This window comes from Sarcophilus harrisii, chromosome 5, assembly GCF_902635505.1.
Source record: "Sarcophilus harrisii chromosome 5, mSarHar1.11, whole genome shotgun sequence".
Lineage (NCBI taxonomy): Eukaryota > Metazoa > Chordata > Mammalia > Dasyuromorphia > Dasyuridae > Sarcophilus > Sarcophilus harrisii.
Window position 1 is genome coordinate 116,736,280 of NC_045430.1, and position 52,146 is coordinate 116,788,425.

General features: G+C 35.1%; 1 protein-coding gene across 1 annotated transcript; it reads left to right on the forward strand.

Moving 5' to 3' along the window:
* Nucleotides 1-3,035: 3,035 nt before the first annotated feature.
* CMAS (cytidine monophosphate N-acetylneuraminic acid synthetase) lies at nt 3,036-35,811 on the forward strand. The gene is made up of 8 exons (XM_003771151.4): nt 3,036-3,442; nt 24,720-24,862; nt 25,060-25,215; nt 28,179-28,312; nt 30,271-30,365; nt 30,957-31,128; nt 31,963-32,116; nt 35,204-35,811. The coding sequence occupies exons 1-8, from the start codon at nt 3,189-3,191 to the stop codon at nt 35,389-35,391; spliced, it is 1,296 nt and encodes a 431-aa protein (XP_003771199.1). The 5' UTR covers nt 3,036-3,188; the 3' UTR covers nt 35,392-35,811.
* The last annotated feature ends 16,335 nt before the right edge of the window (nt 35,812-52,146 follow it).

The following is a 52,146-nucleotide window of genomic DNA, read 5'->3' on the forward strand; positions in this document are numbered from 1 at the left end:
CAATTACAACATTCAACAGGACACTAACATTAAAACCAAGCCAAATGGCATCTTAAAATCCCCAGTCTTTGTAGATAGCCCCCTGAGCATGCAAAAGCGTAATTCTGAGGCTTCTACAGTTAAAAGGCTGCAACGGGAGGAGTATTGCTCTAACACGGAATGACCAAATCAGGGAAACTGAGTCCCGTTTTCCAATGTATACACTCCCCACTCCATAGAAGAAGGGGGAGGAAAGGCCAGATCTAGGGTGGGGGAGGAAGAGATGCCATTTTACCCATGGCGGTGTGTCCCGAATGGCGAGGGCTCCTCTGGTGGTTCCACATTGGAACTTGAGGGCGAGGTAGCTCATCTAAGCCCTCAAATCTTGCTGGGAGAGCAAGACCTGAAGGAGAGATCATTTACCCCTGTCCAGGGAGTAGCAGCCGTGGGCAGAGACATTCTCTAAACTCACCCCAATTCAGTGACCTTTCTCCTCGTGGCTACAGCCTGACCATTAACGACTCCATTGCATTTAACAGTGGAGTGGGAGAAGGGCTCAGACACAGCTCCTCTTAAGTTTCTCCGGTTATCTCCCCAGAACAGATCAACGAAAGCGCAGGCCTGGGACCCCCAAAAAGGGTGGTGTCCCCAGAACAGCCATGTGTCTCTTTGGTCTGGGGGGGGGGTGTTAAAAGAGACACTTCCTCTCATGTCTTGGAGTCCCTGCCTGAGAGCAGGGCTTTCTGGTGAGAGAGAAAAAAAAGATTAGAAATGCATTGACATGCAAAGGAAGGGCCTTTGTCTCTGGAAAGGATTTGGACAGAGGGAGTTTCCTCAAGCAAAAAATCTTCTGGAGGAAAGATTTTAGAGGCAGAGAAAAAAAAGTCTTTTACCTTGTTCAGAGTTCCGGATTTCCTGGTCAAGAACCAAGCCAAATGGTGTCTCAAAAAGGACGCCCCAATTGTGACAACTGCGTCCGGTTAGACACTAATCAAGAATCAAGCCAAATGGTGTCTCAAAAAGGACGCCCCAATTGTGACAACTGCGTCCGGTTAGACACTAATCAAGAATCAACCCAAATGGTGTCTCAAAAAGGATGCCCCAATTGTGACAATTGTGTCCGGTTAGACACTAATCAAGAATCAAGCCAAATGGTGTCTCAAAAAGGACACCCCAATTGTGACAACTGCGTCCGGTTAGACACTAATCAAGAATCAAGCCAAATGGTGTCTCAAAAAGGACGCCCCAATTGTGACAACTGCGTCGGGTCAGACACTAATCAAGAATCAAGCCAAATGGTGTTACTGATATTCTAATGACATCTAAAATGGATAAACCTTTATCCTATCAAACATTAAGAAGGAATGCCTGTAACCTAAAGATATAAAACCTTTATCTCATCAAACATTAAGTGGGAAAGGTTATAACCTGAGGCAGAATAACTAAATAGGACAATGGGGAAACTAGGTCAAGATATCAAAAGGGACCTTTGGCACAACAATTTAACCATTAACTTAAACATCCTTCTATACCTTCCCCTTATCCTATTCCCTCGAGCTCCGACTTATTTATAAATTTAGAAGACTTTTATTCCCTTCTAAATATATATTGTTCTCTCTTTAACCCAGATCTGAGTAGGGTTCACTCTAAAACTCCTTCCTTTATCCTTTTTCTCTCTTCCCTATCCCATTACTCTTATTTCTGAATTCATATGTGTGTGTATGTATAAAATTAATAATACCCATATATCATTCCCTCTTCAACAAATGTAATGCTGGAGAAACTGAGCAAGATAGCTATTAGAGAACAATTTAATAATTTATTAAATGGGAGAGATTTACTGGGACCAAATGGATCCATGGTTTTGTCCCAGAGCTGAATGAGATATGGTCTCAAAGAATCCATCAGTGAATGTCAGATACAAAGATACTTTTAGAGGGTAACAAGAACAAGAACATAATGAAGGAGGTAACTGGATGGGGATGACCTAATGGGGGGAGGCACCCAGAATGACATAATGGGAGGTACTAGAGAGGCTCCTGATAGTCTAATGATATCTAAAATGGATAAAGACCGTTATCCCATCAAACATTAAGAGGGAATGATTATAACCTGAGGCAGAGTAACTGAATAGAACAATTAGGGAAACTGGGTCAGGACATTAAAAGGGAACTGTGGCACAACACCCATACAGATGAAAGTAGGGCTCCAAAATTACCAGCCTTCCTCTCTCATCTGATTCCTCTGTGTCAGTTCTTGCTCTCCGGTCTTATTTGTATCATTACTCTTTTTATCTTTTGCTCCATTGCTCTGCTTTTTAAGATCACGTCATCCTCAGCTCTACTCCATTTTTTCAAAATACCCAATTACTAATCAATTTCAGGCATGCAGCTTACATTTCCACCTATAAAAAATAAATAGTGTCCTTGAATCCCCAGTAATTAATCTTTGATGTTTACTTTCTGTTTCTTTTGGATCTTATACGTCAAGTTTTCTATTAAATTCATTTTCTTTGCAGCAAATTCCTGAAAGTTTGGGGATGCATTGAAACCTCACCCTACCCACTCCTTTTTGTTGTTGTTGTTGTTGTTGTTGTTGTTTAGGATTATTCTTAATTTTGCTGGGAATGACCCGAGCCTGCATTTCAAGCTGAAGTCTTTCATTAAATTCCAGGATCTCTCGCCTCTTTCTGCGTCGAGGCTAGACTGAAAATGCTTTCTAGATAAGGATTGTTTCACTCTTTGTATGTCAGCAGCACCTGGCTCACAACAGGCCTTTGATAAAAGATGATGGATAGTGCCTGATAAAATCAAAGCACTTTCAAGTATTTCACAGATAAATGAGTGACTCGTCCCTAAAAGGACGCACAAGATAGGTATCTGAGTGGCATTTCATTTCAAATTCGTTCTCACTAAATCTTTACGTCTTTCAGGCATCATCTTCGAGTCAATTTCCTAATTTTGCAAAACAACCCCGTTCAGTCCGGCTTCGGCTCCGCCCCCGGCTCCGCCCCACTCATAACAGTCCAGAGTTAAAGGCAGCCCAATAGCTGGCAAAACGGCACCCCGAACTACAGCTCCCAGCGGCCCCCGCGCGGCCTCCCGCAGCTGGACCGGGGACGGAGCCGGGGCTGCGCTGAGGTGGCAGAGGAAACGGTCCCGGATGTGGCGGAGCCGTGGTAGCGGAGGAGGAGGAGGAGAGCGCTGAAGATGGACTCCTCCGAGAAGGCGGCTGCTACCTCCTCCCCTCGAGGTCGGCCGCCCCGGGGTAGACCCCCAAAGCTACAGCGCAACGCCCGCAATGGCGTGGGCAAAGGTGGGGAGAAGACCCCGCACATGGCGGCGTTGATTCTCGCGAGAGGAGGCAGTAAGGGCATCCCTCTGAAGAACATCAAGCACCTGGCGGGGGTCCCGCTGATCGGCTGGGTGCTGCGCGCGGCCCAGGACGCCGGGGTCTTTCAGAGGTGTGCATGCGCAGAGGGGGCGGGGGGGGGGTCCAGGCTGAGGGGGAAGGGGCGCGGGGACGCGGGGGGTCAGCTTCCGTCCTGTGGCAGCCCTTCGGGAGTGGGCGTGGAAAGGGCTTGGAATTCCCAGAATCGGCTCCCCGGAGAAGAGGGTGACGCGGGGGCAGTTTGGTCCCATCTTCCCCGCACTTTATTGCCCCACTTATAAAACGGGGAGATTGGTCGGTTGTCGCACTGCTCTCCCCTCTCTCAGTAATGCGGGCGTCTCGAATGAATGAACGAATGAACAAACGAACGAATGAATGAACGAACGAATGAACGAACGAACGAATGAACGAACGAACGAATGAACGAACGAACGAATGAACGAACGAACGAACGAATGAACGAAAGGCATTTATTGAAGCGTACTACGTTCCAAATACTGCCTACGGCAATGGGATAATTGTTTAGAGATTCGACAGACGCTAATTAAACTTCACAGACAGGGATAAGAATGAAAAATGAGGCTCAGAAACGGATGAAAATTCCTAATTCTAAAAAAAAAAAAACCTTCTAGACTTCTTCCTGTGAGTCAGCAAAATCTAAAATGAAGCCAGTGTTTATGCATAGGTGAAAGACAGGGAAGATTTTTGTCCTACACAGTCTTGCTGGTTTTATTGTAATGTCCTTGTAAATGATTTCATCGACTAAATTTGAACATTGCCCTGTGCGGGGAACTGCCAATGCTTTGCCCTTGGTGCACTTGATAAATCACTTCTAATCTCTGTGCTTGTTGAAAATCATCTGCAGATACTCCTGCTAGCTCTTTGAAAAATAGCCTCACATAGATGACTAAGGGGAAAGAAGAGAATATTTCTTAGTAATTATGAATTCAGTTGTCATAGCTTCAGACAATGGCAAAATTGTATGCAAATACCTGGTGTGGGAATTGCTGTATTTGAGTTTTTTTTAGTGAAACGGTGAATTGGTGTAGTGGGTTGAGAGCTGTTGGTCATCCAGTCAATAAACATTTATTATTAAATGTCTACTATGTGCCAGATACTGTTCTAAGGGCCCAGCATACAAGGAAAGACAACCAACACTCCCTGCTCTCCTGAAACTTACTGTGTAAAGGAGACTACATGCAAAATGATTGCACACAAACAAGCTATATATAAAATAAAAATGGAAATAATCTTAGAGAGAAGGGACTAAAGGAAAACTTGGAAAGGTTTCTTTAAGAAGGTAGGACTTACCTGAGTCTTGAAAGAAGCCAGGATGCAGTGCTAAAAATTGAGAGAGCATCTCAGGTCTGGGAAACTGCTGAAGAAAGAGCCAAGAAGAGAGAGATGAAGTATCTTGTTCTTGAAATTCAGTGTTATTTGATTGCAAAGTATGTGCAAGCGTATAAGATTGATATTGATAATATCAAGGTATTGATATAACATATAATAATATAATATAATTATATTATTATTATTAATTATATATTGTATGGTATAATAATATATTAACATTATAATTATAATATTAAAATATATTATTATAATATATAATAATATAATAATAATATAAAGATATTGATAATACCTTTCCAGGTTAGATTATGAAAGATTTTCTTTGTCAGACAAGGGATTTTATATTTGATCTGAAAGTAAAAAGAAGTCACTGGAGTTTATTGAAGTGAAGATGAGAGAGTTAATTTGGTCAGACCTTCTACTCAGGAAAATCCTTGATGATTATATGGAGGCTGGATTGGAGGGGAAAGAGATTTGAGGCAGGGAAACCAATCTGCAAGCTATTTCAGTAATTCAAGTATGAGGTGACAGAGGATGATAACATTGTCAGAGGAAAGAAGGGGATGTATTTGAGACATGTTACAAAGATAAAATCAAAAGACCGTGGCAACAGGTTATAGAGGAGTGAAAGAAATCAAGGATGACACTTAGGTTGTGAGCCTGGGTGACTGAGACAATGGTAGTGCCCTCAACAGTAACTAGGGAAATTTGGAGGGAAAGATAATGAGTTCAGTTTTGGATATGTTGAGTTTTAAGTTCTTTACTGAACCTCCATTTAGAGATATAGGAAAGGTATTGGAGATTTGAGACTAAATGTCAACAGAGAGATTAGGGTAGGATAGATAGATTTGAGAATCATCATTATATAGATCTTTAGAAGTTGCTAAGATCACCTAGTAAAGTAATATAGAGGGAGAAGAGAAGAAGGCTCAGCTCCAGAGTCAAAAGGTCCTATGTTTACATTCTGTGACATACACTGCCAATGTGACCTTGAACAAGCCACTTGATTTTTTTTCAAGAAATTTTACATGACCCCAGGCATATATATGTGTGTGTGTGTGTGTGTGTGTGTGTGTATAATAGGTATACAAATCAAGCATTTATTGATAATAAATCATAATTTTCAAAACCTCACCAGTTATACAATCCCATATGGGATCGTGATCTACAGTTTAAGAAGCTGAACTCTAGCCAATTCCTGAAGAATATAAATGGCTGACCTATATGTACAAAAATATTTATAGCAGCTCTTTTCTCAGAGTAAAGAATTTGAAATTGAGGGGATGGCCATTAATTGAGGAATGGCTGAATAAATTATGGTATGAGATTATAATGGAATATTATTGTTCTATAGGAAATGCTGAGCAGGATGCTCTCAGAAAAACCTGGAAAGTCCTTTATGAAGTGAATTGTACTATATACAAAGTAATACCAATGTTGGGGGATGATCAGCTGTGAATGACTTTATTATTCTGAGCAGTATAGTAATCCATGACTACTTTGAAGGACTCATGATGAAAAATTCTGTCCATACCCAGAGAAGGAATTGATTGTGTTTTTCCCCCTTATTTTTCTTGAGGGGTTTCTTTTTTGGAGGGGTGGAGATCTTTGTTTTCTTTCACAACATAACTTTTATGAAAATGTTTTGCGTAACTTCATATTGCCTTAATGAAGGGTAGGGTGAAGAGGAAAGGAAAGAATCTGGAAGTCAAAGTTTTAAAAACAAATGTAAAATTTGTTTTACGTGTAATTGGAAAAAATAAAAATATTAAATATTAAAAAAAAAACAATATAAATGACAGAGTGGGTGCCAAGCAGCACTGATAGAGGAAGTTCCTCATGAGATTTGTATACCATTGAAGTCATAGGCCCAGTCCCTATCTTTTTCTCAATCTTTTAATAATATGTTTGAATTCTACACCTGGTTCTGTACCTGGCATTTTGAGTTAGTGCTTGAAAAATATTTGTTCATTAAATGAATTCAAATGGTTTATAAAGGTGCTCTTGACAGCAGAAGTTCCTTACCCACCAACTCCCTAACTAATGATACACAGGCCCAGTCTCTATCCCTATTAGAGATAGTAAATTATATAGAAAGAATAGAAATGTGTATAAATTCACAGAAGAAAAAAGTCCAAGAAAAAGACTAAAGGGATAAATACAAACTGTGACTTCAAATGTTTTTATAAAACTGCACAAAGTTTGGGTAACAAGCAAAATATGCCCCAAATTAGGGCCATTCAAAAGTGGAAGAGAATATCTTAATCTTTTCGGGGGGGGGGGGGGGGGAGAAGGAATTGCATGACTGGATTGGGTATATTATAGAGAGCTGGGACTAGGTGACCTGTGTAAATCTTGGAATTTTAGAAATGGAAGGAGCATTTACTCCAAACCTGATTTTGCAGTTGAGGTTGAAAAGATGAAGTGATTTGTGGAAGAAATGCATCACAAATACTGATTTCTGCTGTTTTGTAATGTTGTCTACCCTTATTAATACCATATCTCAGAGCAACTCTTAGAAATGTTTTCTTTTCTCCTCTTGGCCTCACCTGGAACTTCCTACATTTAGCAGATAATAATAACAATGACTGACTTTGAAATGCTTTGTGCCTCACTTATATCATTTGAGCTTTAAAGCAATAAGTAAGCCAGATACTATAGAAATCCTACTTTATAGATAAGAAAGCAGTTGCCCTGGTCATATTTCTAACCATTATCCAAAGTGAATGGAATTTGAATCCAGGTCTTATCTGACTCTACATTCCATACCTCATTCACTGCCTTACCTTGGATCTTGCTTCCAACTTCACTGTAATTGAAGTAGTCAACTTTTCCACAATCCCCTTCTTCTAGTACTCAGAACTTCCCAGGATCTTGATCCATTTCTTCCTTTTGCTCATTGTTCACAGAATAAAAGTTATTTCTATTTTTCAACTTTATATTATTAGTCCGTTTATTCCCATCTTCTCTGGGATATTATTCCACCATTCACCCATCTCTCAGGGAAAGCAATTTGTTTTTGTGAGGGAAGAGTGTTCAATTCCAAGTTAAAGGTCCTGAGTTCAAATCCTAGTTGTACTGAACTCATCCATCCTTTCATTGCTCTATGACCTGGGCAAGTCATTTAATAACCTATTTAGGCCTCAGTTGTCTTATTTGTAAAATGAAAGAGTTGAATTAAATTCTAGGGTCTCTTCCAATTCTAAATCTAAAGGGTCTCTATCATGGGACTCTAATTTGTTTGCCTGTAGATATGCTCAAGTCTCTCCAATCCTTCCCTTAAAGTAAAAAAAAATTCCCTTGATCTATATTCCATCTGGTTATTGTCTCATCTTTCTCCCACTTTACATTGTTTCATGTTTTGAAAACCTTCTATATCTAATGTTTCTACTTTGCCAGTTCTCTCCTAAACCCTTTCCAAAAGACCCCTCCATCCCCTTTTTTGTAGAAGGGGTTAGCTGTGAGTGTAGCACACTGCATAGAATGTTAGACTCTGGTATGTTGGTTAATATGGCCAAACTGCTTTTTTTCCCTTATTTATTCTTTGAAATATGAGGTGTGCCTGAAGAGAGGGAAAGAAAGGGATGCAGGAAAATGTCAGTATTCTAAACTTAAAAGGTATCATTAAAAAATGTTTTAAATTAGAACAAATATTTCTCCAAAGGTCATGAATGACCCAAAAATCCAATCCAGTGGCTCTTTTTTAATCATTGTCTTTGACTTCTTTGCTATTTTTGAAAGCACTGTTGTATTTTTACTGAAAATTTTCTCTTCCTTCAGCTTCAGAAACACCAGTCTCTTTTAATTTTCCTACCTCTTTTATCATGCCTTTTTCACTTTCTCTTTGCTTGAAGCATCCAATCTTAGCTTCCTCTGAGAGAAGAATGGTTGGAGCATTGAATTTGAAGCCAGAAACTTGGGTTTGGATTCCACCTTATGTCTATGACAGAATCAATTTCCTCATCCAGAAGATGGGGAGAATAATGTTTGCTTTGGGGCAGGAAGATAACTCAGTAGAAAGAGCTCCAGCTTCAGACCTGGAGTCAAGAAAACTTGAGTTCAAATCTGATTTCAGATATTTACTAGCTATGTGACTTTGGGCAAGTCGCTTAACCCTGTTTGCCTTAATTCAGTGAAGAAGGAAATGGCAAACTCTAGAATCTTTACTAAGAAAATCCCATGGATATTCTGGTTTGTGGAATTAGAAAGGATTGAGAACAATTGAACAATATTTAGTTACTAACATGATTGCTATGAGGAAAGCATTTTACAGGCTGGGTGTTTCATAAGTATAATATTTTGTCCATCTGTCTACATTCTCTCTCTTGTCAATTTCAGGTTTTTTCCTCATATCTTCAATTACCACCTTTATGCCAGTGGCTCCCAAATTGGTATGTTCAGCCCTGACCTCTTTTTTGAATACTAGACTTAAAAAACCTGAACATCTACCTATATGTCCCAGCTTAAACTCTACATGTTTAAAACTGAATTTGCCATCTTATCCCTCCTTCCCAAAAATGTGTTTCTTTTCATTTATTTAATTTATGTTTCTTCCACCCCTTCCATCACTGCATTGAGAAGACACATGGGAAGTTATACATAATATTTCCCATACAAATCATGTTGTGAAAGAAAACATAGATCTATGGCTCCACCCCTCTACCCCCCAAAAATATGCTTCAATATACATTAATCAATTCTTTTTCTGAGTATAGATGGCATTTTTCATCATAAGTCCTTCAGTGTAGTCTTGCTGAGAATAGCAAAGTTATTCACAGCTGATAATCCCACAACATTCCTATTACTTTCTACACAGTACATTTCACTTTGCTTAAGCTCATGGAGGACTTTCTAAGTTTTTCTGAGAGCATTCTGCTTATCAATTCTTACAGAACAATCGTATTCCATCATAATCACATGCCACAGTTTATTCAGCTATTCCCCAATTGATGGGAATCCCTTCAATTTCTTATTCTTTGCCTTGAGAAAAGAACTGTTATAAATATTTTTGTGCATATAAGTCCTTTTCCTTTTTTTTTTTTTAATCTTTTGGGATGCATTCTAAGAGTGACATTTTTTAAAGGATATCCATAATTTCCTTTTGGCATAGTTTCAAATTACTCTACGTAATAGTTGAATCACTTCACAGTTCCATCAACAATGCATTAATGTCTCATTTTCCCCACATTTCCCCCAGCGTTTGTCATTTTCCTTTTCTGGCCCATTAGCCAATCTAATAGGTATGAATTAGTACTTCAGAATTGTTTTAATTTACATTTCTCCAATCAATAGTGAGTTAGAGTATTTTTCTCATGTGGCCATAAATAGCTTGATTAGTTCATCTGTATTTCTTTTCATTTAAGTATTTCTCTCTGTGGTGTCAATATTTATTCAGCCTCAGAAATTTAAAACCTTGGACTAGTAATTGACTCCTTCCCCCTCCTAAATGTTTAAGTGCCATTGCATTACCAATTGATTGTCTCTCTGCAGTATCTTTGACATTAAGCCCTCTTCTCTCTTCCCCCTGCCACCACCCTATTTCTGGCCTTCCTTAATACTTAATACTTCCTTAATACTCTCCTCAACAGTTAATTACTAATTAAGTAATTACTAATTACTAAAAAGTTAACATTACTAATAGGTCTTCCCCACTTTTTTCCTACCTCTCCATCTCATATCCTTCCAAATCCATGCTTCACATTATTACCAAAATAATTTTATTCATATATCATGTCACTCTTTAGCTCAATAATTTTTAGTGGCTGTCAATCCAGTCAACCTTAGGTTTCTGCCATACTCTTGTCCACCCTACCTTTCCAGGCTTATTTCAAATTACTCCTTTTTACAGACTGTGCATGCCAGCCTAGTAGGACTACTCTCTACTCCCCAAATTATACCCTGTGATCTCTTGACTCTGCTCCGTCCTCACACTGTCCGCTAAGCTTAGTATGTCTTTCCTATTGAATTCCTACTCCTTAATACCCAACTTAAATGTCTCTCCTCTTTCGTAAAGACTTCTGATTCTCTGTGGCTGGTAATAACTTTTCAGATCCTAAATGGCACATTATTATGTTATATATCTATATCTTTATTTGTGTCATCCCCATACTAGATTGTATGCTTTATGAGGCCTGGCATCCTATCTTATCTAAACTTGGTATGTTCGCTAGTGTCTAGCATAGTACTCTACACACCATAAAGACTTAATAAATTGTTATTGAATGAACCATAACACAAGTTGTTATTGTCATAGCCCAAGTTATTGCTATAGCTTTTTGCTATTGGCAGTTGCCTAACCCTACTTTAGAGAGAACAAGTAATTTTTATTTAACCAGTTAAGCAATGGAAGTTCAGAGGTTGAAAGGAAGTTGCATTTTTTTCCCCCTTTACCAGTATTTTGAGTTGGTTGAACCTCCCAAAACAACAGTTCTCTAAAGGAAGTCAAGAATAGAGCCAAGCAAAAATAAGAGCTGAAGCTAAAAGATATGAAAGTGTTTCAAGTGTGAATTGGAGAGATAAGAGAATAAATGTGTCAACCCTTTTATAACTACAGCTGAGAGTAAAAAGAGTATTAAGGAATCCCAGAGTAGAAGAGGCCTCAGAACCATTTTTCAGCTACTTTCCTGAAGAGGAATTTCAATATCCTACCTGATAAGTAGTTGAAAAATATTATTTACAGAAAGTCAAGTGAAAGGCAAACCACTTCTTCAGTGGCAGCCCATTCAATCCATTTTTGGACAGCTCTTTTTGGAAAATATTTTCCTTACATTAAGCCTAAAACTGCCTTACTTCAACTCATTTTTCATAATTTTCTAAGTACAAGAACATATCTAACCTCTCTTCCAAATGATGACTTGAAAATATTTGAAGATGGCTATCAGACTTCCTTTCCCTCCCTTTTTTCTTCACTCTTCTTTTTCAGGTTATTTATCCCCAGTTCCGTCATTTTATCCTTATAACACCCACCATCCTGATGAGTAATATTAGAACTAGAAAAAAACTGAAAGAACATATCATTTTACTGCCTTATTTTGCAAATGAGGAAATTGAATTTCAGGAAAATGATTTTACCCAAGGCCACTGACCTGGTTATGTAGTAGACTTAATATTGAAGCAATCTTAAAATGTAAATCTAATAATGCCTAATGTATCCTGAATTTTAATGGAATGGATTTTTTCATATTGTTGAAGTTTACTCCTTTAAGTCCTAAAGCATTTTTTTAAACTTTCTGATATAAATCTTTCTAAAATGCTATGTATACATCCCTGGCTTAAAAGAGAATACAATAAATATAGTAGTTTTTTAAACTTAAGGAGGGCTCAAATCTTGTCTCTGACACATTCTAGCTGTGCAACCTCAAGCAAGTCATTTAATTTCTAAATGCTGATTGGCAAATCTTAAAACTCGTAAGTCACAGAGTTGCCCATGATAATCTTCAAGGAGTTTTCATATTAGTAGTCCCTACCCTGGTGAAATTATATATAGATTTTTTTTAATCAGTCTCAAAGTTATCTCTGTTGTAGGGGCTCTCTTCTTCAGTTTTCCTGAGCAAAGTTATAATTATCAATTTATGTCATATTAATTTCTAAATGTTGGAGTAAGACTAAGGACATTAAGATTCATCCCAGCAATATTCAGTTGTAACCAGGCAAGTAGAAAAAGGGGAGCGACAAGATGCGAATGGATTTAGAAGGAGGTTTTTTGTTAATAAGGTTAAACCTTGCTTCAAAATATATTTCTTCCTTATTAAGGACAGCACCCTTAAAAGAATCCTTATATCTGCCATAAAACTTGGAATGCAAAAATTGTGGGTTTTGCTTCCAATCCTCAGAACATGTTAAGGAATAGGCTTTAAGAATTCTGGCAAAGAAGAAAGGTGACATGATGAGAAGTCATGGAAAGCATGTGAAAGGTGTTTCACCTTTATCCTTTAATTTCTTGGCTCCACATCTCTTTGGCAGAAGAGCAAGAGTCAATAACTTCTGCCTTTTTTTCATCCTTTTATCTTTCTGTGTGTGTGTACATTTCTGTCTCTCCATCTTTGTCTGTCTCTCTTTCTCCCTTTTTCTGGTTCACAGTTGGAAGGCTTATGTGACCCTATATCAAAGTAGATCTTACTGCTATCAGATGTAATAGAGGTGACCCTTTTTTTTCAAGGCTATGCCAGAAGAACATGTGCTGCTCTGGCAGATTCTACTGTGCCATTTTTGGCACTAGGATCCCAGCAAACTAAGTTCAGATAGGCTGGTCATTTAGTAATGAATTCCTTGGCCATGGCAGCCCATGAACAAAGAAAAATGAGATTTCTGCCGGACAACAAGGTAGCATAGTGGATAGAGCACTGGGTCTGGAGTCAGGAAGACTTAATTTCAAATTTGACCTCAGACACTTACTAGCTGTGTGACCCTGGACAAGTCATTTAACCCTATTTGCCTGTTTCTTCATCTGTAAAATGAGCTGGAGAAGGAAATGGCAAACCATTCCATCATCTCTGCTAAGAAAATCCCAAAATGTAGTAGGATCGCAAAGAATCAAACATGACAGAAATGACTAATAACAACAGACAATAATAATCTGTTTCATCTTTGATGATGACAATGGCAGAAAGTAAGACAAATGATGCCCCATCACATAGTTTTTTGATTTGTGTATGTGTATATGTAGGTGTTTAGATCATCTATAAATTTTACTTTAGTTATTGACACTCTGGATGTGAGATCTTTTATAGAATGAGCAATGAGTGGACATACCACTAGAGGAAGAGAATTAGATTTATCTTGACATTCTTGCTATAAATAAAACCAGAAGAGAGAAAAAGTCAATAAATTGAAGGACAGCTCATGGTAGTATTGTAGTTGATTTTATCATGCACCCAAAGGCAGCAAAAAATCATTATTTTCAGGAAACAGTCATTTAGTTTGTTCATGTAAAGTATTTGTAAAAAAGATCACTAGAAAATAAAAAATAAAAGTATCACTATAAAAATAATTACAAATTACGTGCCAATATCTATTTCAGAGAATAAAATAATAGAACTTTGAAGAACACCATAATGCCCTCTGAAATTTTAGGATTTTTTTTTCTTTCTTCCTTTCTGATTCTTAATAGTATTTTATTCTTCAAAATAACTGCAAATATAGTTTTCAACATCCATCTTAATAAAATCTTGGGTTCCAAATTTTTTTCTCTCTCTTCCTTCCTCTCCCCAAGACACCAAGCAATTCAATATAGGTTAAATGTGCAATTCTTCTTTCTCTTTTTTTTAAAGTCACTTTATTGATACCTTTCATCTTTTTTTTTTTTTTTTTTTACAAAATGATCAATAAAATTTATTTTTTAAAAAAATCATAGAACCTAATAATAAATATTTTTAAAAAGATAATTGGCAGTTTTTTTGTATTTTTAAGAACAGAGAAAAATGAGTATAGTGGAGGAATAATTAATAAAATTTAAATTTTAACTATTATAGACAAGATAGACCTCAGAAAAGTATGTAATAACAGCAATACATTTTATTTTGTCAAATTTATATGCTGGAAACAATACTCTTCCGTTCTACTTGTAGATTACTGGGAGAGAGAGGATACTAAATCCTATCTATAGTTTGTATCTTATGATGCCTTTTGTCTTTGTCACAATCATATGCCATCAACCCCCAACAGATTGAACCCTCTTGTTGCCAAAAAGCACAATTAACAATAGCTGCTATAGAAAACAATATCACATGTGTCATTGTGTATCCTGTTTTTCCTAATAGCCTCCTACTTCTCTGCCATGCAGCGAATCATATTTCTTTAATTCAGTGACCTTCATTTGTTTTTCTATAATTCAAAGTTAATTTTGCTTTTAGTTATTTTTTTCATTTATATCATTTTAATCATTTTATATAATTTATTTGGTTATTTTATTCTATTCTGCATGAGTTCATGCAGATCCTCCTAGATTTTTCTAAATTCTTCATATTCATCATTTCATACAGCAGAATTTTATTTCATTACTATAATTTTTTCATGCACCCCATAGTTTGCACTCATTCATTTTATTTCCAATTTTTTACTACCATAGTATATACCTATCACTATGTTGGTATATTTGGGGGAGTGGGAAGTTTTGGAGAAGATTGACTTCCTTGGGATAGTTGTTCTATAGTGTGATTGTCCTAGAAGGAGAAAGGATGTGGAATGTTTGATCACTTTTCTTACATGATATTAATTGAAATACAGAATAGTTGGGTCACTTCAATTACCATAGTATATTCTGTCATGCTCAAAAAACTTTGAGCAGAAGCTATTCTTTCTTTTTAGTCATCATGCCAGTTCATCTGAGGTAAAATGAAACCTTGGAGTTATTTTTATTTTCAGTTTATTAGACTTAATAATTTGGTTACTGCTAAGAATACTATTACCCAGAAAATACATCTTTTCCAGGTCTTGTTAAATATTTCTTTGTCTCTTGATCAAAATCATCTCTGTTTTCATCAGTTCAGTCAGCCTTGTATCTTTTTGTCCACTGCCTAAAATTCTCAGAAATTACTGACTAGGAGGACATCAATTACACTGTCAAATCCCTTCCCAGAACTGTGATGTAAGAGAGCACTGTTTATATTTGTATTTGATAGCCATTTGTTGCCTCATGCTTTTGTTTACAAGTTGCAACCCATAAAAATGTTATTTTGGCCTATCTCCTTCTTTAACTGACTTAAATGAACCTAACATAGTTGGAGAAATTCAACCATATTATTATTTACCACTCAGCATTAATGACTATGAAGAAGGCAGAAGAATGAATTTCTAACAAACAAATGATTGGAAATGAAAAATGAAGAAAAATAAGACTAATTTCCTAGACAGTACAATAGATTGAGCAAGAGTCTCAGAGTGAGGAAATCAGGCTTCTAGCACCTATCTATGTGACTCTAAGCAAATGACTTTGTCAATGTCTTAAGCATCTTTATGAGTTACAGATTTGCAGTGGTAGATGAATTTTGTGAGGCACCAAGGAAGCAGTATTCCCAGGACTGATGAAATCACAAGTCTAAGTAAAAAAGAACAATTTTTAAAATTAATCTACTAATCTTCCCACTCTTAATGTTGTCTAGGTCTTAAGCCTCAACACGTACTTCAAGGCTTTGTGATTTTAATCAGGATGGGCTCTACACCAACAGATTATAGCAACTTGACTGCCTTTGAAAGTTGCTGTGGTTGAAAAATTAGTCATTTAGTGGCCAACATTGTGATAACCCTCTCTAATTTTACCTGGATCAATCCTTAGGTGACATACATAATTCAAAACTGGGCCGCCTTATACTCAAAACGTTCAAGTCAAGTTGCTTTTATAACAAATCTTTATTGTTAAAGCTATGTTGATGAATTTGAGTTCTGAATAACATTTCTATTTTATAATTGATTCCATTTTAAATAATTTTGTCAATTAATTATTCCCAGACACATGTCCGTGGAATATAATAAAGTTCAATTCAACACACAGTGGTTAAATTCTTACTTCATGCTAGATATTATATGAGTCCCAACAAAGAAAACAAAACAAAAAAATAGCTTTCTGTGTAGGCAGTTTCATGCTATTGGAGGGATACAATATTTAGGCAGAGAAATCAGTACCTGATCATTTAAGGAGGGGAAAAAAGAATAAGTAAGGGAATCAGCAGAGGCCTCCCATGGAGGTGGCACATTTATTGAGCCCTGAAAGAAGCTAATGAGCTAAGACATAGAAATGAAGAGGAATTTGAAGATATTTTAGAGGAAGAAAAGAACACTAATAACTGGAGGAGTCAGGAAAGTCCTTTTATAGGAGGTGGAATTTGAGCTAAGTATTTCAGGAGATAGGAAGGAGAGCCTTGCCAGCAACAGGAACAGCTTCTGCAACAGCACAGAGATGGGAGATGGGGCATAAAAAGTAGTCTAGTTTGATTAAACTATAGAATGTGTAAGGAGCAGTAAGAAAAAATAGGGTGGATCCAGATTGTAAGGAGCTTTGGGTGTTATATTTTTATATACCTGATAAGGGTTTTATATTTAATCCTAGAGGCAATGGAAAGGCAGCTAGAAGAGCAGCATAGTTAGATCTTTGATTTCGGAAAATCATTTTGGTAGCTGTACAAAGGATGGATTAGAGAGGGGAAGAATCAAAAGCAAAGATACTAACTTGGGGCTGGAAGTGGGAGAATTCTTATAATATTCCAGGAACGTAATGATAGCTTGAATTGGAATTTTCCCTGACTTTCTAACCCAATTGATGTTTTTATTCCTTTCAAAGTAATCTGTACTTGGATACAGGTCATAGACCCAGGTCAGTTCCAGTGCAAAAGATGAGCTTATGGCCATAATGGAGTTAGGACTCTGCTCACAATTCTAGAACCGAAAAGAGTGTTTGTGATCACTCAGAGATCAGAGCACAGGCCAGGACAGTAGCAAACACCACTCCTTATATCATACCACCTTGGAAGAATTGAAAACTTACAAGTTCCTACAAATATCTCTAAAAATCAGTGCACCCTTTACCCCAAAGCAAAACCCTACTTTAACAAAGAATTAAAAGTCAAGTAATAGGCTGGATAAATAAACAGACAACAGGAAAAAAAATTCTGACCATAGATAATTACTATGGTGACAAGGAAGATCAAAACACATACTCAGAAGATAACAAAGTCAAAGCTCCTACATCCAAAGCCTCCAAAAAATATGAATTTGTCTCCTGCCATGAAAGAGGTCAAAAAGGATTTCAAGAAGAGAAATGAGAATCATGCAAGACTCTCGTGAAAAGAGAATGAACAGCTTGGTAAAGGACACACACACACACAAAAAGCCTTAAAAAATAGACTAAGCCAAATGGTAAAGAAGTAAAAAAACCAATGAGGAGAAGAATGACTTAAAAAACAGAGCTGACCAAATGGAAAAATAAAAAATCCCTTTAAGAAAATGGCTGCTTTAAGAGTAGACTTAGACAAATAAAAAAGAGGCAAAAAAGCTCCCTGAAGAAAATAATTCCTTTAAAATTAGAATTGAAGAAACTGATGGCTTTATTAGAAATCAAGAAATAATCAAACAAAACCAAAAGAATGAAAAAATAGAAAACAATGTGAAATGTCTCATTGGAAAAACAAGTGACCTGGAAAATAGATACAGACAACATATTATAAATTATAGAACAAAGGTAAAAGTGGTAAGGGATAGTAAGTGAACCTTACTATCATCAGAATTGATTCAAAGAGGGAATAATATATACAATCAATTATATATATAAATATATCTTACCTTACAAGAAAGTGAGAGGAAGAAGTGATTAGAGAAGGGGGAAACAGAAGGGAAAACAGATTGAGGCAGGGAGGTAGTCAGAAGCAAAATACCTGTGAGGAGAGAAAATAGAATAAACAAGAAGGAATATAGGATGGAGAAAAATACACATTATGATAGTAACTGAAAAAAATTTTGAAGCAAGTTTTTCTGATAAAGGCCTCATAAACATATAGAGAAATGAGTCAAATTTATAAAAATAAGAACCATTTCCCAATTGATAAGTAATCAAAAGATGAATAATTTTCAGATAAAATAATCAAAGCTCTCTGTAGGCCTGTGAAAAAATGCTCTGTTGATTGGAGAAATGCAAATTTTAAAAATTCTGAGTTAATTAGATTGATAGAAAAGGAAAGTGATAAATGGAGGGGATAGGGGAAAATGAGACATTAATGAAGTGTTCATAGAGCTGTGAACTGATTATTCTGTAGAGCACTTTGGAACTATATCCAAAAGGCTGTAAAACTATGAATATCCTTTGACTTAAATGATTCTATTTCTAAGTATGTGTCCCAAAAGAGAAAAATAGAAACAAAAAGGAAAATGATCTAAATATTTATAGCAACTCTTTTCTGGCAGCAAAGAATTGAAAATTGAAGAGATGCCCATCAATTGAGGAATGACTGAACAAATTGTACTATGTGATTATGATGGAATGTTATTGTGGTATAAGAAATGATGAGCAGATTAGAAAAACCTGGAAAGTTCTCCATGAGCTCAAGAAAAGTGAAATGTACTATACATAGTAATAGCAAAATTGTGGGATCATCTGTGAATGATTTTGCTCTTCTCAGCAATACAACAATACAAGGTTACTCTGAAGGATTTATGATGAAAAATGCTATCCACACCTAGAGAAAGAATTTTGATTATCTCTGAATACAGCGGAAGCATATATTTTTTTTAAACTTTTTTTTTCTTGAGGTTTTTGGTTGGCTTTTTTGTTTTTGGAGGGGTTTTTGGTAGGGGGGATGTGTGTTCTTTTGCAACATTACTTATGGAATGTTTTACACAACTTCACATGGTCCTTCTCAATGGGAGAGTATGAGGAGGAAGAGGGAGAATCTGGAACTCAAAATTTCAAAAACAGATATTAAAAAATTGTTTTGCATGTAACTAGGAAAATAAAAACTTTCTTTTAAAAAAGAAAGGAAGAAAGAAATGAGCAGGATGCTCTTTGAAAAACCTGAAAAGACTTCCATGAGATGATACAAAGTGAAATGTATGTACAAAGTAACAGCCATATTATAAAATAATCCTCTGTGATTGATTTAGCTATTTCAGTAATAAAGTAATCTAAGACAACTCTGAAGGATTATGATAAATGATATCCATACCCAGAGAAAGAACTGATAATGTCTGAACACATATTGAAGCACATTTTATTTAACTTTATTTTTCTAGAGGTTTTTTTTTTTGCTTTGGGGTTTTTTTTTGGTCAGTATTCCCTTTCACAACATGATTGTTATGGAAATGTTTTACATGACTACACATGTATAATCTATATTGCATTGCTTGCCTTCTCAATGGGAGAAGAAAAGAAAGGAGAGAATTTGGAATTCAAAAAAGTTTTTAAAATGAATATTAAAAATTGGTTTTTTTACATGCAGCTGAGGAAAAACAAAATGCTAAATAAATTTAATAAAGGAAAAGAGAAGATGGAAAAAGTAGAACTCAGGTATGGTTTCATTTAATTGTTTTTTAAAGAGCAATATTGAAATCAACACAAGTGATTAAATTGCTAAGTTACTGCTTGAATTTTAATCATTGAACGTCAGTGAACAAAATATTGCAACTTGTCAGTCAAAAAATAAAAAAGAAGAAGAAGAAGAAACTTCCTAACAATCAGAATGATCCACAAGCAGAATGAATGGATGCGCTCCTCTTTCATAGAGATATTACACAAAAGCTGGATGAGGACTTCTTAACTGTATTGTAGACAGGAGTCTTTCTGAGATGCAGAGAGGCTAGGTGGGTTCATGGCTCTCAACTCTCAGGTACTATGACACTGTGATTTGGCAAAATGCCAGTTATAAAACATTCAGGTGATCTTAAATTTCAAATTTCCATTGTATTTAGATTCACAATTTTAAAATTAGGTAGAACCTTAAAAACCATTTACTTAGTCTTCGTAATATTAAATGTAATGTTGGGCTACTTTTACATTTCTCAGTTATTAATATAGCATATATTCCTTTGAGAAGAGCTTACTCTGGGCCTTTACTGGTAGAGAGAGCTGAAGCTCATGCTTCTTATTTTCCACTTAATACCTTAAAATTTTAATTTCCACCTTAATATCCTGGACTTACTATACCCTTTTGTTACCTGAAGACGATTATTTGTTTTATCCAATGATAGCTACTATTTGACCATTTTAAAATATTTCAAATCCTTAAAGTCTCAAAAATGTTTAATTCTTTAAGCAGATATATCTTTCAAATGTTTAAAAGGCAAAGTTAATTATTGCTCATCAATAATAAGGCTATTCTACCCAGACACTGTGAGGACAGCATTGAGAAGATTTAAAGCCAGTGTGATTAGATTTTAATTCTGGATATGTCACTTAACTTTTTGGATGACGTTGCACAAGTTATTTTGCCTTTTTGGGCCTTAACTTCCTCATCTATAAAATGAAAGAATTGGACTATATTATCTCTAAAGCCATTTCCAATTTTAGTTCTTGGATCTTATGAACTATAATGCAATAAAATGCCATTTTTTATGGCCTGGGTTGTGACCAGAATCCTTCCAATTTTCTGAGAATACCAAAAAAAAAAAAAAAAATCTTAGAAATTTTAATGGAAATATAAATAAATGATGGGAAATAAAGCAGGCTAGTTTTTCTTTTTCCCTCCATTAATCTAGGCTACAGTAAAATGTATTTAAAAATATAAATGACTTAGAAAATTCATAAAACCCTGGACAATCATTTTTATTTCATTGCTTACAACTATGTGTTAAGTTCCTTTATGGCAGAGACTATTACTTTTTGTCTTGCATGGTAGTAAATCCTTACTGGTCTCATAAAACTGGTATGTCCTTAAGGCAGTATTATATAATAAAGAGATTTTATTGTTCTCCATAATGTGTAATATGGAACCTTCTACCAATTCCTTCCTGGGATTTGAAAAAATTAGGTCAGGAAATCACTTTTTTTTTAAGCCTTCTTCTAAAATAAAGACAAATTATTTTGTAGATGACAGCCAACATTTTAAATAAAGAACTAAAGAAAGCCACAAAGAAGATAGAAATCCTGTTGCGTGAGCTAGAATTGACAGGATATTTGACTTGGAAGAAACCTTACAGATCATCCCTTTCTGTCTTGAGCATATCACTAATTCAGTTCAGAAGATGAGGAAGATGGACTACATGACTTCAGGCAATTCCGGCTCTACCGCATACACACCCTTGGCTTACAAATGAGGAAATTCAAGGACTGAGACATTAGTGACTTGACTTAAGTTCACAGAGAAAATAAGGAAGGAACTTAACCGAGACTAAAAGGACACGTCTAACTGCCTTTGGTTTGCCTGTTGTTCATCATTGTGATGTGGTTAGTGGCAGTGCAGAGAGTTGTGAGAATTAGGGTGGGGAATCCCCTCTAACCGATGAAGGTCCAATGTGAAAGAATTCACAGACCAGAAATCTGAATGGCAGAAGGGATTTTTATTGGCACTGAGAAGCCAGCTTTGCTAGGAAGACAGACTTCTTGGTGGCACAAGGTCCTGTTGGGAAATAAAGGTTAACACTGAGAAGAGAATGTCTTCACAGCGGGCAAGAGGCAGCTTTGCTAAGAAAAGAGCTTTGTTGGCAAAGCATAATCCTACTTCAGACTTCTGCAGAAATTTGGAGTTCAGAGTCGTCTTTTATTGGCAGTCTGGGGCTAGGGCTTCTATTGAATGAAATTCCTTCAATATTGTCAATGCTCCTAGGCCTAGATGTCCAGTTGAAAAAAAGAATACTTATCTTGGAGTGTCAAGCTACTCAATAGGAATATCGGGCCCAGATCTCCAATTGAATGAGACCACTTAAGTTTGAGTTATTGGGAGTGGTCCTGGGCTAATCCTCAACTCAATTGAGGGTGCAACTGCATCTCTAGCCTGAGACCCCCCCCCAATCTCCCTTCTTTTATAGATTAAAAGGAACATAGTGTCAGGGTTCACCCCCATCAATTGCAGAGTCTTCTGGGGAATGGAAAGTGAGATTTTAGTTAATGAAGTTACTGCCAAATTCAGTTAACAGTGGGAAAACAGCTAGGGGTGGTTTGACTATTGTTCCATTGATCACTAGTTATTAACATGTCATTCCTGAGTCAGCTGTTTGTCAGTACAGCCACTAAAGTGATTTTCTTAAAAAAAAAAAAAAAAAAAAAAAGCAATTAGTCCTAAAAAGAACTACCCCCTCACTCCCTCCACTATTACCCTCTTTCCTACCTACACACACTCAGTGAACTCCAGTGGCTCCCTATTGTCTCCAGGGACAAATGAAAAATTCAAACCCTTCATAACTTAGCTCCCTCCTACCTTTCCAAACTTTATATATCTTACTCTCCACCATATACTCTGATCCAATGACACTGGCCTTCTGGTAATTACACAAACAAGATACTCCTATCTCTTGGTTCAGGGCATTTTTCTCTGACTGGAAATGCTTTCACTCCACTATGACTAGCTTCCTGGCTTCCTTTAACCAACTAAAATCCAACCTTCTATAGAAAGTCTTATCTTCCCCCTTCTTAATTCTACTGTTTTCCCTTTTAATTGCTTTGTATTTATCCTGCACATAGCTGGTTTTGTGTATATTTTCATGCTTTCTCCCCCATTTGGGGAGTATATGGAAGTAATCTGAAAGAGGAAGGCATTAGCAGCTGGGGTTGGTAGTGAGATCCCCAGGGCCTCCCTGACATTTTTTCCCTTCCAAGCTGGGAGCTATTTAATTAGCTCTATATTATATATATATATATTAGCTCTATAGCTAAGTGATTTACACCTGCTTAAGGCTTTGAAGGCCTTTGGTATGACAAAGTCTTTGTAGGGGTTTTGAAGGAAAGGGTCTCCTGCAGAAAGTGCAATTTAAGTTGAGTCTTGAAAGAATGTAGAGAAAGTAAAGAGGTGGAGATGATGGGACAAATTTTATTCTATTTATAAAGGATAACCAGATCAAAGGCAAAAAGAAATGAAGTGGAATATCATATTTGGAGAACTGAGTAACCAGGCTACATTGTAGAATGTATGAACGAGATTAAGAGGTAAGAAGTCTAGAAAGATAGAAAGAGCACACAATTTTAAGAAGCTTTAAATAGCAAAAATTAGGATTGCATTTTTGGTTTTGGAGAATGCCATTAGAAGTCATTCATTGAATAGGGTGGTGAGATGGTCAAAGCTTGGCAGCTAAGTGGTGGATGGATTGGAGAGAGGAAAACAGTCAATGATAATGGAAGCATTTGAACTCTAGCATCAAAGTTACTGCCTAAGGAAGTCAAATTAGAACTGGGGAAAACCAAAATATAAATTCAGCTAGGCTAGCTCAAGTATCCACAGAGGAATGTCGAGCTTCAAGTCACAATTTTTATGGATCATTTCTCAAGGTCTCAAAAAGAGGGGAAGGTACCAAAAAAGGCCACTGAAAGAATACCAATAATTACAGACTCATATGCCTACTTTCATATCTAGACAAAAAATTAATGAGAATCTATATATATCTCCAGGACATTCTTGGTGAGGGTGTAAAAAGGGAACAGGCAGTTTCACAGTATTCCCTAATAAGGCTTGTTTTTATAATCATACAATTGATTAAAAAGTATAGTGAATACTTTCACAGTGCTTAGCTTTTTGCTCCTTACCAAAAATGCTTAGTAAACATTACTAGATTATGATGGATCATTTTTAATTTGAGTGAGAAATAGGAATTATACCCCCCTTCTTTTGTTAAAGTTCCTTTCAAGTGACTTGAATTAATGAGCATGCTATTTTGTCCAGTCCAACCCTAAAATTTCCATACATAGGGATTGCTTAAATGATATATATCTTATTTTCTTCATAATCTAGTAATTTTGCTTAAACATTTTCTATCCTTACTTACTAAGAAAAATTCACTTATACCATTTTTTATATAAGATGTATACTTCTCAATTAAGATAATTTTAATCTAGATAAAGATTCAACCAAAGGTAAATAGCATAATTACTGTGTGCATGTTTAGGTCCAAAATGTTTAAATTGTGGCTTTCTTATGGTATCTTTTTGGGGTAATTTTAAAGATGAATATGTTTTGACACAGTCAACTCAGCCATATAAGGTAACTAGCTAACTGTGCTTTCAAACTGGCTTAAGTAGTTTCACATCTAATCTTAAAATGTTAATAGGGCACACAATATTCTTCTTTCAAAACCATAGTATTACAAGTTTACATTACACATAACAGGAGACATTTTTTTTCTATATATATATCCATTCTTCACTAAATTCCTATTGTGTGATATTCAGTTCATTATTTCACAATATGAATATTCTTAATTGAATTTCTATTAGTTGGCATTACAAAACTAAAATTCTAAATTATAGTATTTATTTTTACTTTTAACCAATTTCATGAGTTTTCAGGCAACTTTTCAAACTTTTGAAGCTATTCACTTTGATAATAAAGCTCTAATGATTTGGGGGGGTTGTGTTTTTTATCTATATATAGCATATGGGTTTCTACAGATCATGATGAAATTGAGAAAGTTGCCAAGCAATGTGGAGCCCAAGTTCATCGAAGAAGTTCAGAAGTTTCCAAAGACAGTTCTACTTCCTTAGATGCTATATCAGAGTTTCTAAGTTATCACAATGGTATGTATTGTTTTCTTTTTAAAGAAAGTACATTCTAATATTATGTTTGGGATGGAATTTTGCTGTATTTAATTATTAAATAAACTGATTTACTTTAAGATGAATTGGATATAAATTAGAAAATTTTCTTCATTGGCATTCAGTTTTCTTTTGCTGAAATCATTTTGACACACACTTTCATCTTTTGTCTTCTTAAGAGGTTGATATTGTAGGAAATATTCAGGCTACTTCTCCATGTTTACATCCTTCTGACCTTCAGAAAGTGGCAGAAATGATCCGAGAAGATGGATATGATTCTGTTTTCTCTGTTGTGAGACGTCATCAATTTCGGTGGAGTGAAATTCAGAAAGGAGGTAATCTGACATTTTCCTTCTTTCTAGTCTTAGCTGATTACAGCAAGGTTCAATTATTTTCTTCTCTGGGTGTGTTTTGAGAAGCAAAAGTGAATACTTAATACTTTGTATAAATTATGGAAATAACATGGTAGAAAAAATATAGTGGTTTATGGAATATTATTTCTATTTATAAAACTCTGATTTTATTATTAACAGTGAGGTAATAGTAGCAAATAATATATTTAGACCAGTAGTTCTCAACCTTTTCAAGTAAAAGGACTAATTTTTAATGTAAAAAAATTTTGATTTCATATGATTAGTTATACTATTAATATCCATTGATGAGAAACTAGAAAAAAAACTGCAATAAATTCATTAATAATTTAAATGAATTTATATTTTGCCAATTCTGTATAGAGAATATACATCTGTATAGAGAGGCTTCAGAAGGGTAATACATGTTATATTTTTTAGTCAGTGAAAATTAAATTTATTGTATGGAATAAAAGAAATTGATTCTTTGCATTCCAATGGTCCATGATCATAAGCTATATATCTGGATGGAGAATCTTTGATTTAGCTTTTCTTCTAACCTGAGAAATATTTAAAATTATTTTCAAAAACAAGTCAGAACCATTAGGTCAAATATTTGAAAATTGCAGTCCTAAATATTCTAGTTCTTGATAAATTAGATAATAATAAATCAAATGTCAGGATCCCTCAGTCTAAAAAAAAAAAAAAAAAAGAAAGAAAGAAAGAGTTAAATGTAAATAAAATAAAAGCTAATAAAATAATTTAGAACCTGTTATGTGGTTACTTATCAAAGCTTAGAATTATTTACCCCTTAAAACTTGGAAGAAAAGTTTTAGGAAATAAGACTTAACATGTTAAAATCAAAAATTTCATCCAAAGAGATGGTAAAGTATAAATAGATTTAAAGAGGGATTGAATACATTCATATAAGACAAATTCAAAAAAATTTTTAAGGAAAACTAGGAATGTTTGGGGTGAGAAATGGTAATAAAAGGAGGGGTAATATTTCTTTAATCTTTTAAAATTGGTTAATCTTCCTGTAAAATGTAAGAATTAATACAGATTACTAAAACAGACGGGACCAGGAGTTTGGAGCTCTGGGACATTTTATGTTCTTATGTTTTTTCTTCCATATTGACCAGATTAAACTATAAGCAATTTTGATATATGAAATGCTACATTTATAGGTTCCTTTCTGTGGGTGAGTGTTAAACTCAGAGAACCCATTTCAAATAACATATGGCAAAATAATTTCTGCAGTCATTTCTCCTTTAGAGAACTTCATCAGTTCAGACACACTCTTTAAAAATTTATAATTTTTATAAAATTTTATCGATAATGTCTATTTTTATATCACGTACATTTCCCAATATATTCCTTTCTCCAGCCCCTTCCAAAGAGTAATTCCTTATTACAAACAATAAAAAGAAAAGGGAAAAAAATTCCTAATCAAAAAATATGTAATACTATATTCAATTTTACATCTTTACAGACCTCTATCTCTGCAAAGAAGTAGGGAAAACACACTATTATTTAAACATGAGTATTTGTTAGGAGGAACCTAACTAATAAAAAGAAAAATTAATCATTAGATTAAAAGTATGCAGAATATGATACTATTTTCATACTATGTAAAACTAACATTGACTGATCTGGATCATTGGTACTAGGAAGGTGAAAAGAGTTGAATGCTTATAATTATTATGCATTTCTGAGAATGTGATATTTTTTAAATTAATTTAAGTCCATTTTTAAAAATTTTATTTTCTTTAGTATTCACTATAGAATTGAATCACATAGTTGCAGGAATCTTTTTCTAACAATTACTAAATAGTAATAATAGTTGCTATTTACATAGCACTTTTAAGATTTACAGAGGACTTTAAAAATATCACCTCATAACATGACAATCAGATTAATTCAATGTTGTTTTTTTACATACCATTCAGTACTGCTTTGTTAGAAGATCCTCTCCATTCAAATGAATCCCAAGATACTGCAATACATACGCACCTCAAGTGACATATAATATTTTTACTTGCTTTTAACATATTCTATTATTCTAGTATGTGGATGATTAGAGTATGCAGAAAAATTGGGCAGGAGGAGCATCTCATAACATGTACCCTACCTGGAGCAAATTATCTTTGGGGCCTTCATATGCCTGAGGTATTACAGGAACACTCTAAACCAGAGGTGTCAAACATGCAGCTAGCATCCTGCAGCACTCCAAACCATTAAAATGTAATTGACAAGTAATTTTTTAAAAATAAATATACAGTAAAATGTAGGTAACCATTTTAAAACCAAGTAAACATGTGACCCACAGACATTCTTATGTACAGATTAGTAGTCCTCATTCCTATTTGAATTTAATAACGTTATATTTGAGATTAGTAATTAAGTAGAATTGAATCAGATAGGTACAGAAGCATTTTTCCAATAATAATATCAGCTGTTTATATTACTTTTTAAGATTTGCAAAGAGCTTTATAAATATCATCTTTTAAGACCATTATCTGATTAAAAATTAAGTTCAAATACAAACTCAAGTTTGAGTTCGATACCATGATTTAGACTCTTCTAAGGATGTGGATTTGTACTAGGGGTTTCTTTCATCTATCATCCTCAAAAGCAGTTATTAGGAGCTTGAATAGATCCTTCAAACAAGGTACTAATATATTTTAGGAATTTTTTTAAATTAGGGCCAATTTTCATTTGACAGTAACAACAAATAAAATTTAACCAGAGCATCCATTCATTTAAGTGATTTAGTTAATTGAGATTTTATTGTATTAGGTTGCTTATTACTGTTAATGTTTTTACAAAAGGTTCTTGTCCAGAATTATTCCAATAGAAACATTCTTGCTACCAAACATAGGGCTATTGGGATGTATTGTTAGTAGACATGCAGACATTTTGAAATGATTATAGTCTTTTACTTACAGTAAATGAAGTGACGGAGCCTCTGAATTTGAATCCGGCCAAACGCCCTCGTCGGCAAGATTGGGATGGAGAATTATATGAAAATGGCTCCTTTTATTTTGCCAAAAGACACTTAATAGAAATGGGCTACTTACAGGTCTGTCTAGTCATTTAGCAAAAACCCTCTAAAAAAGTGTTCCCTATGTTAGTTATGTTTATGTCTTAAGTCCTGAAAAATGACAAGAGAAATAATTGCTAAATGATATCAAATCACTTACAAACTGCTTTGTGTGATACATTGTCCTTCATGTTCATCCTGTGCTGATCAGTATAGACATACTATTCCTTAGCATACGAATAAAGTGCTTTCTTTAAAGATATTTTGTATATAATAATTTTCAGATGTATCTTCAAATATAAAATGACCATTACAACATTTACAGTATTCTATTAAAAACATTAATATTTTTACATCCATTTTTAAGTTCTGTTTACTTACAGCATTATTATTTAATAACTGCCCTTTGTTATGAAAACTATTCTGAAAAGAAAATATGAAATTCCATCATATATATTATCATTAGTTTATCTAAAACATCATGTTTGGGAAGAAGACAAGTTTTTCATCATCTGACCATTCTATAATTTTTATATCAAAATCAAGTATTTAGAGAAAATCATACTAAGCAGGTATAGATTCTTATAAAGCTCTTATCTGAGACATAGTTCATAAACTATACTCTAATATATGAAGAAAATCAATATTTCTCTGACAAGTAGAAATGAGCACAAAGACATATTTACTGACTGGCTATTAATTATGGAAGTGGAAGTCCATCTTTATAGAAAATGATCTGTATCATTCACATAATTACTAAGGTAGCAAGTCATACTCCCTTCCCAGTACATCAGCAAATTTTAATGATAATATGCTTCCCCACACATGCATACACTTTCTGCTTTCTTGATTAAGAGTTTTAAGTTTGGGTTAAATATTAGTTATTTCATTTGTTTTTTTGAATTTCCACACATAAAATAAAGTTCAATAGTACTGTAAGTTTTCTTGTCCTTATGCATTTGTTTTGATACAGGGGGGAAAAAAGGCTCTCCAAATTATTGGTTCAAAAATTCTTTGTTTTATTTTATGTCTTGCATTTTTATAATTCTCCCAAAATTCCTTTAAAAGCAACATATAAAAAAGGCAAGTATATTATAATAAACTTCTTTTTCCTAAAAAGTTACTAAATTTTGCATACCTTTTGAACCAATTGTACCATTCCTGGGTACAAAAATATTTATAGCAGCAAACAGAAAACTCAGGTATTACTAATTTTATCAGGGCATGACTAAACAAATTATAGTATGGGCATGTAATAAAATGTTATGGCCCATACAAAAGAATGATAAAATAGACAGCTCTAAAGGAAACTGGGAAGACCTCTATGAATTGATTCAGAATAAAATGAGCAGAATTAGGAAAACAAAACATTCTATCTCCAGAATCCATGTTTACTGATTGTATTCCTATCTAAAATACCCTGCCTCTTCATCTTTGCCTCTTGGCTTCCCTGGGTCCCTCCAATTCCCAGTTAAAATCCCCCTGGATTTTGGGGATTTTTTTCCCAATTCTCTTTAATTATAGTGACTTCCTTCTGCTGATTATCTCCCGCTCATCTTTTGCATAGTTTGTTTGTACATAGTTTTTTTGTATGTTATCTTTCCCATTAATATGAGCTCTTTAAAAGCAATGTTTTTTTGCTTTTTTTTTTTTTTTTTCTATTCTCTGTTCTTAGCAAAGTATCTGCCACATGGCAGGTATTTAATAAATGTTTATTGACTGACTAACTGATTGAAGATAAAACATGCTACCCACTTCCTGCCAGAAAGGTGATGAGACACTAATTTTTTATGTGGCCAATGTGAAAAAAAAATTTTTTGTACTATGCATATCTATTATGAAGAGGATTTTGTGCTTTTTGAAAATTTTTCAAAGAGAGGCTTGGGAAAGAGAAATAATATTGATTCATTAAAAAAAAATCTTTTTGTTGGGATAGGAACAGCTGTATTTGATGCTAAGAAAGAATACTTTTGACATTAATTTTTTTTTTTTTACAGGGTGGGAAGATGGCCTATTATGAAATGCGAGCTGAACACAGTGTAGACATTGATGTTGATATTGACTGGCCTATTGCAGAACAGAGAGTATTGAGGTAAGAGCATTAATTAGAATGAAGTGTATGTACATTTAACTAATAGACTCAATTATATAATTGTTAAAATATTACAACAAAGTGTTCACATGGCAATTTTTGAATGATTTGTATGTCATAGGATACTGAATATAATTAGCATAGTTTCATAAAATGACACCATTTTAGCCATTAATCTTGCCTACAATAACATACAAGAATTTATGCTTTTATGTGTTTATACATGATAGACATCTTTAATATTTATATCAGTGACTTGAAAATTTAAATAGATAACATGTTTATTCAATTTACCTATGATAACTAATTAAAACGGGGCTGTTTGTAAGAGTTAATAAAGTGCTGGACTTGGAGTTATTAAGCCATGTTTTAGAATCCTTCCTCAGCATTAGCTGTTTGACCAAGAGAAAGTCATATAGCTATTCTGGACCTCATTTTTCTCTTTTGAGGATAATATTAGTTATAATACCTACCTCAGGGTTGTTATTGTGAGACTCAAATGAGATGATCCACATAACATGCTTTTAAACCTAAGAGTACTATATTTGGATTCAAAGGGACCTTGTCAAATTTGGATTTGGTTTCTTTCAGATATGGCTATTTTGGCAAAGAGAAGCTTAAGGAAATAAAGCTCCTGGTTTGCAATATTGATGGATGTCTCACCAATGGTCACATTTATGTATCAGGAAACCAAGAAGAAATAATATCTTATGATGTTAGAGATTCAATTGGGATAAGTTTATTAAAGAAAAGTAATATTGAGGTATTTATCCACTGAATCATACTACATTATATATCTGTCTATATCTATATTATTTAATCATAAAAAATTGGGGAAAGAATCCTAAAATTTAAAATTTTTGGTACTGGGATATCAAATATAGAAGAAACTACAGAAGCCATCTTGTCCAACACTTGTAGAGGATATAAAGAAATGTCCTCTACAAAATTCCTGACTATAGGCTTTTAAAGGCAACCCATTCCACTTTTAATGGCCCCAATAATTAGGGAATTTTTACTTATATTGAAATTAAATCTGCTTCTTTGAAACTTCTATTAATCTGTCTTTTAAGAGCAACCAAAATCTAAGTCTTCTAACATGTGAAAACTATTTATACACTGGAAGGTAGTTATCATGTTTCACTTCAAATCTTTCCTATGATAACTTTCACAATTCCTTTTGTTGTTCATTCCATTATTTCAAGCCTCCTTACTATCCTGGTTTATCTTCCTCTATATACTTTTCAAATTATTAGTGGCCTTCTTAAAATATGGCATCATATATTCAACAAAGCACTCCAGATGTGATCTTATCAAGACAAAGCACAGTGGAGCTATCCCCTCCCACATTCTGGATACTGGAGCTATTTTTTTTTTTATCAGAATTAATCAGAACTTTATTTTAATCATAGATTAGATTTAGAAAAATGTTAAAGTAGTAACATTTTAAATATAAAATGATTTTTTAACTTAAAATAATGTCTCAGGATTCATTTTGTTGGTTTATATTATGTTCTGGAGCTTTATTTTTTAAATAATTTTTCTGTTTTTTAAATTTCTAATGTTTCATTATTTTCATCTTTTTTTTTTTTCATAGGTGAGGTTAATCTCTGAAAGGGCGTGTTCAAAGCAGACACTCTCCTCTTTAAAACTGGATCTGAGGATGGAGATTGGTATATCTAATAAGCTAGCAGTTGTAGATGAATGGAGAAAAGAAATGGGTTTATGTTGGAAAGAAGTAGCATATCTAGGTGAGTATTCAATTATTCAATCATAAAGAACAGAAGAATTAGGATTTCATTTTTCATGTGTGAATCTAGGACTATTTTGTAAATTTTATAGAAAAAGAAATGACGAAAAGAAAGCCTCTTTCATGCTCCTTGACTGGTTATGACAAGGGGATCAGAATATTCCTTATTTTGTGGCACCCCTTCCAAACTCTCCACCGCCTCTACCACTCATCAGGCACTCCCTTTCTGAGGCTCATACTGTCTGAATTTATCACCCAGTAGATCCTTGTGATGATTTTCTGTTGATGTTCAGTGTTCTTCCTCACTCCTCAGTGAGTTCAAGGCCTGTACTGGCTTACACTGACTCTTGCCCTTGTGCACACTAAGAGAAGAGAGTGTGTCCGCTGTGGGGCGATGACAGGGAAGGAACTGATGTCCTTCCACCCTTCGGCTGCTTCCCTTCCCTTCCATTGCCCCACAGCGAATACACTCTCTTCTCTCAGTTTTGAACTTTTTATAAACTGGTTCAGCTCTGCGTTTTCTTGTTGAGTCCCTGACTCTCTTGTCCTGTTTCAGTCACATCTGCCAACCCCCAGTGTGGAATTATTCCCATTCTCCATCTTGTTCACTACTGTTCATGTGGAGCTGAATAGAACTATAGGAAGTCACAGACATGCTGACTTCATCCACTACGGATTTATGTTACATAATCGACAAGGCACTTATTTCAGAAAAGCAGTGTTTTTATATGTTCTAATCAATTCACTATCCCACTCATCATCACGGTTACTCTTGAATTAATAAATGTTGATTGCCTAACTGACTGATGAGAGCCAGTGATTCAGTGTCAGATGCTTCAGAGAAGGTCAGAGGAATGAGGATAGAGAGCTACCATTAGATTGGGCAATTAAGAAATTTTCAGTAACTTTGGAGTGAGTAGTTTTAGTTAAACAACCGTCTGATGCCAGATTTCAAAGTGTTGAAAAGTGAGTGAGTAAGGGAAGAGGAAGTGGGGGCAGCAAGCATAAAGAAAAGGAGGAGAACTGGAGAATGCCAGTGAGAGGATTTTAGAGGATAGAGAAGAATACTTGGTCATGCTGAAGAGAGTAAGAATAAATTGGTTAAGGAGATGAAGAAGAGAGAAGGTAATTAGAGGAGGAGGCCGGGAAGGGACCATCAGATGGGTATGAGATTGGAGACACAGCCCTGACTTAGGAAGAAGAAAGATCACAACTGAGGTTGGAGTAAAGGAGGAGAGCTGAAATGGATGGTGTGAAGGGAAAAGAGGAGTATGTTCAATACAGAACCTTCTCGTTTTCTTTAGGTGGGGCCAAAGTAGAGATAGGCTTTGAAGGACAAGCTGAGGAACTTGCATCTTGAGAACAAAATTAGAGTTCTTAGTAGAATAGTAATTTGTGTCTGAGGAATATTCATTTGAGAACTGTGTAAAAGTTGAACTTGAGATAGGAGAGACTAGATACTAGGAGACCAATCAGGAAGCTGCTGCAGTGCTTCAGGAGAGACATGAGGAGGTAAAAGCAGCATTTTCTGGCATTCTTCATATTTGGCATTTCATCGGTAGTTAAAAATGTGGAGAATTCTCAGAGTGGATAAGACTAAAGCAGGTTAGAGTAAACTCTCATCTAGCACATTAGTGACTAGAACTTGATCAATGGTACTTTACAATACAGTTTTACGATCATTTGATGATTCTTGGGTGGCAAGCACAGTAAGGCTCTCAAATGACCTGAACAAGTACTGAAGAAAAAAGTCAGTTACAAATTTAAATGCTTAAAAGGTTTTTTTTTTGCCCTGAGTAATAATGTACAGGGTACATTTTCTTCTAATTCTTTGAAAATTAATCTACAAATAAGATTTGTGTATGATAATTGTAGCATTTGGAAACCAGAACCTTGTATTCTTACTTTATGAGAGTTTCCTGTAAACCAATTTGAATTACATTGGGGAAAATTTAGAGCTCAATTTATTTCCTCTCCAGAAATTCTTAACATGGGATTGATGAACTTTTTCTTTGATGTTTTGATAACTGTATATCAATATAATTGACTTCCTTTATAATCCTACTTTTTTTTAACTTTATACACTTGAAAACATTATTCTAAGAATTCCTTAGATTTCACCAGAAGTGACTACCACAAAAAATGGTTAAGAGTGCCTGGTAAATGCTATACTATACATACAAGTGTTTTATCCTGTATATGGCTAAAATAATGTATGTCTGTCCCTTTAGATATGTGTGTACTTCCATAACTTGTTGAAGTTACACTGTATCTTGTTTTTTTAAAATTGCTGTTAAATATTTTCTGCAAAATGTCCCTACAGAATACATTATCCATCGAGAAATGAAAGCTTAAATTCAAATAACTCCCTTTATCAGTCCCTGCCACCCAGCTGACTTCATTCACTGTGGCAAGTGTGTCTGCAAAAGGTAACACATCTATTGGAGATAGATCATAGGATCATAGCACTTTAGTTCTGAAACAGACTGAGGAGGTTCTAGTACAGCCTTCTATGTAACAAATAACAGTCTTAACAGTCTTGGACACTTCATGGATTTTTGTGCCAGCCTTGAACAGGGACCATGCTAACTTCTTCTATCATTTAAACTTTAACTTTGAATAAATGTATTCCCAGAGCAAAAATCCCTTTCAAACTGAGGGTCAGAGGCATGAAATGATTTACCCAATATCAGAGGATAAGTGGCAAAGGCAGAATTTGAACCCAAAGCCACTGCTTCACATTTAGCACTCCTTTCCCTATACTGTGATAGGGTTTTTCCCCGGGCATCTCTGTTTCATGCAATATGGTACAGTGAACAGACCAATAGACTTGGAGTGAGAAAGACCTGTATTTAAACTCCTCTTGAGATACTTAATAACATCTGTGCAAACCAGGATCTGTGACTTAACCTCTCAGCATCAATTTCCTCATGGGATAATACTTCAGAGTTGTTGTAATAATCAGATAAGTTGGCAGTCAGAATTTAAATAGTTTGTCATATCCAAATATATTTTTTTCAATCAACATTTGATTTAATGTGGGTATGTATGTATAATATATATATATATGTACTTATATATATTTTAGGAAATGAAGTTTCTGATGAAGAATGCTTGAAGAAAGCTGGCATGAGTGGGGTTCCTGCTGATGCTTGCTCCATTGCCCAAAAAGCTGCTGGGTATATTTGCAAATGCAGTGGAGGCCGAGGTGCCATCCGAGAGTTTGCAGAGCACATCTTCCTACTGGTGGAAAAAGTGAATTCATGCCAAAAATAGAACATAAAAGTGGTGGTAATTATTAGAAGAAGAAACTATCCCTCTTCAACCATTTTGTTATCATTTTATCAGTTTTACTCCCATGTTGTAGTATTTCAGAAATATGATTTGCCCTGTGATATAATTGAATAGTTTTTAAAAGGAAACTTCTGAAATCAATAGCTCAAAATCTATTGTAGAAATGGAATGGTCTGTATTACCTTTTATTTGAATTCATGGCTTAGGGTTGCTTCTGATCTTTCTCAGATTATGTGTTAAACACAATTAGCAATATTGTCAGAAGGTTAAAGCTTTGCATTATACCAAATAAGACTGCATGTTCATGTGCTTTAAGTGATCCTTGAGTTTTATTCATTACGGGACTATGTGTGTGATAAAATTTGCACTATCAAATAATAAAATTATATTGCACAAACATTACCAGAACAATCTCATTATTATAGGACAGAAATGTTACAGAAGCATTCTTGAAATATATTTTGGGTTGCCACTTGACCATACATTTTAGAATTGCTTACAAAATTAAGAGGCAGCATAATGGAAAGCAACAGGTATCAAACTCCAATGCAGTGATCCAAGATAATTCCAATAGACTTAGGATGGAAAATGCTATCTGCATCTGAAGAAAGAACTATGAAAAGTAAATATGGATCCAAAGCATACTATTTTCACCTTGATTCAGGAAGACCTATTTTCAAATCTCATCTCATTTAGTAACTGTATTATCCTGGGAAGTCATTTAATCTCTCTATGTCTCAGTTTCCTCATCTAAAATGAGAGGAGGAGAAGTGACTAATACTTCTATGGCCATTAAGGTGAACCTATGGCCATTTTGTGAACCTATGATCCTATGAAAAATCTTAACAAAATGTTGATTTTATTTATTAATTTATTCATTCAACAGATTTTTTTTTATTGTATGATAAAAGTCATAGCAAAATTAAGAGATTTTGTGGCTTAAAAAAAAACAACAGAAAACAAAAGCAATTATCACTACCACATAGATGTCACCAAAACTAATATTTCTACCTGTAAATCTTTCCCTTTCATTCTATGTCCAACTGCTCCTTCATAGCAACATCAGGCTGGCCTTGCTGCACCTCAGAATCAACACTAATGTGTAGCACAAATAGCATTAGCTTTGCAGTTTAAAGATTTGGGTTCAGATCTCCCCTTATTTGTATCTCCTACCTACACAAGTCACTCAGATTCTATTTACTCATATTAAAATGAGGGAATTAATCTAGATCAGAAGTGTTGAACATACCCTGAGCAGCACAGAGGCAGCCCACACTCCTGAGTATAGCCTAAACCAAATTAAAATGCAACTGGGCCAAAAAAATTTAAAAATACAATAAAATGTAGATCATATTGCATTTTAAAATTGTCGGTGACTTTCAAGAGCCAAAATGGCAGAATAAGCAATAAATTGCTGTAACTCTCCTATATTCACTTCCAAGCAACCATAAAATAGTGTCCCCCAAACAAATCCTGGAACAACAGAACCAGCAAAAGGATGAGTGTAGTGGTAGGAAAATGTAAAGTATCTCATAGGAGCCCATAGAAACCTGGAAGATCAGCAAGAAAGGTCTGTATCATCCAGGTAAAAGAGGAGCACAGTCAAGGTCAGAAAGTGTCCCAGTAAGCCCCATTTTAGCAAAGCAGTGATGGATCCTGGATCCCAATGCAGTGAAGCAGACAAACACTAATACCAGGACATCCCATGTGGACAGACCCCAGCTCTGAGAACTTTCACATGCTTCAGTGTAGCCCTGAGCAAGCAGATCTAAAGAAACATGCAGCCACCAATGTAGGACCCCAGCCTCATAGTTACCAGGAGTCACACTGCTGAATACCTGAGGCTGGCCCCAGGGAAACAAACATCTCACTGGTCTCATGACATACCAGCCACCACCACTAGCACCCCAAGTTAGCAGCAGGTAAGATGCAAGACCCTACAGTCTCTAGCAGCACCAGCCAGCCCCTGCCGTGGTACCACCTCAGCACAGTGCTATCTGCCCAAGGTCCTGAGTGCACCTCAGGGTAATATCAGTACAATATCAGGTTAAAAAGCTAGCTAGTTCCTGCAGCTTCTGGCATAAGATGCTGAGACAGTCTCCCTCACACCTTGGGAGCAGAGTTCAAATAGAAAAAAAGGGAAAAGACCAAGAAAGATGAGCATAAAAACACCAAAAAAAGGAATCTGAACATAGAAAGTTATTATAGTAACAGGGAAAATCAAAACACAAATTCAGAAGAGGATGCCATCAAAATACCTAAGGGAAAATACCCAAAGAAAATGATCTTAAGACCAGAAAGAACTTAGAGAAAAACTCAAAAAGGAATTTAAAAATCGAATAAGAGAGGTAGGAGAAAAATGGGGAAAGAAATGAAAATAATACAAGACAATTGTGAAAAAAAGAATCAGAAGCTTGGGAAAAGAAAACAACTGCTTAAAAAGAATTGGCTACAACAACAAAATTACACAATGATCAGTTCTAATGGATGTGCTCTCTTCAACAATGAGATGATTCAGGCCAGTTCCAATGATCTTGTGATGAAGAGAGACATCTGCATCCAGAGAGTGAACTGTGAGAACTGAGTGGAATTCACAACATAGCATTTTCACTCTTTTTGTTTTTTGCTTTCATTTTGTTTTCTTTTTCATTTTTATTCGTTTGATTTGATTTTTCTTGTGCAACAAGATAATTATATAAATATGTATGCATATGTTGGATTTAACATAGTTCTACCGTGTTTAACATATATTGGACTACTTGTGATGACATTTAGTAGAGGAAGAGGGGAATTGGAACACAAGGTTTTGCAAGGGTTAATGTTGAAGAATTATCCATGCATATATTTTGAAAATAAAAAGCTTTAAAAAAAAAGAATTGGCTATATGGAAAATGAGATACAAAGATTTAGTGAAGAAAAAAACTCCTTAAAGAGTACAATTGGTCAAATGGAAAAGAAAATAAAAAAGCTAATTGAAGAAAACAACACCTTAAAAGTTAAAATTGGGCAGGTAGAAACTAAACACTCTGAGACATCAGGAATTAATCAAATTCAAAAGTATGAAAAAATTGAAGAAACTGTAAAATATCTTATGGGAAAAAAATTGACCAGGCAAATAGATCCAGGAGAAACAATATGAGAATTATTTGACTATTTAAAAACCATAAATCAAAAGGAAGACCTGAACAGCATCTTTAATGAAATCAAAGAAAATCAAGAGAACAAAATAGGTATTAAAAGAATCCGCTGATTACCTCAAGAAAGAGATCCCAAGATAAAACCCAAAGGAACATCTTAAAACTCAAAGCTTTTATGAGAACGACAATGATTACTCACATTTATGCTTTAAACCCATTGGGATCAGATTAAGAGATGAAAAGGACCTTGTAGGTGATGTAGAACACTTTTTTTTTTAAACAAATGAGGAAGTCAAAAAAAGGTTAAATGAATGGTCTGATCTTGGCTTCTTGCCACAAATGTCAGTAGCAACTTACAGGGAGGATTTCAGGATCCATTTAGTTGCAGAAATATGTAACTTTGGCTGAGACTTGAAGGAAGTCAGAAGTCAAGAATGAAGAAGGAATATAGCAAACACCCTCTATTACTGTGTCTTCCTATTAAGGATAAATATTTATTTAATTTCCAATCACACCTATAAAAATTAGATTAAAATGTGATAACATATATAACCTACAAGTCAATTCCTTACCAGAGAAAGGAGAAATGTAGAATGTTCCAAAAATTCTAGTTTTTCTCCCTCCCTCACAATTCCCTTCTTAGACCTTTCTTTAGGAAACAGTGGAATTTCCTTAAGTATGCTATAAAACCTCCAGTAATACCTCATATAATTCAAGATCTTCAGATGCCCTCACCCCATACTACTGAAAATGGACTTGCCTTTGAAGTGAAGAGCATTGATTATGCCATAAAGGAAGCTGCCCCAGTGAGCATATTTCAAGATAGGAGGAGGAGAAAGAAGAAGAAGGAGGAGGAGAAAAAGGAAGAGGAGGAAGAGAAGGAGGAGCAGGAGGAGGAGGAGGAGGAGGAAAAAAGAAGACAGATGAAGAAGAAGAAGAAAGAAGGAAGAGGAGGAGGAAAAAAGAAGACAAGAGGAGGGAGAGGAGGAAAAGGAGAATGAAGAGGGAAAGGGAGGAGGAACAGGAAGAACAAGAGGAAAAAACAAGAATAAGAACAAAAAAAAGAAGAAATTATATTTGCTTATCAAAACAATCCTGTGAGAGAATTGTTTTTAATAATCCCCATTTTATAAACAAGGAAATTCATGCTAAAAGTGGTCAGTGGCCTTGATTTGCCCAGGATCCAACAGCTGTTAAGGAGTTGAGGCAGAATTCAAACTCAGATCTTCCTAACACCACCAGGCTTATAACCACTGTACTATATATATATAGCTGCCTCCCATCCAGGAAATGGACACTGGATTCATAAGGAAGACTAGGCTTCTTAAAATAGATTTGATTTGGGGGCAGCCAGGTGGAGCAGTGGATAGAGCACCAGCTCTGAAGTCAGGAAGATGTGAGTTCAAATCTGACCTCAGATACTTAACACTTTCTAGCTATGTGACCCTGGGCAAGTCCCTTAACCCCAGTTGTCTCAGGGGAAAAAAAAGAAGAAGAAAGAAAAGAAAAAGAAATGATGAGCAGGATGCTCTCTCAGAAAATCCTGAAAAGACAGCCATGAATTCAAGCAAAGTGAAATGTATTGTGTGCAAAATAATAGCAATGTTGTGGGATGATCAGCTTTGAATGACTTTGCTATTTTCAGCAATACAATCATCCATGATTCCTCTGAAGTACTTATAATAAAAAAATGCTATCCATACCCAGAGAAAGAACTGATTATGTTTGAATACAGACTGAAGAATACTTAAAAAAAACTATTTTTCTTGAAGGTTTTTTTCTTTTTGGAAGGAGGAGGAAATCTATGATTTCTTTCACAACATGACTTATGGAAATGTTTTGCATAACTTCACATGTGCCTTCTCAGTGGGAGGTGGAGTAGGAAGGAGTAAAGGAGAGTATCTGGAACTCAAAATTTTAAAAACAAATGTTAAAAATTGTTTTACATGTAAGTGGGAAAATAAAATATTAAATTAAAAAAAATTGCCCATAAAAAGAATTTTCTTCCACTATGATGTTTTTCTTTACTATTCTGAACCTTATTTTCTCCATGACAGCATTTTCTAATGCAACTGCATCATGGTATTATTTTCACAAAAATGAAAGACTCTGGGATATTTTTCTCCCAAATTCACAAAACCTACCAATTATAACTGTTTTCAGTTTCTTTGGAGATTAGCTAATTTCTCAGAATCAGAAATCAGCTTATTTTTTATTTATTAGATTTTCATTAGTGACTTTCTTCCAAAGAAATCTTGCAAGCAGAGAACAGCAATTATAGGACATTTCCCTTGTTACTGAAAATATCTGTATTTTCTTGGCTGATGTGGGAAAAGTGCTTTTTTGTTCCCCAGAAAACACCATAAAACTATTTAGAGCTTGAAGAGACCTAAGTCATCTAGTCCAACTCCCTCATTTTACAGAGAAGGAAAACTGTGGCTTTGAGGAATTAAGTGGTGTACCCAAAGTCACACAAGTAGCCATATAGAAGAGCTTTTTCTCCAGTCCAATTCTCCCTTTATTATGGATAAAAATAAAGACTGAGTTATCATCTACATAGTTTGAGTATTACATGCATTTTCTTGCTTTCTAATTCTTTGAAAATTGGTAATTTGTGTTTCTCACATATGATAATTGTACTATGAGTAAAATCTTAATCTCTCCTCCCATGCAGTTTAGGCTAATCATTCCTTAGAAGGTACTAAGCCATTCCTTGAGACTGATTAAGATAGGTTATTAAGGGACTGTTGACATTTAAAGAACAATTGGCCCCAATGCTATATAAATTATTTGATAAAATAGGGAATGAAGGAGTCCTACCAAATTCCTTCTATGACACAGACATGGTACTGATACCTAAACCAGGTAGGCTGAAAACAGAGAAAGAAAATTATAGACCAATCTCCCTAATGAATATTGATGCTAAAATCTTAAATAAGATATTAGCAAAAAGACTAGAAAATCATCTCCAAGATAATACACTATGATCAAGTAGGATTTATACCAGGAATGCAGGGCTGGTTCAATATTAGGAAAACTATCAATATAATTGGCCATGTTAATAACCAAATTAACAAAAACCATATGATCATCTCAATAGATGCAGAAAAAGCATTTGATAAAATCCAACATCCATTCCTATTAAAAACACTTGAGAGTATAGGAATAAATGGACTTTTCCTTAAAATAATCAGCAGCATCTATTAAACCATCAGTAAGCATCATATGTAATGGAGACAAACTGCAACCATTCCCAATAAGATCTGGAGTGAAACAAGGTTGCCCACTATCACCGTTACTATTTAATATTGTATTAGAAACGCTAGCTATAGCAATAAGAGCTGAGAAAGAGATTAAAGGAATAAGAATAGGCAATGAGGAAGCCAAATTATCACTCTTTGCCGATGACATGATGGTATACTTAGAGAACCCCAGAGATTCTGCTAAAAAGTTATTAGAAATAATCCACAACTTTAGCAAAGTTGCTGGTTATAAAATAAACCCACATAAGTCATCAGCATTCTTATATATCACTAACAAAATCCAACAGTCAGAGTTACAAAGAGAAATTCCATTTAAAGTAACTACTGATAATATAAAATATTTAGGAATCTATCTGCCAAGGGAAAATCAGAAACTTTATGAGCAAAATTACAGACCACTTTTCACACAAATTAAGTCTGATCTAACCAATTGGAAAAATATTAAATGCTCTTGGATAGGGCGAGCAAATATAATAAAGATGACAATATTACCTAAACTAATCTATTTATTTAGCGCTATACCAATCAGACTCCCAAAAAACTATTTTAATGACCTAGAAAAAATAACAACAAAGTTCATATGGAAAAACAAAAGGTCAAGAATTTCAAGGGAATTAATGAAAAAAAAATCAAATGATGGTGGCTTAGCTGTACCAGATCTAAAATTATATTATAGAGCAGCAGTTACCAAAACTATTTGGTATTGGCTAAGGAATAGATTAGTTGATCAGTGGAATAGATTAGGTTCAAGGGATAAAACAGTCAACAAATATAGCAACCTAGTCTTTGACAAACCCAAAGATCCCAGCTTTTGGGATAAGAACTTACTGTTTGATAAAAATTGCTGGGAAAATTGGAAACTAATATGGCAGAAACTAGGCATTGATCCATACTTAACGCCGTACACCAAGATAAGGTCAAAATGGGTTCATGACCTAGGCATAAAGAATGAAATTATTAATAAATTAGAGGAACATAGGATAGTTTACCTCTCAGACCTGTGGAAGGGGAAGGTCTTTATGACCAAAGCAGAACTAGAGATCATTACTGATCACAAAATAGAAAATTTCGATTATACCAAACTGAAAAGTTTTTGTACAAACAAAACTAATGCAGACAAGATTAGAAGGGAAGCAATAAACTGGGAAAATATTTTTACAGTCAAAGGTTCTGATAAAGGCCTCATTTCCAAAATATATAGAGAATTAACTCTAATTTATAAAAAATCAAGCCATTCTCCAATTGAAAAATGGTCAAAGGATATGAACAGACAATTCTCAGATGAAGAAATTGAAACTATTTCTAGTCATATGAAAAGATGCTCCAAGTCATTATTAATCAGAGAAATGCAAATTAAGACAACTCTAAGATACCACTACACACCTGTCAGATTGGCTAAGATGACAGGAAAAAATAATGATGATTGTTGGAGGGGATGCGGGAAAACTGGGACATTGATTCATTGTTGGTGGAGTTGTGAACGAATCCAACCATTTTGGAGAGTAGTTTGGAACTATGCTCAAAAAGTTATCAAACTGTGCATACCCTTTGATCCAGCAGTGTTACTACTGGGATTATATCCCAAAGAGATTATAAAGAAGGGAAAGGGACCTGTATGTGCACGAATGTTTGTGGCAGCCCTTTTTGTAGTGGCTAGAAACTGGAAACTGAATGGATGTCCATCAGTTGGAGAATGGCTGAATAAATTGTGGTATATGAAAATTATGGAATATTACTGTTCTGTAAGAAATGACCAACAGGATGATTTCAGAAAGGCCTGGAGAGAATTACACGAACTGATGCTGAGTGAAATGAGCAGGACCAGGAGATCATTATATACTTCAACAACAATACTAGATGATGACCAGTTCTGATGGATCAGGCCATCCTCAGCAACGAGATCAACCAAATCATTTCTAATGGAGCAGTAATGAACTGAACTAGCTATACCCAGAAAAAGAACTCTGGGAGATGACTAAAAACCATTACATTGAATTCCCAATCCCTATATTTATGCCCACCTGCATTTTTGATTTCCTTCACAAGCTAATTGTACAATAATTCAGAGTCTGATTCTTTTTGTACAGCAAAATAATGTTTTGGTCATGTATACTTATTGTGTATCTAAGTTATATTTTAATATATTTTAACATCTACTGGTCATCCTGACATTTAGGGGAGGGGGTGGGGGGGTAAGAGGTGAAAAATTGGAACAAGAGGTTTGGCAATTGTTAATGCTGTAAAGTTACCCATGTATATATCCTGTAAATAAAAGGCTATTAAATAAAAAAAATTTAAAAAAAAAAAAAAGGGACTGTTGACTTATTGAATATCCTTCTCCTAATAGAGATAAGTAAACTCAGTCACTTTAAAAAAAAAGTCTTTTATTAACTGTTAAATGACCAACAAGGGTCTCATTTTTTCCAATATCAAACTAAAACTTACCAGGGCACTGGCCCAAGTTAGACTCAGTCCTGATCAACTAGTATTATCTTGCCAGACTGGAACTTAATGAGCTCTATAAAGTGGGAGATGGGCAATGAAAAAGAAGATACACCATCATTGACCTTGCTAATTCTTGTGACAATTTTGCATCCTATGTTTCAGCCAAATTGGCCTATTTCCTATACTGAACAAAAATGTCCTACTAACCATTTTATCTTCCATCTCTCTTTGCCTATGTAAAACTAACATCTCTCCCCTCCCCTCCCGGAATACACTTCTTCCTCATTTTGGACTCATAGAATCCCAAGCTTTTTTCTAAATTTAGTTCCAGTGTCACAGTGCTTATAATGCTTTTCTCAATACTCCCAGTTGCTATCGCCCTCCCCTCTCTGTGACTTTATATTTACTTTGCATATATTTTTATGTGTGTATATATCTTCTCCAATAGAAAGTAAGCTCAATAAGAGAAGAGAATACTCTGTCTTCCTATCCTCAACTGGTCTATAGGACATATAGCATAAATACTTATAGAATGATATATTAAATTTTAAAAGTATCTCATAGACACTTAAATATTTCTAAACATAATTTATTTAGACACATTGACAATATTTTCCCAACAATTTAAACCAGTTGCAATTTAATTTGAAAAATAACTGCATATTGCAGATATGAGAGCATTTAAAGATCAGAATGACTATAGTACTCAATTATTAAAATGTGAACATCCTGCTATTGTGTATAGAAGGTTTATTCCATATTTTTAATTTGTTTGCTTAAACATTTCAAATGGTGAGAACATCTATTTGTACAATAAATAGAAAGTTTCATAGAGAAAAGCAAATTGTCTAAAAGGCACTTCTATTCCAGAAGAGAGAGCATTGTTGAAAAGATAATCCCATCACTGTTTTTATTCTATTTCCACTTTAAGCATGTATTAATGAAGTATAGGATAGTTTTCCTGAAGCAAATTCCTATATTTATAATGAATACAATCTTTGACATCTCCTATCAAGTAAAAAGGATTTTAGATATATACTACCACCCTTGCAATGAAAACTGATATCTGGGGAACAAGAGAAGGTGGACCATGGAGAGTTCCTCCATATACTCCTTCGTATAAGGAGGGTGCCCAGGGCAGCTATCCCTTCATTCCCCACTCAGCTACCCTCCTCTGGACTTTATCATGCCTCTGCACTGAGTGGCTTCCCCACCTCATTTCCATTTCCTTTTAGATGTTGCTCCTCTGTCCCACCCAATTAAGTTGTGGGCTCCTTAAGAGCCTTTTGCTTTCTTTGTAGCCCTAACATCCAGAATAGAGCTTGGCACATAGTAAAGTCTTAAAAATGTTTATTTACTGACTGAATAACAGAGAGAATGTGAACGACAGAAAGGAAGAGGGTAGAGAAATGAGAGAAAGAGATGAAAGAATAAGAAAGGAGGAATAGAAAGAATAACTAAGGGAGAGAAAAAATGTAGGTGAGATAGAGACAGAGATGAAGAAAGAACAAAAGGAAGAGAAAGACTCTTTCTTGTCAGAGTTCAGAGATGGGTAAGAAGAAGAACAATGGAAGAATGGGAAGTTTATACATTGGCAAAGGGGGAGAAAATTTAAGTCTCGGATAAAGTTCCTGCTGCTTCCAGATAGAAGGCAGAAGGACAGAATTACAAGCAAGCCTTGGAACAGTGATTTGGGACTTCTAAAATTTCCAGGCTGGGCCAAAATGTCATTGATTCCACCTGAGTAAGTTATTTATCTCTTAGTTTAATTGAGAAAGCCTCATTGTAAGTAAGTTATCCACCAAATGATAATTTTTTCTAGTCACAACAACTGTAAAATATGAAAACCATCTATGTTTTGGTGAAAAGAAATTTCACTTATACTGATAAAATCACAGATCCTTGAAATACAAGATAAAATCTGAGATGTTTAACTAGCTTTTTTTTTTTTCTCAGGGAAAGATTATAAATGGATTTGTTTTGGAGAAGATTTCCTGGCAGTTTGTGCTTAGGCTGGTGGGGGCAGCAAATTAAAGGAAGCTGTGATCACAAAGAGCCAGCATGGCTTTATCAAGTATTTCATGCTGGTGAAACGTTAGCGGTCTGTGTGAGCTACACAGACTAATTTTAAAGCTCATTAGTCACTCCTTTCCTAAATGATATTCAACAAGCTGCTGTCTCTCCCCTCTCTAGTGCTTCCTCCACAGAACTGCCAAAACAATCTTCTTAATTCACATGATCAAGACATGCCTCCTCTGATCAAAAACCTTCCCTGACTCCCCATTTCCTATTGGTTAAAACACAAACTCTGGAGGTTGACATTAAAAGAGCCAGCCTTACGAGTCTGGCTTCTACCTACATACAATTCCAGGCTTCTGCTAGTCCTTTTCACAAGCTCTGCATTCTAGACCAGCGAGACTACTGAAACAGTTTAGAAGTTTGGATTGTAAGAGGCAATGAGGTCAAATCCTTCTTTGAAAATACACTCTGCGGAAGGAATTTATGACCAAAGAAGAACTAGAGATCATTACTGATCACAAAATAGAAAATTTCGACTATATCAAACTGAAAAGTTTTTGTACAAACAAAACTAATGCAGACAAGATTAGAAGGGAAACAATAAACTGGGAAAACATTTTTACAGTCAAAGGTTCTGATAAAGGCCTCATTTCCAAAATATATAGAGAATTGACTCTAATTTATAAAAAATCAAGCCATTCTCCAACTGATAAATGATCAAAGGATATGAACAGACAATTCTCAGATGAAGAAATTGAAACTATTTCTAACCATATGAAAAGATGCTCCAAGTCATTATTAATTAGAGAAATGCAAATTAAGACAACTCTAAGATACCACTACACACCTGTCAGATTGGCTAGAATGACAGGGAAAGATAATGCGCAATGTTGGAGGGGATGTGGGAAAACAGGGACACTGATACATTGTTGGTGGAATTGTGAATACATCCAACCATTCTGGAGAGTAGTTTGGAACTATGCTCAAAAAGTTATCAAACTGTGCATACCCTTTGATCCAGCAGTGTTACTACTAGGCTTATATCCCAAAGAGATCTTAAAGGAAGGAAAGGGACCTGTATGTGCACGAATGTTTGTGACAGCCCTTTTTGTAGTGGCTAGAAACTGGAAACTGAATGGATGCCCATCAGTTGGAGAATGGCTGAATAAATCGTATTATATGAATATTATGGAATAATATTGTTCTGTAAGAAATGACCAACAGGATGATTTCAGAAAGGCCTGGAGAGACTTACACGAACTAGTGCTGAGTGAAACGAGCAGGACCAGGAGATCATTATATACTTCAACAACAATACTATATGATAACCAGTTCTGATGGACCTCGTCATCCTCAGCAAGGAGATCACCCAAATCATTTCCAATGGAGCAGTAATGAACTGAACCAGCTATGCCCAGAGAAAGAACTCTGGGAGATGACTAAAAACCATTACATTGAATTCCCAATCCCTATATTTATGCCCACATGCATTTTTGATTTCCTTCACAAGCTAATTGTACAATATTTCAGAGACTGATTCTTTTTGTTCAGCAAAATAACGGTTTTGATCATGTATACTTATTGTGTATCTAATTTATATTTTAATATATTTAACATCTACTGGTCATCCTGCCATCTGGGGGAGAGGGTGGGGGGTAAGAGGGGAAAAATTGGAACAAGAGGTTTAGCAATTGTCAATGCTATAAAGTTACCCATACATATAACCTGTAAATAAATGGCTATTAAATAAAAAAAAATTTAAAAAAAGAAAAAAATACACTCTGCATCTGTCTGAGCAAACCACTTAACTTTTCTCAGCCGTAGTTTTGTTATGTGTAAAATGAGGGGGGGGGGAGGACTAGATTGGATGATGTTTAAGCTGCCACCTTGATCTCGATCTGTACTCTTGTGAGACAAGATGTTCCCCTGGACTTGATAATTGCTCTATCTAAGCTTTTGTATGAGCTGAATTCTCATGCTTGGATTGACATTTCCTTGCAACTACCTTTTGGAATTCTCATCTCAGTTGTCTCCTTGAGACCATCTCTATAAAGCTTAGTCTGACCTCCTCAGTTGCTTGTATTCTTCCTCCCTAATTGTCTTTATACTATACTACATGTCTTGTATCTCCATTGTCTTGGATATAGCAGACCTCCTCCTTTCTTTCTTAGGGCTGAGTAGAGCTAGTGCTGCTGCTTCTGACAAAATGAGATATAGGTTCAGGGAAGGAATATTCCTGCAGTATCACTACAATCATGGGGATTCCAAGACAGGCCCTAGACACAAGAATATAAATTTGCTTGTGCTCCTGATGTGGGCTCGTGGAGGTTGTTGGTGGGGAAAGATGCTGGGAGGAGTTGAAGTATTACATTTTTCCAGGCAGTAGGTGATTCAAACGTAGAAGATCTGACTCATATCCAGATTCCATTTACTAGCTAGCTAAAACTGGGCAGGTGTCTTATTTTTGACTGCCCTAATTTCCTCATCAATAAGATAGGGAATATCATAGCCCCTATCTCACATGCTTGTTGTGAAGATCTAATGAGAACATATTTGTAAAGTGTTTAGCATATAATAGGTACTTAATAAATGTTCCTCCCCTACTTCTCCCTCCTTTCTACAGTTTTAACTTTAACAAGAATTCTGTTAGAGGTTAGAAGTTACCTCTGTGCTCTTCTATTTCTACTCTCTCACTTTACAGAAGAGCCCAAGAAATAAATAACTTAGAAAGATCACTTGGGCAGCAAGCATTTTAAGAATCTTTCTTGAATATTACAGAGAAAATATTACAAGCAGCCAGAAAGAAACAACTCAAATATTAAGGGGCCATAATCAGGATTACCCAAGACCTAGGAGCTTCCACTTTAAAGGATCAAAGAGTCTGACATATGATGTTCTGGAAGGCAAAAGAACTTGAACTGCAGCTAAGAATCAACTATCCAAAAAAACTAAGCAATATCTTTTAGGGGAAAAGATGGATATTCAATAAAATAGAGGATTTTTCAATTATTTTTGACGAAAAGACCAGAGCTAAAGAGAAAATTTGATCTCCAAATCCAGAACTCAAGAGAAACAAAAAGGTTAAAAGAGAAGGAAAGAAAATATGTTTTTTAAAGGTTAAAATGTTTACATCCCTATATGGGAAGATCATATGTGTAACACTTGAGAATTGTATCTTTGTTAGAGGTATATCTAGAAGGTAGAGGTATAATTTGACTTTATTGTGATGATATAAAAAAGAAACTAGAAGTAGAAAGGAGATTTTCCTGAAGAAGAGGAACAGGAAGGTAAAATGGGGTAAAAGAATCTTTCTTGAATGAATGGACAGATGAACAAAGGATCATGGACTTAATGTTAGAAGAGGCATTATACAAATTACCTCATTTTACATGTAGATAGATAAGTGGAGATAAATGCATACACTCCATGTAATGCATTTCCATTCCCAATAAAATAAAATTTTAAATATCCATGATGGTATGAATATTTCAACAATGTAGATACCCTAATACTTTGCATTATTTGTATACTATGAACATTGAAATATTCAGATTTGGGCAGCTAGTTGGAGCTGTGGATAAAGCATCAATGGAAATCAGGAAAACCTGAGTTTAAACACGGCCTCAGACACATAATCCTTACTAGCTGTGTGATACTGGACAAGTAACTTAATCCCAATTGCCTCAACAACAAAAAAATCAGGTAAAATAGCCACAGTTTTGTATTATTCATTCGTATCATTACTCCTTTCCATTAATGCAATAATAGAAGTACACCAGTTTTTTCATGTTCAAAATCATTCAAGTTAATCATACACAAAAAAATATTATTTACATATCATCCAACAAGCATACATTGTCTTATGTATTTTTTCATAGAACTTAATTTCTGTGGGAGTTGTTTGTTCTTCATTCCCTAAGAGGACCATGACTATAGGGAGGTGATGCTGTGACATACAAGTGAGTTGGATTTAAGTGAGTGAGGACTATGTAAGGTCACTTGCCTTACTTTCCTCTCCAGAGCTATCTGGGTCCAGTGGCCAGATAGAGATCAGGAAGACTAGAGATGAATCTGGATGCAATGATGCAGTGAGAGACCTTAGCCTTTTTAAGCAAAAGTTTTCAATATTTAGGGATTTAGGATAGGTAGCAATTAAGGCAAAGAATCTTTAACAGAGAAGAATTATGGCACCATCATAATAATTGAATTAGTTTTTAAGTTTATCAGGTACTTTTTAATATTATCTTATTTGTCCCTTAAAACCATGTGAGGTAGATAATCTATCTTCATTTTACGAATAAGGAAACTGGGATTCTAATAAGTTAAGTGATTTATGTAGTGTGCTTTCTGGAGTCCCCATGCTGGGGTGCCAAAATATATCATCCAGACTAGCTCTCTGGAGGATCTCAGGATCAGCCCGAGTCCTTGGTCTTAGTGGAGGAGTGATGGGGCAGGAACCCACGAGGACGGTCAAAGATGCAGTCCATTTATTTTAAGTCCTCTCAGTCCTAAATACCTTAATACTATTACATCACCACAGCACACTGAGCATGTGCTAACTATAAGCACCCTCCTATTGATATGTAAATGCCTCTCTTACTGTAAGTATCCCTGTTTCAAGTAGAACACAGATTGTCATGTCCCCCCTGACTTCTCAGGAAGGCTGAGATGCCCCAAGGGAAGATGAGAACCGAACCAGACATTGTCAGCAGGTTCCCTCTGGGCTGAAGGGTCTTATAAATCACCCAGAGTTCCCCCACTGTCTGTGGCTCTCTACAATTTATTCAAGGTTATATAACTACTTCAAAGAATTGGGTCCCTGACCAAAGTGCCTTTGATTCCTAATTCCATTCCTTTGCTTCTAAACTAGTTTCATTGGACCTGGAGTCAAAAAGACCTGAGTTCAAATCGAGTCTCAGACACTTACTAACTGTGTAATTCTGATAATTGTCTTAACTTCTATCTGCCATAATCCACTGGAGAAGGAAATGACAAACCACTCCAGTATCTAGAAAACTCCATTATACCTCATAGGATCAGGAAGAGTTGGATGCAACTGAAGGAATAAATAGCAATGTATGTAAGTATAGATGTATGTTCATATACATACATGTGTAATAACCCTTATGTGGATATATGTGAATGTTTATATCATATGCATGCAATTATAGATGCATGCATATTATACATGATCTTTATTTTTATTATCTCTATATGCTAAATAGAAGAAGCATTATATTAAGTATTAATGGTTCTAAATGAACTTATGTATGAGTGTATGTATGTACATTTCTGAGATAATCTTTTTAAAAGAGCATTATAAGCATTAGGAATTACTGCATGTGGAGAGAAAGTAATGATAAATTAGAATGTTTTAACAATAGTTATACTGTTACAATATTTCTCTAGTAAAACAGGCACCAAAATTACCAGGTGTAAAATCATGCCATCTTTTCTTTTATAGATGATTCTGAAGTTTTTTTGAAATTCTATTGATAATAAAGCAGAGAAGAAAATCCCTTTAAATCTGTACAGAACAATTGGATGGTTATGTGTGGGTTGCATCTTTAATCAAATAAAAATAAGCCATGCTTTTTTGTGCACACTATTCCGTGCGCTGTCTTTAAACTCAATTACACTTTCAGTGACAATAAGAGTCTTATAAACCCTTATAATCCCTTAAAGAATACAGAAAGATGAATGAGTAAAATGAGAAACTTTGTTATATACATTGCAATTTATTGTAGTCCTTGAAAATCAAAACTAATCCAAAGCCTAATAAAGTGACAATAAATTGTAGTATTATCTAAGGTTTGCTGATAAATGACAAATTATTACTGTAATGAGATATTCAGAAGCTTTTTAGTTTTGTT

Coding starts and splice junctions, on each gene's coding strand:
- CMAS (XM_003771151.4), top strand. CDS start 3,189: ATGGACTCCTCCGAGAAGGCGGCTGCTACCTCCTCCCCTCGAGGTCGG. Junction 31,129..31,962: donor TAAAGAAAAGTAATATTGAG/GTATTTATCCAC, acceptor TTTTTTTCATAG/GTGAGGTTAATCTCTGAAAG. Junction 32,117..35,203: donor GAAAGAAGTAGCATATCTAG/GTGAGTATTCAA, acceptor TATATATTTTAG/GAAATGAAGTTTCTGATGAA.